A 72,089-nucleotide genomic window follows, 5' to 3' on the forward strand; every position below is an offset into this window, starting at 1 on the left:
AAGAATAATGGTTGCTAATAGCAGTTTCTAACGGACATAGGCACTGAAGTTAACATGTAAAAATGTCTGATAACTGAAAACTGTGGAAAATGCTATTTGCCTGATATGCATTTTATATTTTCAACTTTTGTTAGTATATTTTATTCAATACCTTTTATGCCATTTTATTATAATCTGCACCATTGACGCTTATTATCTTATTTATATTGACAACATTTTGGTGCAGGATTTTATTTCAGTAAAAAAAAGTACTGGTTGAGGATGTGAATACGTGTACATCTGGCAACAGGTTACATAACAACATAACTTATATAAGATTTATTATCTTAGTAGAAAAAAAACACCACACCTCTACTGCATTGCTAGATGCTTCTCATAAATAATATCATAAATAGTGTGTGAATTAATACTGGTTCCCAAACAACACTGATAAAGTCTCCTCTCCCCGTAGAATGAATCGTAGACCCTGGTGGTCTAGTGGGCGGCGGGGTCACCTGCCGCGGCTCAGTCGGGGACGCCCGCCGCGTGCGTCCTCTTCCCTTCCTCTTCCCTTCGGCACGCACTTCCAGGTTGTAGGCCCGGAGTGATAATGTCATCGCGCAATGGCGCGAAATTCAAACAATTTAGAAGGATATTAGTTTTAAACTCATGGCCCATTGTTAGGTTCTATTAGCAAAGTTCCTTGGTGTTTATCCCTCGTGAATCCTAATTGATCTTCTGTGTTTGACCCTTGCCTGCCTGACTACTCTGATATCTTCAATCCTGACCATAGCCCGCCCCCTTAGGCTCACAGTGTAACAAACCCCTCCCTCATCTTGTTTCATTGTGAAGTGGAGGATTCTGAGAATATGCTTTCCATAGTGGGTACTACACAGAGTCTCTGGAAGGGACTTCAAGTCTCAAAATCCATTGCTTCACAATGAAAGAAGGTAAGGGAGGAGTTGGATCACTACATTTATTTTTGGAGGCTCTGATTGTGTTTATGCATCTTTTCTACATAATCCCAACTGATGGAGCTCATACCAAAAATGACCTATATTTTCCCTTTAAAAACATGCAGTTGGTTTTACACCAACATTCCAGAATAGTAAGGCTGTTTTCTTTATCTATGTGCACTGATTGTAACACTTACCATATGGTTTGATAAAGGGCTTGGAGGGACCCCAAATGCTGTTTAGCTGCATTTTACCCTAGATATATATAACAAATGATTCACTAAACTGACATAAGCTAGAGCTGTGATCTCTCTATAAATGGACTAAATTATGTTGCTCTCACAGTGACTCACAAGAGCGCAGCTTTGGGTGTGATCAGAAGTTTATTTCTGGACAAATGTCAAATGTAGCTCCTTTCTGCAATGGGATCAGGCAAATAATTTCTCAGAATTCTAATGAGAGCAGCAAGGAAGTCATCCAAAAGCAGTGCTTGATAACCACATAGCCTGTTCTTAGATGCACTTGCAGGAAAGATAAAACTGGTTGTGGTGAACAGCTGAACAATTCTAACTGGCTAGGACTACCCTTGTAGTAGGTAACAGAGCTTGGGGCTGATCCCTTCAAAGATAAAGGCAATCTGAGTGCTCTCTGTGATTGTGAGTTTAAGGCAGTTCTCTATGTAGGTGGTGACAGTACTACAATTCTCTGTTGGCTAGTTGTTTTGGCCATTCACTCTGTTCACAAGTAGAATAAATCCTAAGACTGGTGGATATTGTTGCATATTGTACCTACACTTTTTCATTGCAAGAAAGGCCATGGACATCTAGTTGCTGTGATTGAACCTGTATGACAAAATATGCAACCAAACCCAAAAGTTCAGAGGTCTTCCAACTACCAATACTACCAATGCAGATTAATATTTTTGCTTATTGGTTATTCATTTGTAAGTATCACAGCACTGGAAGGCTCTGGTGTAACTTTCCTTGAGTGACCTGAATCCTTTTAAATTCCCACATAATGTGCTACAAAGGTTATGAGGTCCCACCAATGTGGTACAACTGGACCCTACAATTGCTAAGTGTCAGGTTCTTCTGGGATTTGAGCTAGGGATCTTTGGGTTTCTGGCTTTATGCTTTAACCACTGGACCAGGTGAGCAGCCTGTAGGGTTGCTCACTATATGTTACTTGGCCTTTGCAGTCAGCCAATCAGGGCTGACTCTGCCCTATTTAAGGCCAGCCCTCCTCACCCTCCTTGCCTGAGCATTGGCTTCCCATATTAGCATTGTGGCATCGCCCCTAGCTAGGGGTTCCTGCTCTAGCCTCCTTACCTTGACCTGTCTTGTCCTGCCTTAACTTGAACCTTTCCTACTTACCTTGCCTTGTTCTGATCTTGCCTGGCCTTCCCCTCCCGGTTCTGCTCCAGTCCTGTTTTGACCCTTGCCTTAACCTTATTCTGCCTTGACCTTGCCTTGTCTGTTCCTGCTTCCTGTCCTGTTACAACGTATATCTGTATCCTGTCTTATTTCTTCCCTCGTCTGGCTCTGTATCTTGCTTTGCCCTTGCCTTCCTCTCCTGCTATCCCCTCCTCTCCTGCTATCCAGTCCTTCTGTTCCAGTCCTTCTGCTCCAGTCCTTCTGCTCCCCTATCCCCAGTCTAATCTGATTCTACGCCCGCACCATCCTGTTCTGATTCTAAGCCTGCATGTCCTTCTCTGATTCCACGCTGGCACCGTCTTGTTTCACTCAGTCTGTTCCTGTACTACACCTGCTCCATCCCGTTCTAACCAGTCTGCTCCTGTCCTGACTCATCACCCTCTTCTTCCTGTCCAGTCCTGATTTTTGCCCTCTCCATCCTGTTGCGTTCTGCACCCGTTCCACTCTGACAGACTACGCCCTCGTCACCCTGTTCCTGCCTTTTCCTTTGTGTTCCGTGGGCACAGTCAGTCCCTAATCCTTGACACCAAGGCCAGCCTTGCTATGATTTTAATGTCATTGCCCCTGTTCTTAATGTGGATCTAAAACATGTGGGTTTCGTGACAACAGTGTGGAAGAATCAAAATGCTAAAAAACTGATGAATTAACTTGGCAGACTATTACACTTATGACCTTGAGTTACTTATGAGAGTCTTTCCTTGTGTTAAGTGCATAAGAGTTTCAATACGGGGAGGCACATTTATTAAAGGTAGAATTTCGAATTCATGTCAGTTTTTTTCAACTCTATTAAACTTGAATATACTCGAAATGTATTTAAAAAATCAAATATCTAAAACTCACACAAATTTACAGACTCGAAAAAGTGAATCGAATTCGAATCTAATTTCATTAAACTTGATTTGAGTTTTTCCCTGTAAAAAACTCGAATGTCAGGAAGGCTTGTAACATGCCCAAATTGGTCCCTGGACCTCTCCCATTGACTTATACATGAACTCAGCAGGTTTTAGATGGTGAATAATCTTAATAGAATTTTTAAAGGGCCAGAGTTTGATAAATCTTGAAATTCGAATTTAAACTTGAATCAAGTTTGGATAATTCACAATTCATATTTGAAAGTTTTGACCATGAAAAAATTGAAAATTAAAATTTTCAATTCGACCCTTAATAAATCTTGGAATTCAAATTAGAATTAAAACTCGAATCGAGTTTGGATAATTCACAATTCGAATTTGAGAGTTTTGAACATGAACATGAAAATAATCAAGAATTTGAATTTTCAATTCGACCATTAATAAATCTGCCCTTTGGAGTTCCAATATGACCTCCAAGCTCAGACATCTAGGTTGTCCACAACAGAACTTTTGTATTTTGTATGAATGTATTTTTTACATGTAGACACAGGTAAATGGGTGCCAAAAATTTGAGTCCATGACTCAAAGATCCGAGTCGGCAGCTTATTGGCCCGTGTAGGGGGCCCCCGACGGGCTTCCCCGATCGAGATCTGGCCGAAAGTCAGCCAGATCTCGATCAGATGGGACTAAAAATCCCGTTGGATCGCAGCCGCATCTGTTAAATTGATGCGGTCCCGCGATCCGACCGCCCATTACTATTCGTTAGGATCCGATCCCTAGGGCCCACGATCGGATCAGCCCGATATTGCCCACCTCAAGGTGGGCATATCGGGGAGAGATCCGCTCGTTTGGCGACATTGCCAAACAAGTGGATCTCTCCGTGTATGGCCACCTTAAGTCTAAGTGACTGTAAGTATATTCATTATATTTATATAAAACTTTGTGTTCCATATAAATCATCTTACAATATCATCTGCAATATAAAGTATGTCCCAGACTTTGCTGCATGTACACATTTTTGCCTTGTGGTATGCTCCAACATTATGAATGTGGGCCACTAACATAAAAAAAAGGCCGAAACCAATACACAGATACTTGCCCATGTATTCGATATAAATAAACGCATTCCTCCGGGGGGAAATTTGATGTGTGAAAGAAAATTCAAAGTAAATTATTCTTTTTTTTTTTTGAGATGGAAAAACACCTTAGGTGAATTATTCTCATTCAGATGTAAGATATTTCACATAAGAAATTCCCCCTAGGAGCTGCCGGACAGTTAAGAAGAATTTGATCTATCTGAAAATTGTAAAGGACTAAATCAGCAAATTTATACTAAATACTGAATCGGGTCTTAGAGCAGAATGACTGAAGCTCAAGCTGAAATTGATTGAGAAATAATTGAATGAATTACTTTCCATTCATTGGAAGGATAATGCAGAGGGGTGCAAAATATGTGATTATGCATTTTTAAGCAATAATAGCAGATACCAGGCAAAGTGTGACAATTTCTACTCATGTTAATGGTAAGCAATGCTTAAGGATGGTGGCACTTTGGTTACAACCACAAGAACATCTGCCTTTGCCATGCCCATAGCCATAGCTTTGCCATAGGGATAAATATAATAAAATGAGGTCCATTCTTGTATGAAGTACAAATAGTAACAACTTAGGCAGTGTTCATCACTTTACAACTTGATGGGTAAGAAAAAGTATGAGGGTAACCCACATTCTAAACCTGAATAGGATAAAAATATTGAATAATACACTAGAAAAAGTGCTCCGTAGATCGCCATCCTTGCCATCCATCTTATGCCAAAGTGTATTTTATAGTGATATTTATAGCCTGCCTAAAGTCGTATCATGAGTTTATTTATGTGGATTTATGTGGTTTATTCACATAGTTATACTAATATAAACTGTCACATGGTAACGTTTATATGTGTTTTGATAATCCAGTTGCTTAGTGACAGTTGCTTGGTATAGTGGCAACTGCCGTTTATTACTAGTAATCAATTCCAACCAATAAGATGGAAGCATTTACTGGACAGCTGTTTGAAAACAAAACAAATAGATAAAAAGAGTGAGAGGTTTCGTCACTTCCACAGTCAAATCGTAAAGCTTCCTGCAGGCACAGCTGACTTAAAGAGGACAGGACCTCCTTTAAAATAGGAACTTCCTTCCTCATCTAATAAATAGAGATAAGTTTTCTTGTGGCATTCATGAAAAGATTTAATACATTTAGTAAAATCTTATCTTTATGAAAACCTAGATTTATGGAGTCTATGTCACCATCTATTAAATCTAGTAGAAAGAAAATAGGGCACAACTTAATTTCTCTTCCTAAACTAAGAGAGAGAAACAATTCCAATTTCATATATAATACACTTTTCCTGGTTTTGGTGATTGTTGCTTCTTTCTTTATTCTGAAGAACTTCAACCCCACCGTAAACTACATTTTATCTTTAAGTGTTTCCTCTGGACTCATCGCTCTGCTTTCTACAGGATCAAAGTAAACGGACACTGTGATTTCATAACGAATGCATAAAAAGGGTTGTTCTTGTGTCTACATGTAAAAAATGAATTCATGCAAAATACAAAAGTTCTGTTGTGGACAACCTAGATGACTGAGCTTGGAGGTCATACTGGAACTGACCAAAAATGGTGAAACATGTCTACGTTTTCAGCGTTACATTTTGGGCAGAAAAAAATGTTCTTAGAATCCTCAATTATATAAACTGATGCTTAAGTATTCATTTTGGGGGTAGCGTTCTCTTTTAAACTACCCCACTTGAGCCAAGACTGAAACAGGGTATTATAATAAGAAGTCTTGGTTGCTAAAAGTAACTAGACAAGCACCAAACTTAAGACTTATGACATTATTCCCTGGGCCAAACTCTGGCCTGTTGATTTGCAACAGTCTCCATGGTTTTCTGGTCAGATAAAGGTAAGAAAAAGGTAAGTATGAAGTCGCTTGGGCTGACTGTCATCATAAAAATCTCCAGGGTCATTCTAGTAGGAACACATCTGGACAACTTTCTGCACAAGCAGTAACTGCAATTACTCAATAAAAAGAAGGAAAATAATTCATCATTTTAATACTGAACAGCCCCAATGCTTAACAAGAACTTATTGCAATTTTAATGACATTGATAGTATTTGAGTGTAGGGGACTGGTAAAGTAGCATCCCCAGGGGCGTAACTACAGAGGAAGCAGACCCTGTGGCTGCAGGGGGGCCCAGGAGGTACAGGGGGCCCCATGAGGCTCTCATTGATGAGCAATTTGAACATATATTGGTAAAACGGGACAAACACTGGATATGTTGGGGGCCCTAAAATTTATTTGCTGTGGGGCCCAGCAACATCTAGTTACGCCACTGAGCATCCCCTTAAAGAGGATAGTCCCCTAAGGTTTGGGCAGTAGTGATGGGCTAATTTATTTGCCAGGCGTAAATTTGCGGAGAATTTCTACGTTGTGGTGCCGGCAAATAAATTCGCAAATTTGCAGTGAAAATTCACCTGCGACAATTCTGACACCGGTGACAATTGAATTCACACGCATTGACTTTAATGCACCTCAAACTGTCGCCGGCATCGGAATTTGCATTACGCAAATTTTTCGCCGCTTCGCAAATTTCCTGCAGATTTTCCAGCGAAACGGGACAAATTCGCCCATCACTATTGGCCAGCTATGTGGGTCTCAGTATATGTGTTTAGACAGCTATGGGGTCCTTAGCCATAGAAGGGAAGTAGGCCCCTTTTCCTGGGTTAAAGTATGACCTTTACACTTCTCTAGTTTGGCCACAGGAAGACCAAGCCATATACTTTGGGTCCATTTTGTAGTAATCCTTTCTTGAGCAGGCAGGAATGGTCTCATGGTACCTAGGTAGGTTAGACCTAGTTAGCGGAAGGCTATACTCTCTAATAGGTTGCTTTAGGAGTGACAGATAAGAATTAGCGTTATCAAGTTTAGCAGCCCAAAGCTCCACCAAGGAGTGTTAGTGGGATTAGGTTCCCGGGTGCACTACTGCCCAGAAGTAGGGAGCTAAGTGTACATACTCAGGGACTAGGATGGTATTTGTGTGTTCCACTTAGGCTATGGCCTGAAAGCTCGGAGTGCCTCTTTCTATGCTGCTTTGTTTTCATTGCTACCCTGTGGTGACTGATGTTGGTGCTGTGAGTATATGCCTAACCAGCATGCTCTGCTATCCTTCCTCATTCTGTTAAACTCCTTTGTGGATCTTGTTCAATAATTCTGTTCCTGCTTAAATTAAGAACCACTGGCTCCCCATAACTGTGTACTACCTGAAAATTGTAGTTCAAATACACCCTGGCCTTCATATAATGAGGCCTGGGTAAAGAGCGTCTCATCTGGGGCAACATTTAGTAAACTATTGGTTTTAGAATCATATATAGAACAAACTAAATAAAAAGCAAAAGACATAGGAAAATATATAAGGAAGCTTACCGCTTTCCATGTGGGGTCCAGGTGCTCATGCTCCAAACCCTCAGCAAGGGGGGAAAATACATACACGAAAAAATAGAGCTGGCACTAATCCAGTAGCCCAAAAATATGATCAGATCAAATAGAATCCAGGAGTCACGAAGTATTAATAAAGTAGTACAAAAAGTTTTATTGCATCTTGTATAAAAAATAAAAGCCTGACGCGTTTCGTGTCCACACAGGACACTTAATCATAGCCTATGATTAAGTGTCCTGTGTGGACACGAAACGCGTCAGGCTTTTATTTTTTATACAAGATGCAATAAAACTTTTTGTACTACTTTATTAATACTTCGTGACTCCTGGATTCTATTTGATCTGATCATATTTTTGGGCTACCGGATTAGTGCCAGCTCTATTTTTTCGTGTATGTATTGGTTTTAGAAGCCCCGGGTAGTCCCATTTTACTATAGCCTTACATGAGTAAAAATGGTGACAGAAGGATTGTGGCAGACTAGAAGCATGCCGGGGACAGAAGGATGTATTATTACAAATTTACAGGTACATTTTAATATGGGCCTTGGATGCCATTTTACTAGCTAGGCAAGTGAAATACTGGCCAGGAGGCAACCATACTTCTGTTATGGCTGCAAGGGTTTACATCCTGAAGATCCTGAGCAAGAAGTAATAGCTGCTGTTTACACCTACAGGAATTGTCTCCTGGCCAGTACCTGAGACTATTCTGAGAACAAACCGTATAATAATTATTGGGTGGACTGGAAACATCTATTTTTATTTGCATCTTTTTAAAGGGAGGCTTTGTCGGTGACCGTGGTAGCCCAGAAGCCTCATATACACAGTATCCATATCCAGAAACACATCTGCAAGGACTACATCAAGATACACTATATGAAAGATTCTCTATGAAAAACTCAGGCCACAAGGGCTAAAGCACTATTGGGCACAAAAGCATACACCCTTAGTGCTCAGTTACAGAATAAATCAGTTTTCTCTTTGCGCTCTCAGTTAATGGGACCTGCTAGTAACCCTTGGTAAGGTCGAGGGTTGTTATATACCATGCTGGGCCTAGTCTTTCAGTTAGCTCATGAGATATGCATCAAATTTAAAGACTTAATTGACTATTCTGTGATTATAGAAATGTAGTATCATCTGGCTTTGGAACTAGAACAATTCACAACAGGACTCTTCTATTACAGGTATGTGACCTGTTATCCAGAATGCTCCGGACCTGGGGTTTTCCGGATAACGGATCTTTCCGTAATTTGGGTCTTCATGCCTTAAGTCTACTAGAAATTAATTTAAACATTAAATAACCCCAATAGGCTGTTTTGCTTCCAATAACAATTAATTATATCTTAGTTGGGATCAAGTACAAGCTACTGTTTTATTATTACAGAGAAAAAGGAAATCTTTTTTAAAAATTTGGATTATTTGGATAAAATGGAGTCTATGGGAGACAGCCATTCCGTAATTTGGAGCTTTCTGGATATCGGGTTTCCGGATAAGGGATCCTATACCTGTACTACAAGGTTCAGCATTGGAGATCACCTGTTTCTGAGTCTTCATCCAGAGTCCATCACAATATCTCTGTTTACACTGGGATCTCTTGTTTTTTTTTTTTTTTTGTGAAGTTTCTTCTGAAGTTTAATTACAAGATTGACATAGTGCTAGTAGGGTGATTTGCATTGGAGGACCCTCTTGTATCTGTAATTCATTTTGATATGCCTATTCTGGAGAGCTAAAGGTATAACATAGTTAAACCTGGGGATGATTGATGTCCTCTAAAATAGGAATGGCCAACCCCACTGCTATGTACTAATTGCAGTTTAGTATGGACTCTATTAGATGGTTCCTTTAAAGGGATCCTGTCATCGGAAAACATGTTTTTCTCAAAACGCATCAGTTAATAGTGCTACTCCAGCAGCATTCTGCACTGAAATCCATTTCTCAAAAGAGCAAACAGATTTTACCATTTTACATTCAATTTTGAAATCTGACACGGGGCTAGACATTTTGTCAATTTCCCAGCTGCCCCCAGTCATGTGACTTGTGCCTGCACTTTAGGAGAGAAATGCTTTCTGGCAGGCTGCTGTTTTTCCTTCTCAATGTAACTGAATGTGTCTCAGTGGGACATGGTTTTTTACTATTGAGTGTTGTTCTTATATCTACCAGGGAGCTGTTATCTGGTTACCTTCCCATTGTTTTTTTGTTTGGCTGCTGGGGGGGAAAGGAGGGGGGTGATTTCTCTCCAACTTGCAGTACAGCAGTAAAGAGTGATTGAAGTTTATCAGAGCCCAAGTCACATGACTGGGGGCAGCTGGGAAATTGGCAATATGTCTAACCCCATGTCAGATTTAAAATTAAATTTTAAAAAAAAATCTATTTGCTCTTTTGAGAAATGGATTTCAGTGCAGAATTCTGCTGTAGCAGCACTATTAACTGATTCATTTTGAAAAAAAAAATTTCCCATGACAGTATCCCTTTAAGAATCAGTAATTGAAAGCACAATGCAATGCTAAACAAACTCAGGGAAGCTCAATTCACTCTGCCACTGGATTTCATAACACGCACAATCGTTACCATGTGACAGTCCAACTATGTTAATAAACCATATAAATTAACTTGTGACATGGATGTAGGCAAATGATAAAAACCACTAAGTAAGTAAAACTATCACTAAGAAAGAAGAACTATTTTAATAGCCCTGAACTGTATATGCCTTTTTCCTCTGTAAGCCACTTCTCTTTAGGTGTTATTTTGATCTTTGTGTTACAACTGTTGTTATTATATATTGCTATTTTATGTTAAAGTCCAATTAGGACTTGGGGTGGTGTGTTTTAATTGATGAATCTCTTCTCATGGAATGTTGCTGACCTCTTCTTAATTAACAAATACAATTCTCCTTCAGATACCTTCCAGTTCATCTCCAATGCATTGTCCTAGTGCACAAGCAACAATATTGGTACAGGTATGGGACCTGTTATACATAACGGATATTTCCTTAATTTGGATCTTCATATCTTGTCTGCTAGAAAATCATGTAAACATAAAATAAACCCAAATAAACCCAAATAGGCTGGTTTTGCTTCCAATAAGGATTAATTATATCAAGTATGGATCACGAGATACTGTTTAGAAATCATTTTTAAAAATTTGGATTATTGGATTATTTGGATAAAATGGAGTCTGTGGTAGACGACCTTCCTGTAATTTCAAGCATTCTGGATAACGGGTTTCTAGATAACAGATCCCATACCTGTATAGAAAAATCATGTCATGGAGAGCAGGTAAAGAAATCTGGCATAAGACATGCAAATATTTTATGTTTCATTGCATTTATTACACAGTGGGTCCTTTCTAACCCTCCTCATCTTAACAGCTCTGGTTATTCTATTTTAGTTGTCCTCCAATGCCTACACCTTGTAAATTATGTTTCAAAATAAACATATTACAAATGCCAAAGGACTCTCCAACATAAATGTGTAAATGATCTAACGTACCAAGAGAACTGAGAATCTCAGAAAGAAGATCTGTGCTTAGATGTTAAGAGCTTGAACGCTAGATGTAAACAGCTATTGATGGCCTTCAGTAATGATCATATGAAACCCAGAACAGGCAAGTGTCAACAGGCAGAATTCTTACTGAATGAGATATTGTGGCATTTGCAGTCCAACAACAGTTCAATTAAGTGTGGTTCGTGCTCTTTAGGTTAAGTCATACAAACCTTGAGAGAACTACTAGTGCATGTAAAAGACCATATATATGTATGTAGTTGTCTTCTCATATTAATACAACTCTACTAACTCTCAAGAATGCCATCATTTAGAAGAGGAGGCCACCCTCAATGTTTATTCTCTTGGTTTGGGAGCAGCACCAGAAAGAGTGTCTATTTTTCATGCTTGTGTTGCTCCCCGCCTCTTGATACATTTGAATGGCTCACTGGTAAAAAAGTTTGGGGACCCTCAGCTTAGAGAATACCGTGAGAATATCGTCCAGCCACCATTCCTCACCACACATCGCTGAAAAATTTCAACCCAGATTATTGCTCCCACTCTTATACCTACTAAAGTACAAAAAAAAAAACCATGGTTATGTGAGAGCTGTGTGGTGTTTATACAAATGGCCTGTAGATGTCACTGTGCTCAGACTTATCTGTGCATACTCCCTGGACAGCTTAAAAGTAAAAGTTACTGTTGTGTAATGGCTGCATGAGAGCCTGCTAATAAAGCTCTGTTATACTCTACTCATCCTCGGCTACCCAAAACATAACAGTATGGCTCTTCTACCTCTGCAGCAGCCTGCAGCTTTTCTGCCAAACCCCGGGGAGGGTTGTTCTTCTTTAAGTATGGTGTAAAGAGTGATATTCTCAGCCAATTTGCAATTGGTTTTCATTTTTTGTATCATCTGTGTTTTATTAATTATTCAGGTTTTTATTCAGCAGTTCTCCAGTTTACAATTTCACCTATCTAGTTCTAGGGTCCAAATTAACCTAGCAACCATGCATTGATTTCAATACGAGACTGTATTATGAATAGGAGAGGCCTGAATAGAAAGAAGAGTAATAAAAAGTAGCAATAACAATACATTTGTAACCTTACAGAGCATTTGTTTTTTAGATGGGGTCAGTGACCCCCATTTAAAAGCTCGAAAGAGGCAAAAAATAAAAAAAAACTATACAAAATAAATATTCAAGACCAGTTGAAAAGTTGCTTATAATTAGCGATTCTACAACATACTAAAAGTTACCTTAAAGGTGAACATTCATTTAGATAAAGAAAAGTGCCAATTAGCCTGTTCTTTTTTAATCTTCAAATTTAATTTTCCAGGCGTTTGCCGTCCACTTCAATTACATAGTTCAAACAGTGACTGTATGTTAAGTTAAAATATTACATGGGTTAAACTGAAAAAAGCTGCGTATGGGCTGCCTTCCATAGAGAGAGAATGAGTATTGTCGATTTGCATAGAGTCCCTGCCCACACTTCATGTCAGTGCTGGGAAAGTGTGTGATGAGGAGGACTGAACAGGAAAAGAATATGAGCTGGTATAGTAGGCTGGGTTATAATTTTGCTGCTAGCTAAAGAGGAAGTATGTGCAGATTCCATCCAAAAACATGTGTTTGTGAGCCGTGCACAGACATGACTGCCTCACCTTGTGAGCTTCGCCCAGGTGATATTACCATGGAGGGGAGACCATAAGGTAAGTGGATTTTTCATTCCACGCTTTTTGGGGGAAAATACTTTCACTGGCAAATGGGTTGGGGTTTGTCATTTCGACATATACAGTATGTTTATGAAAGATGTCCTATTTTAAGTTTTAGTTATTACAATCACTTTGATATAAAGCTTCATAACGAGTAATGTTGTCTACTTGTCTATCCGAGGAATGTTGACTGTGTTTGTCTATCAGCGACTCTAGCAAATGACGGATTACTGTCTGTCTGTAATACTAAGCATGTAAACATTGGTCTGGTTTAATCCACAGCTGGAAAACATGCTTCTAGTTGTTGATGTTGTACTACAGCTTGAAATATAGTCCAAAAACAGGGGAAGAAACATCTGGAGTCACGGTTCCATAGTAAGGAGCAGTTGTTGGGGGAAGAAAGGGGTTAGGGCTCAGTCATAATTTCACAAGATGCTGGTGTAGTTCAGGCAAAACTGGAGGCACACTGGTTAGATGAACCGACATTTAGTCCTGAGATTATATATATAAAGAGTATATAAAGAGTATTATTCCTTTTGCATTGGATTTTTTTTCCTGGACTGCCAGGTTTTCTGGAAGTTGTAGTTCTGCGCAGATTGAAGGCAATGACATTCACGGCCCGCTGATGGCTTTCTTACAAGTGTTGGAGACATGGCTTCTGTTCTTATGATTTTCGAGGGAACGTGCCTTCTTTTTGCTCATCGACCTAATACTAAAATCAGGCCAGACAGAAAGAGGAAATAGTTTTTCTGAGCTAATGACGAAATTTAATTTACTTTTCAAGTTCGTGGGATTCCGATTGGAGGATTATGTTGCATGTGAATGCGCTTGTCAGCTCTGGAGAGCTGGGGATACGTTTTATATTTATTTAATGATACAGCCCTTATGTTGATGGACTGCAGCTCCCAACAAAATTGTAACCATTGACCATGTAACTGTAGTCTGGAAACAACTAGTAATGTGTGGTTGAGCCGCAGTGTTTAGATCCCATGTAAGTGCACACTGGGTAGAAATGTGGGGCCCACTGGCTGCTGTCTCCTGCCCCTACTGCAAAGCCCCCTCCGGACCCCCAATCCCAACCGTGACCCACCTTTAGCTCCCCTGTGCAGTATTTTGCTGAGAATGGGTTGGAGAAGGAGGTCAGGAGTAGAAGCACCAAACTTGGGCAGAGAGCTGGTCTGTGCCGGTGAGGCCCATGAGATCCGGGGCCCACCGGTTTTTTTGCCAGTGTCCCGCCAGCCCAGTCCAACCCTAAGTGCACATTGGATTTTGTTTGGATCCATGAATCAAACAGGTCCATCCCTACTAGTACTATGTCAGTCATCATATTATCTAAAACATAAACAGTAAAATACCTAGGGATGCACCCAATCCAGGATTCAGTTCGGGATTCGCCTTTTTTCAGCAGGATTCGGATTCGGCCGAATCCTTCTGCCCGGCCGAACCGAATCCGAATCCTAATTTGCATAAGCAAATTAGGGGTGGGGAGGACTTTTTGTCACAAAACAAGGAAGTAAAAAATTGTTTTCACCTTCCCACCCCTAATATGCATATGCAAATTAGGATTCGGATTTGGTTTGGTATTCGGCCGAATCTTTCACGAAGGATTCGGGGGTGCGGCCGAATCCAAAATAGTGGATTCGGTGCATCCCTAAAATACTGCACCTGCTTGCCAATATTTAAAGTGATAATCACACAAAATTTCTTTAAAATATTAAAGTTACCTATAGGTCATGTTGATTGTTTACTTGAAGTTCTTATCCCTAGTGCCAACCAGATTTTCCACTTTCAAACTGTCAGCTTTTCAAACTGTCAGCATCTAAAGGTGCCCATACACTGAGAGATCTGCTCGTTTGGCAATGTCGCCTAACGAGCGGATCTCCCTCCGATATGCCCACCTTGAGGTGGGCAATATCGGGCTGATCCGATCGTGGGCCCTAGGGCCCAACGATCGGATCCAAACGAGGCCTTAACGGGCGGTCAGATCGCGGGACCGCATCAACGAATAGATGCGGCCGCGATCCGACGGGATTTTCTGTCCCATCCGATCGAGATCTGGCCGACTTTCGGACAGATCTCGATCGGTGAAGCCCGTCGGGGGTCTATCGGCAGCTTTTATCGGCCCGTGTATGGCCACCTTAATGCTAACGGACTACTGCTGCACAAATATGGCAGCCCCCTCATAGAAATATATGGGGGGGTATCAGATGAGTAACGTTAAAGCATCAGGCAAATCGTTTTAGGCAAAATTATAAATAGCATGCAAGGACAATGGTATAGATGCAATAAAAAGGTTAAATATCTGGTGTCAGTATCTCTTTAAGAGCAATGTATCTGCAGAAAGAAAGAAAAGGCAGGTATAAATAGAGAAGGCAGAACCTCTTACACCAGTTTGGCCACTTTTCCTGGAGCACATGGAACAAGTTTAATATTCAGTCTTACTTTGAAAAACAATTAGAGAGTTAAGGAGTGGATTGGAATAGTTTTATGGAGGATTTATACCTTCTTCAATTACAGATATTGGCATTAGTCATTTCACTCTTATGTAACACAGAGAGATTAGTGTGACATTTTGGATTTCTAGTAGTAGACATGGTGTAACAATATAAAGTGACATAAACCTTCTTCCCATCTCTGTCTGTGCTTGTTGATAACATATTGAGATTAGTGCTCAGTTTTTGCCTGTCAATGGTACGCTGTAATGCCATTTCCACATTCATTGCTAGAAGAAATAGGTTTTATGCCTCCACTAATAATCTTGATGAATAAAGAATAGTGAACCAGCTGTACATAGAGCCAATAGGATTCTTATTGAAGGACCACCAATGGCTGTGAAGAACTGGGGAAAGGTTTATATCCCCCTATTTAACATTGGTTAATAGATTAGCGGGGGAATGTAATTAGAGTCGCAAAGCGCAAAACAATTTGCGGCGATAAGACTAAAAAGCCACATCTATTGTTCCTTAAACTGTTATTGCATTGCGAATTGTAACTGCGCACTCTTAAGAAGTGCTTGAAGGTGTCGTAATCTTTTGGAGCAAACATATCGACTTTTTCAGTAAGAAGTTTTATTACATTGACTGCGCATTGTCGCAAACTATAAAATTCGCAAACGGTCCTCCACTGTCGGAAGTGGTCGCTAAACAGTTTTCGCGTTCGCAAAAGCCATATTAAATTAAGTCGTTAGTGACTTATATTACATTCCCCCCTAGGGCTTGTGTTGAACATACGTTTTGCCTGTTCTTTTTTTTAAAAAAAAGTTTTTATTTATACATTTATAACATAAAAACAAAATTAAACAATACAACCTTGGTTCAACAACTTATTACATTCTTATTTAATATATCTCCGATACATCTGAATTAATTGGATATTAGCAGTCTATACATGATGGCCTGTTCTTTCAATTAGGAAATATCTATGGTTTTTGCTCTAAACAGGGCAAACTTGGAAATGAAACTAAAGCCACATTCTACTTCCTGATCCCAAAGAGCAAAGTCGAAAAAAAAACTGTGTAGTGAGATACCACTTCTTTACCCCAGCTACAGCCTGTTATATTTTTAGATAAAGGACAACTTATGATGACTTTACTGTTTGGGATCAGGAAGTAGAAATGTGGCTTGTGCCTGTTTAGACCAAGAAATTAGGAAAATCTATAGATATTTACTAATTAAAAGCATAGGCAAAGGTATGTTACGCATACGGTATGTTAAGCCCTATTCATTGCACCAATATTAAAAAGAGGGGTACACTAGCCCCTTTAAGCAGTGTTTTTTTTAAAGGGGATGTAAACACACTATAAAACTGTCCCATAATGCCCCCTAGTTCTCTAAAGTGGGTGACCAAAAACTCAATTGAAGGGGTGTTTCACCTTTGTCAATTTTTAGTATGTTATACAGTAGAATGGTCAATTCTAAGCAACTTTTCAATCATTATTTTATGTTTATAGTTTTTAAATTATTTGACTTCTTCTGACCTCACAGTTTTTAAATGGGAGTCCCTGACCCTATTGGAAAACAAATGCTCTTTAAGGATTCACATTGATTGTTATTACTACTTTTTATTACTCAGGTCTCCCCTATTCATATTCCAGTCTCTTATTCAAATTAATTCATGGTTGCTAGGGTAACCAGACTGCTGAAATTGCAAAGTGTCCCGCAGGGCCAGTCTGACACTGAATATAACTCAAAAGCAAACAACCCCTTGGTGCCCCACTCATCTGGGTGATATCTTACATATAGAGATTGTGTCAGTTTGTCTTGATAGGACTGAGAGGAAGGACAGACTTGTTCTGTGCTGGGAAAACTGTGCTTAAAGCCAGTGGCATACCTATGTAGTACTGGGCCCTGCAGCTAATTATTCTTCAGGCCCCGAAAATGTCTAAAGATTGACCTGTTTTACCAGTATTTATTGAAATGGTACAGTATATGAATTAGGGTCTCATGGAGGCCCTATATCTCCTGGGCCCCCCTGCAGCCACAGGGTCTGCTTCCTCTGTAGTTACGCCCCTGCTTAATGCTTCCAACTCCAGTCGCAGGTGCAAAGAACATGGAGCCAGAGTTACACAGATGCAGTGGGATTCTCACCAGAGGATTATATTGCATTTAAATTGGGTCATTGGCCATAGAAAAAATCTTTATTGAACAATATTGCTTAAAGGGTAGAACCCTGCTTGTAGCAAGCGAACTTTAACTATTAACATGCTGGAACATTTCTGGGAGTTGTAGTCCAGCTTCATTGGGATGAAGCCATGAAAAGAAGTAGCGTTATGAACAGCTCAACATATATTAATGATGTTTTATATTGATTATATTGCTTGTATAATACTGGGTTAATTCGAACTATGTGCCTGGAAGTGGTAGGCAAATCATCAGAGTAATGACGTTTAGGAAAGCTGGAAACCATTACGTGAAATTAAAGCTGCTTACAACCAATACACATGCCTTAAAGTAGAAGGAAAGTAGTTTAACACTTGGGGGTGCCAAATGTTAGGCACCCCTAAGTGACTGTATTGACTTACCTAAAACCCGGGCCGGTGCTCCTATCATCAGAAAACTGCACTGGCCCAGGGTTATTCCAGCGAGCACCACAAAGCGATCCTCTTCCGGCTTCTTCTTTCTTCAGATTTAGCGGGGCAGACGCATGGGCAGCAGAACGAAATAGTGACTTTTTAGTTAAAGTTTGGCTTTTCACGCTAATGCGCATACGCAGCTGCGACAAAAAGCCGGAAGAGGATTGTTCTGTGGTGCTTACTGGAATAACCCCGGGCCGGTGCAGTTTTCTGCTGATAGGAGCAGTGTCAGGTAAGTAAATACAATTACTTGGGGGTGCCTAACATTTGGCACCCCCAAGTGCACGAACATTTTCCTTCTCCTTTAAAGGGATGTGTAAGCTTTATCTTTTTGCAAATGTCCAGGGAATAGTCTATTCTGCAGAACCAGCCCTAGATAATTGAACATTTATGCTCATTTTAATGAAAGGGAGCTGCCATACTGTTGCAAATGTAACATAGCAACTAGACATGTCCAGGGGAACAGACATGTATGGCTCAATGTCACAAAGCTTGCTTTTGAGTCTTATTAAGCAATTCCATTTGAATGCAACACCTCTCAGACACCGAATAGAACGATATGTTAATTTACTCATCAGTGGTTGAGTCTGACACTAGTACAGAGCAGTGCAAGGAGCCCCTAGGAAAGCAAAAGCACCTGGGCTCCAGTGTGCAATGCACCCACCTTGTGTTCCTCCAGCTCGTGCAAAGAATAGCACAGAAGGAAAGGGCACATCAGTGATGAAGTAACAACTGAATGCACCCATCTGAATAAATAGATGGGTGCATTCAGGGAGTGCCGGGCACCGGGCCACTTCTGCCAAGAGCAAAGGTAAGAATTTTGCTGTGTGTTACAGGTTACCAGGAGCAACAAAAATGCACCAGTGGCATATTAAGATTAATTAATTTAATTTGGGGGAAACCTTGCCCCCTGAATTACATGAGCTCTTATATTTTCAGGAAACACTTTAGGGCTCTTTTAGGAAAAGTGCAGTGAGCAAAGTACACATTTTACCACAGTTAGTTGTGTGTAAACAGGTCCGGATATGCGGCAAAGCCTGACAGGCGCTAGCTCCATGACTCCCACAGTGCCCTGCATCAATTGTTGCAGTTCAGTCGTAGAAGTCATTTGCATGCTGAAAACTGAAAATGCTGGCAGTGAATATCGGAAACAATACCAGACAGCTATTGAAAATACTTGACATTGCGTCTGATTTGCAACAAGGCACACAGGCAAAGCCTGAAAAATACATGCCAGTTATGCTCAAAATTGCATGTTGCTCGGTGCACTTGCGGTCGTAATGTTTCCAGGTGTATTGTTTCTTGTTTGACTGATACTTTTCCTGTAATAATAAATGTTCATGGCAAAATAATTTAGAATTGTTTTTTGGTGATGAAACATAGATTCAACCTTTTAAAGTCTATATATAACCTGCCTAACTGCTAGTTGGTCCAGAGGAAGGCAAAAAAAAAAAAACATTTGAAGAATTTGCCTCATAGGGAAAAAAATCCTGACCAGTCCCTGGATCATCCAACCAGACATACAGTGCCTAGACATGGCTGAAGCAGCAAACTGAGCTAAGAGTGCATTCTTATTACACAAAGGAAAAATAAAATATGTTTCGTTCTTAAGGGCTCGAGACGAGCGTTTTTAGCTGCGCTCCCCTGCATTCCAGTTTCATGTGTTCAGCCGCAGGGGAGCGCAGGAGTAGACGCACTGAATTCTTTTCAATGGGGCTGTACAGACGCATGTAAGCACCGAATGCAGGTTGGGACACAGCATGTTGCATTTTTTCTGCGTTCGGCGCTTACATGCGTCTGTGTGAGTACAGCCCCATTGGAAAGAATTTAGTGTGTCTACTCCTGCGCTCCCCTGCGGCTGAACACATGAAACTGGAACGCAGGGGAGCGCTAAAAACACTCGTCTGTAAGAGCCCTAATAGTTTAATAAGGCAACCCCAAAGGGGAAAACAATTGTAAGGCATAGAGACCTTAGTGAGCAGACCTCCTAGAAATCAGGAAGAGTGCAGCAATGTCATTAGACTCATTCCTGCTGAGCAGATTCTGCTTTATGAAAAGACTAGAGACAATTTCCAGAAAGATGTTTCCTTTAAAAAATACAATCAGAATAGATTTCCAAGAAGGGAAGAGTCAGAAGAAAGGAATTGCACTAAAAGGTTGAAAGAGAGAGCGACTCTTGATTGCCGTTCGTGCAGAATGTGACTTATCTTATCGAATCACACTGATTGCTCCTGGTTTAGTAAATGCGGTTTCAGAAGTGACTAATACTTTCAAAATGTCACATAGCTGCTGAATGTTGTTTCAGTCTGAAGCAATTCAGAATTCCCAACTGACGTACTGTGTACTGAGAAAAGTCACAAAGCTTTCCAAATGTAGCTGGTGTGGAGCTGAGAATACACAAACACATGGCTCCGATTAAGATGTTAGAAGTATTTAATTTGAGCTGCACCGTAGCATTGAAAGAGTAGGGCTGGTCCTTTTGGGTGGGTACAAAGCAGTGGAAGGGACCCAACACAAGGTAAAAACCTGATATATAATGTATGTAATACACACACCCAGGGAACACCTTTAGGATGCTCTTCAATGTTCTCCAGCATCAAGGCAGTCAACAAAATAAATAAATAGTGTGCTGTTTGTTTACTGGCCATGATAAAAAAAGTACCAAACTCCAACATGTAATAAAAGGTGCAAAGCAACCAATCAGATGTTTGATTTAACACTACTTGCTGATTGGCTTCTATAGGTGTTTAGACCTCTAGCAATCTTTGCACCTTTTATTACATAACCCAAGTGTGTTTGGTTATAGATCCAGGACTATGTTCTAAATGTCTCTTGCCTGGTGAGGGACGGTTTGACCCAAATCCTATACCAGTCAAGGTTTACAGGTTGGGTAGGTTTGGATTTTAAGTAAAGGGTGAATTCAGTAAATAGGAGGGAATAATAGAGATTCTGGGCCGTTCAGTCATTTTCCCCAATTACTAACACTTGCTGACTGTTGATATACTGAGATATGTTTGACTATGATTGACTGTTGAACACCAAGGGGTGTTAGAGCTCTGTGGCAACACTGAGATCTAACATCCCCACCTAATCATTAAGCCCTAGAAAAGTAATGAGTATTTATAACCTTCATAGAAATTGATAAGTCGATCAGCCTTCTTCGTTATTTTTGTTATAAAACGTCATTATAAATGTGGCCGTTATCTGTGGGCTAGAATTATTAGATGGTCCCTGACTTAAAATAACATAAACAGCAGCCCAGCTTTAAGCAGCCTGTGAGACAAACTTTCAGTCTTAACCCTTTAACCTTTTTTTCAAATTCCTGGGCATATTTTGGGTAAGACCAATGTTAGAAAAAGGTTTTTTTTTTACATCAGTTTTTTTATTTTTGGTTAACAATCTTGAGATACATAGTAGTGTGCTTCCTCAGCTTTCCTTTTTTTCCTGCTGCAAACAACTCAGCCATGTTGTTTGTCAGTTGTAAACCTCTACTAGGATCAGCCAGTTAGATCAGGCGAATTCTGTCCACGCCTCTATATGGCGTTGCTTGAAGTTTAGTTAAAGGGATACTGTCATGGGGAAAAGTTTTTTTTCAAAATGAATCAGTTAATAGTGCTGCTCCAGCAGAATTCTGCACTGAAATCCATTTCTCAAAAGAGCAAACAGATTTTATTATATTCAATTTTGAAATCTGACATGGGGCTAGACATTTTGTCAATTTCCCAGCTGCCCCAGTCATGTGACTTGTGCCTGCACTTTAGGAGAGAAATGCTTTCTGGCAGGCTGCTGTTTTTCCTTCTCAATGTAACTGAATGTGTCTCAGTGAGACATGGGTTTTTACTATTGAGTGTTGTTCTTAGATCTACCAGGCAGCTGTTATCTTGTGTTAGGGAGCTGTTATCTGGTTACCTTCCCATTGTTCTTTTGTTTGGCTGCTGGTGGGAAAAAGGGAGGGGGTGATATCACTCCAACTTGCAGTACATCAGTAAAGAGTGATTGAAGTTTATCAGAGCAAAAGTCACATGACTTGGGGCAGCTGGGAAATTGACAATATGTCTAGCCCCATGTGAGATTTCAAAATTGAATATTTAAAAATCTGTTTGCTCTTTTGTGAAATGGATTTCAGTGCAGAATTCTGCTGGAGCAGCACTATTAACTGATTCATTTTGAAAAAAAATTTTTTTTCCCATGACAGTATCCCTTTAAAAACACACCCTAGATTATGAAAATGATACAAATACATGATATATGGTCAGCCTTGTCCAAGAATAGAAAGGACATATTGATCCTCGATAGAAAATGTTACGTTCTGATCACTGTTGCTGTAAATGAATTATGCCTTTGATCTGTCTTTCTCAGAATTATGCATTTACCTAATTCATACATATTTATGTAAGACACATGTTTACATCTCTCTTCCCTAATAATTAAGTTGTTTCAACATTTATTTATGCAACCAAGAAAGGGCGAGATCCTGATTAATGCAACCCATTAAGCAATTTATTTGCTGCTCTAACATTGTTGACAACTCGAAGAGTCTGTTTTGATGTTCACTCAAGCAGTTTTTTTTATTGTGATATGGAATCACTATTCTTGATTAATCTTACAAAGACAGGCCTTGCCTATGGGAAATTCCATAGCCAGAAATAGCTGAAATCAAGATTTTTTTTTGTTGAGGTTTAGTGTCAAAAAATGAAATCCAATCATTCCTGAACCCATCTGGTTGTTTTTGTCAATTAATCGGATGGATGTAGACCTGTCAATGGCTGCTTCTTGTTTTGTGAAAGTAGAATTAGACGACTCAAGACACATATGCCCAGGGCTGTTATAATCACATTTTTAATAAGATAGAAGTATAGGTTCTAAATTCCACAAAAATCCACAGATTTAAAGGGGGATTATGACGAAAATGAAATGAAAATTGAATATTCCTCATATTGAAATAAAAACTTTCTAAATACAATCAATTAAATATTCTGCATTGTTCAGATGACGTGTCAGCAGATGTATTAGAGCTCACTCAAATAACTGATTCCAGTACAAACAAAATCTAACAAAATAACTGCCTTTTGCAAAAATTCTGCATGTAGAGAGACATGATGTCTGGTGATTTTAATAGAGTGAGCTCTAATACATCTTCTAGGCAAAAGGAGCCCCCCTATAATATATATTGGATCATTCATTGACGCCCAACTGCTGCATGAAGACAGAATGAAGAGATACAGATGCTTATGAGTTATTTAGCTTTTGATTCAGCAGCTCTCCAGTTTGCAGTTTCACCTATCCGGTTGCTAGGATCCAATTTACCATAGTAACCGTGTATTGAATTGAATAAGAGACTGGAATATGAATAGGAGAGGGTCTGAAAAGAAAGATGAGAAATAAAAAGTAGCACTAAAAATAAACATGTAGCCTGAGATTTTGAAAACTGGAAAAAGAAGGTAAATAATTTGAAAACTATAAAAAAAAGAAAAAATGTAGGTCAAATGAAACGTTGCTTAGAATTAATCATTCTATAACATACTAAAAGCTAATTTAAAGGAGAACACCCCTGTAATAGACTCACTGGCCTGAGATTATAGGCTAGCAATGTTGGCAACTGGATGGAGCCTAAATAGCACCCACCTACTTTTTAATTGGCCATTCAAAAAATAAATCAGGTGCATCCAGTTAATCTCTCCTATATGCACACTGTGTATAATTATTCCCATGTTTCAATTCGATGTCAGGGCGGCGGGACAGATACATTAATCATACTGAGTAGTGATGGGTGAATTTATTCGCCAGGCTCAAATTCGCAGCAAAAATTTGCAAAACGGCAGCGAAAATTTGCCAGCATCAAAAAAAAAAAATTAATGGATGCACATTTTCGCCCAAAAAACTGACGCCGGTGTCTAAACACGGATGCTGGCGCCGTTTTGCGAATTTCGCGTCAAATTCGCGAATTTTTTGGCGAAACGGGCCCAATTCGCCCATCACTAATACTGAGCACAGATTCTAGACTTACTTAGACAGTAGAAATCTGCAGTTTTAATGTGCCGGTTCCCCTGGCTTGTAGTTTTTGTTGTAGTAGTCACACGCTGGAGCTGTGAGCTTATGTGTTGGTTTGTCACATATTATATATTAATAAATATATGAAGAATAAAACAGCTGAGCTACAGTTACCTACTTGCAAAGTATTTTTTGTTACCCAGTAGATTTGTGTTTCTTCCTGAGTTTGTAGCCAATTTAAAAAACAACCAAATGAAATCTGGATCACATCATTTAGAAGCAGAATGATGAGGTTTCACCAAAAAACACTCTCTCTCCAGAGCTAATTATTTTGTATTTTAGTAGTGCAGCTTCCTCCCTTATTTTTGAATTTTCAGATACGTGTTCATTGTTCTTTATGTTCACAATCAAACCATCCAAAGTCAATATTTTGGTGGTGAAATAACAAAGGTGACATCAAAACAGGAAGATTGTTGTGAACACTAAATGCGTGGTTTCCTTATTGACTAATTGTTCCTGGAAAACAACGTGTTGTACCTTGAACTCATTGTACAGCCCATTAATTCAACAAATAACCCTGGGTGGGAATTACATGTGGGCTGGAATGGTAAAGGGTACAACCCTGAAGTCTCCTGAAAGCAGAGCTCTTTAAAATGGTATTTAAATTCTCTGAATAATGTGGGTTGTTTCCACTTGTTTGGTGAATTTCAGTGAATCGTGTTTTATTATGTGTGTGTGTATGTATCGATGACATAAATCTCCAGGGTACAGGTTTAGTTCAATCTCAAAGTTTCTCAAACTTTATCTTTCTATATTCCACAGAGGTTTAAATCATATAGGGCCACGGTCTGTAAAATGTTATACAGGTATGGGACCTGTTATCCAGATTGCATGGGACTTGGGGTCTTCCAGATAACAGATCTTACTGTAATGTGGATTTTCATACCTTAAGTCTACTATAAAATCATGTGAACATTAAAGGAGTGTTTCCCCTTTAAGATAATTTTTAGTATGATATAAAATGGCCAATTCAAAGTAACTTTTCAATTGGTTGTCATTGGGTTTTTTTTTATCGTTTTTAAATAATTTGCCTTCTTCTTCTGACTCTTTCCATGTTGAAATGGGGGGTCACTGACCCGATCTAAAAAAAAAGGTTTAAGGTCACAAATGTATTGTTATTGCTACTTTTTGCTACTCATCTGTCTGTTGAGGCCCTCCCTTATTCATATTGCAGGCTCTTACTCAAATCAGTGCATGGTTGCTAGGTTAATTTGTATCCTAGCAACCAGATTGCTGAAATTGCAAACTGGATAGCAACTCAATAAAAAGCTAAATAACTCAAAATCCCCATGTAATAAAAAATGAAATCCATTTGCAAATTGAGTAAGAATATCGCTATCTGCATCATACTAAAAGTTAACGCAAAGGTGAACAACCCCTTTAAATAAACCGGATAGGCTGTTTTTTCTTCCAATAAGGATTAATTATATCTTATTTGGGCTCAACTATAAAGTACAGATTATTATTACAGAGAAAAAGAAAATCATTTTTAAAAATGTGGATTATTTGGATACAGTATATGGGAGATGGATCATAATTTGGAGCTTTCCGGATAATGGATCCCATATCTGTACTTCGAAAGTAATTGTAGTGGATGAGTTAATTACACTCTCCCAGTGTAAAATAATAATAAACTTCTAACCTGTACTGCTTGCACTCTCAAATTTTGTTGAGATGCTGTTACATAGTGGTAAATGAACTCGGAGAGAGTGAAAGTGAATGCATTTAAAAAGGTTCCAATTGTAATGAACATTCTCCATTTTACTAAGGAAGTATATTGGCATGTCTGGGGTTAATGTGCTCATTATCCATTTTCTGTAGTAATTATACCGGCACGTCTGGGATATGTTTTCATAAAATGGATGTGGTATTTAGAGGGCAATGTCAAAATAGGGGTGGATCAGGGGGCCCGACAATTTAATCTTTGCCCAGGCCCGACCAAGGCCTTAAAACGGCCCTGATCCATGGGTTTGTATTTCCTTTAACTGCAGACCTTATTTCTATTGTACAGTGGTGCTTAAAGAGCATCATATGATCATATGATTTAAAATCTAAGAACTTCTACAATATGGGGCAGATTTATCAAGGGTCGAAGTGAATTCGAGGGAATTTTCGAAGTAAAAAAATTCTATATTCGAAGTCATTTTTTGGATACTTCGACCATCGACTAGGATACTATGACTTCAACTTCGATTCAAAGTAAAATAGTAAGAATATTCGACCATTTGATAATTAACGTACTGCCTCTTAAAAAAAACTTAAATTTGACTCCAATTACCTGCCAAAGTGCTATATTAGCCTATGGGGACCTTCTACAGCATTTTTATACGTTTTTTGAAGTCGAAGTAAAATCGTTCGATTCGAAGGATTTAATCGTTCGATCGAACGATTTTACTTCGACCGCAGAATACCCAAATGCTATGAAAAAATTTCGAATTCGATATTCGAACTATTTCAATTCGATGGTCGAATTTCGAAATTCGACCCTTGATAAATCTGCCCCTATGCATTATATATCATCCTCGGAAGACTGCTTGTTTCAGTATATAAAGCCCTGGCTTTCCCAGTATATGAAGCAAATAACTTATTGTGTGTTTGAGATTTAAATTCTGAAAAGCAGATTTCCCTGTCATTATTATTATACTTTATTTACACAGCACTGCCCTATGCTGCACATGTCATAGTTCCTGTAACTAGTAGTTAAATTGTAACATATTCCATGAACTGCTCATGAATCATATTGTTACAGTGGAATCTCAGCCTCTTACATTCCAAAGTTCTTGTCTTTTTTCATCTGCACATTCTTAAAGGCACATGGATGCTTAAAATAACTTAAATATAATTATCTATCTATATATATATATATATATATATATATATTTTTTTTTTTTTTTTTTTTATATATATGTATTGTACCCCGGAGAGCTTATTTTGCACCAGTGCAGTAAGTAACAGCTGGAAGCTCTAGATGTCCTGTTGTGCAGAGTGTTGTTTAATGAATTAAAGGGGGGGTCAGCTTTGAGTTTAATATGTTATAGAATGGATAATTTTACGCAACCTTTCAATTGGTCTTTATCATTTATTTTTTCTAGTTTTCTAGTTATTTGCCTTTTTCATATGACGCCTTCCAGCTTTCAAATGGACATCACTGATCCCATCTAAAAAAACAAATGCTCTGTAAGGCCACAAATGTATTGTTATTACTACTGTTTATTGTTAATCTTTCCAGACAGGCCTTCTCCTATTCATATTACAGTCTCTTATTGCAATCGAGCATGGTTGCTAGGGTAATTTGGTCCCTAGCAACCAGATTTCTGAAATTCCAAACTGAAGAGCTGCTTAATAAAAAGCTAAATAACTCAAAAACCACAAATAATAAAAAATGAAAACCAATTGCAAATTGTCTCAGAATATTACTCCCTACATCTTACTAAAAGTTAACTCAAAGGTGAACAGTCCCTTTAATACATAGCCTATCTTTTCTATTGTGCCTGTATCAGTCACACATGTGCAGCACCTCTTTAAGTCTCGTCTCATTTTTGTTCCTGATTGGTGGAAAGCATGAAAAAAGCCACCGCACAGTAACACAAGAGTAAGGGTTTGTGAGTAAGGGACCTACAGTAAGGGGCCCATTTATTAAAGCTCCAAATTTATCTGGTCGAAGTTTCAAAAAAAAAATTATAATATTTTTATTATACCCCAAAGCTGAATCATCTCAAATCTTTCTTGGCCATGTATTACTCAATGACAGATGTCCCTGAAGTTATTTCTTGACATTGTGATCTGTGCTGGATAATCCGATAAAAGCAAGTTTCCGCAGCAACAATTCGCTAAAGTTGAGTTTTCAGAGCACCAATCGTACGATTCGAATTGACGCTCTATTCTGTTGTGTTGTTTTTTCACTCCAACTTTTTCAAGAAGAATAATAAATGATAAATGAGTTCAATTCATGGTTGGGAGTTAGTTTGACTTTGTTGCAAGCAAGACCCCTATGACTAAGTGCCGGAGGGTACGAAACGCGTAAGGTGGGCCATGTGGGGTCAGTATGTATCAAAAACTTTTTAAAATGTGAATACTAATAAATAATTTATTTTTACTGAAAATAAGCCTTGGGACATATATCTTTTGATATTAAAAATTTTTGTGTGCTGATTGCCTTTGGGACCGGGCATGTCCCACTGGACACTGCACATGGTAAATCTGCGGTAAATCTGGGGTTCAGGCACTAGACAGCTGGCCCTGTGATCTATGGAATTTAAGTGGTTAAACAAAAGTTTTAATTGCTGTAATTTTCCACAGTGATACATATTTCCACCTAAATAAGCTGCCCTTTTCTAATGTGGCTGAAGCATTGGTCAGCAGTGGCTAGGAACGGAGAGTTTCCTGAATTGCTACAAACCCATTCCCGTAACCCTAACTTCCCTTTCAGCAGACACAGGAGGGGGCGTCTGCAAGGAATGACTCAGATAATATTAAATTTTGCATCATCTCAGAAAGTCCTTGGGTAATTTTTTTCTCTCTGTCTGTAAAATTAGAATTTATTAATCTATTGTTTTGAGTTCCTGAATTATATTCCAAACAGAGGGTTGTACAGTATCTGCAAGGACTTCCCATGCTGTGTTATTGCATCACCACAATGTTTATGGGCATTTCAGCAGACACAGGAGGGGGCGTCTGCAAGGAATGACTTATATTAAATACTGCATCATCTCAGAAAGTCCTTGGCTAATTTTTTTCTCTCTGTGTCTGTAGTGTGTAAAATTAGAATTTAATAATCTAGGGTTTTGAGTTCCTGAATTATATTCCAAACAGAGGGTTGTACAGTATCTGCAAGGACTTTCCATGCTGTGTTATTGGATCACCACAATGTTTATGGGCACTTAAACATTGGATAAACCCAATAGGATTGTTTTGCCTCCAACAATGGCGTAACTATATATGAAGCAGACCCGCAGTCGCAAGGGGGCCCAGACTGTAGGGTCTGCTTCCTCAATAGCTAATAAAAAAGCCTCTTACCTGGGAAGCAAGTTGGGTTGGAGTGGGCGGAGGCAGGACGGGGAGTGGGCAGGTGGAGGCGGGACATGGGCAGAGGCAGGGTGGTAAGTGGGTGGGAGGATGGGGATTGGAGTGCGCCGGGCCCTTCTGAAGATTTTTTATTGCAGGGGGCCCGGTGCACTCTAGTTAGCCATTGGTCTCCAATATGAATTCATGGAACTTGGTTACCATCAAGTACAAGGTACTATTTTATTATTACAAAGAAAAGGAGAATCGTTTTTTAAAAATTAGAATTATTTGCTTAAAATGGAGTCTATGGGACTCTAAGGAAGACGGACTTCCTGTTATTTGGAGATTTCTGGGTTTCCGGATAAGGCAGAATATGTCAGCACTAAAAGGAAAAAATAAAATAACAGCTACAGAATGTCAAAGCCCAGAGACCCATTCCCTTTGGGGGCTACAGGAGAGTTAAGCCTAATGTGCAACACCTAACATTTATAATACAGGTATTGAATACATTATTCAGAAATCCGTTAACCAGCTCTGAATTATGGGAAGGCCATCTCCCACAAACTCCATTTTAAGCAAATAATTCTTCTCTTTGTTTAATAATTTCCTTTTTCTCTGTAATAGTAAAACAGTAACTTGTACTTGATCCCAACCAAGCTGCAAGAATCCATGTTGATTGAGGCATGGTGGTGCAAATTATGAAAATATCCCTTATTCAGAAAACCAATGTCCGAAGCTTTCTGGATACTAGATCCAATAACTGTATGACATACTTAAAGGGGATAGACACCTTCCATAGCAGGGATGTTCCATCCAGATGGTACTGAAGTCCCAGAATTTGCGCTGCATATTATCAAAGATCAAAGAAGAATTAAGGTTGTAGCCCAGCAACCATAAAGATGGGTCACCAAAAGCATTAAAGGGCAGAGCACCTATCGCATCACAATTTTTGTGTTAAAAAAGCCCACACTCCAGTTGGTGCAACAATATTATTTCTAGAGTGCTTCTGGGATTGGCGTGTTGGAAGCTTGTGTACAATGAGCAAGTGCCCTAGTTTGATTTTTATGTGCATGCATGTGACATAAATCAGAGATAGCGTATTAAAATATTATGGGTAATCAGTAATATTTTAATATTATTATTATTACATTATGTTATGATTATTGTTTGTGCAAAAGTATTTCGATCCCTTTAAGTTTGATATATTTACCACGGAGAGCTAGAGGCACAAAAGAGTCAGATTTAGGGACGGTGTACATCCTCTTTAAATACTTTGTTGCTCCTCCCAGGGGATGTTCATCTTTGAGATAATGAATTTGAGGGAATTTTCTAAATAAAAAAATTCGAAATTCAAAGTAATTTTTCGGATACTTCGACCATTGAATAGGATACTACGACTTCAAATTTACTTCGACTTCGATTCGAAGTAAAAATCGTTCGACTATTTGACCATTCCATAATCGAAGTACTGTCTCTTTAAAAAAAACTTTGACTTCAATACTTCGCCAACGTAAACCTGCCGAAGTGCTATGTTAGCCTATGGGGACCTTCCAGAGCATATTTCTACGTTTTTTGTATTCGAAGGAAAATCGTACGATAAAATTGTTAGAATCGTACGATTCAAAATATGATCGGAGTACGATCGTGCGATTGGAATACGATCGTATGATGCAAAAAATCCTACGAATTCGACTTCGAATTTCGTAGTATTCAATTAGATGGTCGAATTTCTAAGTATTTTCCACTTCGAAATTCGACCCTTGATAAATCTGACCCAAGTATAATGTAGAGAGTGATATTCTGAGACAATTTGCAATTTGTTTTCATTTTTTATTATTGAAGGTTTTTGAGTTATTTAGCTTTTTATTCAGCAGCTCTTCAATTTGCATCTTAATCTGGTAACTAGGGCCTAAATTACCCTAGCAACCATGCATTGATTTTAATAAGAGAATGGAATATGAATAGGAGAGGACCTGAATAGAAGGATCCGTAATAAAAATAACAATTATAATACATTTGTAGCCTTATAGAGCATTTGATTTTTAAAAGGAAGCCCATGACGTTGAAAGCTGCAAAGAGTCTGAAGAAAAAGGCAAATAACTATAAAACTATAAAAAAATAGTAATGAAAACCAATTGAAAAGATGCTTAGAATTGGCCGTTCTAAAACATAATAAAAGTTATCTTAGAGGTGAGCCACCCATTTAATAATGGAAGATTAGAGTATAGTATGTAGAAAAAAGAGACTAGGAGAATAAAGAGGTTGAGAGAGGATCGGAAGTATAATAGTTTGGAAAGTGGGTCCTCAGCCTAAGGTTTTCTGGTGGGCCCCTGGCATCCCAGTCCGACACTGATTGTAGCCTCAAAGAGCAACAGTTTTTTGGCTGCCAATTGTCGGTGAAAAAGGCAGAAAGATCACAGAAAATAATTAAATAAAGGAGTTGTTAAGCATAAGACATTCTGTACCATACTAAAAGTTCATTTAAAGTTGATCAGTATTTTAGCCTCAGCCCATAAAAAGTAAAGTGACAAAGTACTGAATCATACATAATGACAAAGGTAGAAAAGCAGAGTTGTTCTCCGCCCACATCTTCCACCCTTCCCGCCTTGATCATCTGTGTATTCCCACGCTAGCACAGGTGCTTTTGTCTCATTCACTGATTCATCTCCTCTTGGGAGTTTCCATTAAACTAGCGCTGCTGGTGAGGCCCCAGGACAGGTTGGGGAATCTTTTGTTCATTTACAAAAAGGGTAAATTCACTGTAACTGGCAGTCGCATTTATTTATCAGACATTTATTATACATTCACATCTGCTTCATCTGGATCGGGGTACTGTGCTGAATAAGATAATTCATCTGGTTCCTTCCCTTATGGACGCAGTTATTATATTTGCATGTATATATTAAGGGCCAACATTTTCAGCACAATGCAATAGGAGAAAGGCATTTTAATTGAAATCACATGCAGATACAGGAAGGGACCTGTTATGCAAAATGCTCAGCACCTGGGATAAGGGGTCTTTCCATAATTTGGATCTGTATACCTTAAGTCTACTTAAAATAATTTAACCATTGATTAAACCCAATAGGCTAGTTTTGCCTCCAATAAGGATTAATTGTATCTTATTTGGGATCAAGTACAAGGAACTGTTTTATTATTACAGAGAAATAGGAAATCATTTTTAAAAATCTGAATTATTTGATTAAAATGGGCTCTATGGGAGATGGCCTTCCCATAATTCTGAGTTTTCTGGATAACAGGTTTCGGAATAATGGACCCCATACTGTATTTAAATACAAGACTGATGCACGACCCTTGAATCTAAAAGATACATCAGCTGTGGGTTTGGGTAATATGAGCACTAAGGCAAGATATATGTGGCATTTTGTATTGTGGCTTAGTGGATTGTGAATAAAGAGCAAATATCTAGGGTATTTTATATACTACGGGTATTCTTCCCTAACCATTTTGTAAGAGAACGTTAGAAGGTAAACTGCATGTGGGTGAAAATATAATGAGAAATTTGCTGAGTGGGTCGCGAATGAAGAGTAAAGTTGATAAAAGTTTCTGACTCCAAGAAGAGTAAAGGCTGATAAAGGCTGATAAAAGCTTCTGACTCCAGAATGAGTGAGCAGGTTATCCACTGGCTGTCAATTGACCTTCCCGATCAAAATTGACTATCCAGTTGACCAAATGTTATGTCTAACGGCCATGACTTTCACAAATGTTATTGTATCAACACATTTTAAGACTTTGTAATACACACCATTGGTTATTTATTATAAGTAAGGCTAATTGTTTCTGCCTATTGCTATTAAGCTTTTCTGTTGGGTGATCCCTGTGGTATCAAATAATGGTGCTACTAATTGGAGAGTGTTACAACATAAGTTATGAAGAAATTAAAAAACACTTTGTTTGTACTCCACAGATCTTCCAGACTGGAAATAAAAAGCCCTCTGGAAAATCCTAATGGCGGCAGCGATACAATTTCTGGTGATCTTTGCATTGCTTTTACGAGAGATTTATGGTAAGTTCAGATGCTTTTAAAAGGTGCTTTATTTTCAATATTTTTACTGAAACATGAAATTGAATTTGAGGCATTTTAAGGAGTTAATTTTAGTAGGAATGAGGTTTATCATGCCATGCTAAGGGACCCAGAAGGAATAATCTATATTGAGTTTATGGAGCACTTAGAAATGTTGCTGTGAATTCACATAGTGTTGAACAATTCACACTGCAACATTTATTCAAGTTTCAAAACAATTATGCTTCATTCAGTAATAGCTCACAAGAAGGCCACCATTAGGGGGACATGCGTGCTTCACTGTTGAGGCTGTCGCCTCAGGCAGCAGCGCCCCACTAGGTATCAGGGGCAGCAAAAATGCTGCTCCTGGTACTTTAAGAGCGAATTTTCGGGGGAGGGGGGCAGCAGCAGCAACAGGCGCGGAGGGGCCAGGATCGCCCCTGCTGCCAGGGGCCCAGTACAAGCATTGGACCCACACTGCCATGAAACAGATAGGGCATATTGATAATGGGTTTGGGCAGATCAGCACAGATTCTGTGACTCGTTGGCAATGTCAGGTTGTTGTGTGGGTGCTTATGATTCCTAGCAGAAACCCTGGCATGCAGTAAACACATTACACACAAGGGCTTGTTTACTAACATAAGTAAAGTACAAGAAATCAGGGTATTTTGGCATTTATGTGCACTGGATACTGGCACAAAGATGTAAGACTGTTAGTGGTTGCAAGACCCATTGAAGCAACAATAAGGGAGAGACAGTGCCAAATGATATAAGAGTTATATACTTCTATGGTGAAAATAAGAAAGGACTGATGAGAACTGACCTAGGTTTGGGCCTATCAGGAAAGCCTTTGGCGCTTAGGCAGGTCAATCCTATCCTGTTTCCATCTGTTATTAAGTTTGGGACCTTATGTGAGAGCGCTACATTGGTGCAATGGTAGAATTTTTTACCTGGGCAAATGTCTTCATGTGAGTGAATTGCACAAGATACTACGTTTATGATGCTTTGAATATAGGTTTCAGTCCTATAGATGAAGTCCATTGGGTGCTGAACATCTAAAGGTGGCCATAGATGCACAATTAATATCGTTCAAAATGAATTTTCATACGTGCGTGTATGGTGGAAAAAGAGCCAAACGATACCGGCAGAAGACTTGGATATCGGTTGGCTCGTCAATCGGGCTGGATGGAAAATTTTGATCGGGTGACTTTGAAGGCATCCAAACATCGGCCATTGTTAGTGCTGAATCATCAGATACAGGTAGAATTCTATTGTTTCTACCTTTATATCTGACGATTCAGCTCTACATGTGTGTATTGAAATGAACGATCTTTCTTGGAAAGATCTTTTCCAAGAAACATCGTTATTGTTAATTCTGTGGCCACCTTTAAGCAACTCCTAATGTTTCAAACCCAAAGGAGAGGACAGCAACAAGCTCACTGATGACCTGACAGTCACAGGATAAACAATTGGATGGCTAGATGGGCTGGGGTTGGAAGGTAGGCAGCAGAGATCCCTTATCAAGGACACAGGCCACGACCAAGTGCTTTTGGTGTCGTGTGCCCCCACAAGCATTCAAATGGGCTAGGTGAAATCAGCAAAGCTCATGAGCTCTGGAGGGTTGACTTCTTTCCAAGATTATTCTTAACTGGGAAATAATCATCTTAATGAACAAAAGGAATCTGGACAGGATAAATTATATTTTAGAAACAAGTGAAAACAAATATCTGCCATGTGTACATTTCCATGTGCAGACGATTAAGTGCAAAATATCTTCTTGAACTTGAACTGACAGACTTTTATACAGGACACAGATGTGCAAGTTGCCCTTTCAAAACCTGACCACACACTTATAAAGAATAGCTATATCCACCACAAAGGAAATATCGATGTCTAACTGCAAGGATATCCTTGCATTCACCCCTAACATGATAAACAAGCTCAACTCAGAAAAAAAAAATAAAAACAACAAAATTGTTCTTAGCTAAAGTGCAGATCATGTAGAACACAGAGTACTCTATTATTATATCAAATAAAGTTTCCAGCGCAGTAAATAATCTACTTAATGATGTGTAATTAATGGGCATGCTGTTATAAACAGTATTCAAATATGAGACATATTTGCCAACTCTGGCTATGAATAGCTTTCTAATGAGTTTTTGCACTAGAAAACAAAAGAAAGGTCAACTCTCTGTTAAGTGTGGAAGACATGGACAAACTAGCATCCAAAGCCCGGACTTAAAACAAAGCAAAAGAAGGGAACACCTTGGAAAAGAACTTCAGCAGCAGATGGCAGTGATTATTTGTGGCAAAGAAGAATTCCAATAAAAGACTACTATGCCTTTGTATGTGTCTAATTGAAATATAAGGACTAAATGCACGATTATCTTCTTTTTCTTGTTGTATGTCTCTCAAATTCTGCCAAGGAGTTAATAGATCATTCTGACATTTAAGTCTTTAAATAGTTTATCTGTACTAATTTCCTTAAAAGAACAGTGGACAAAAAGGCTCTCACTTGTCTTTGTGCTCAGAAATTAAAATCCCTATAATTTCTCAACAGTTTTGTTAAATAGGCCAAATTATCAACCCACTCATTATAGACCCATTAAATTATAATACACCATGTCCAGTTCTAGCCTCCCTTAACTGAAATTGCTGTGCAATAACCAGGCTTCAGTCTTTATTAGTTTTCCTTCATACCGTAGGTTAATGCCCCCAAGTTTGTGTTCCTATGCTGGTTCTTTGTGTCATTTCACTCACTGAATTTTTAAAGCAAAAGTTAAGGCTATGTTGCTTGATGCTCTTTTTCAGAAAAAAAACACCAGCCCCTGGAAATAACGTCGCTGCCAATCGACTGTATTCCAAGGTTTCCCTGGCTTGGGCTTGAGCATGAACAGCAGATTATTTTAGATTAGATTCACTAACAAATTGACTCTGAATTTTTGAGTTTCTGGCTTGGAGGCAAGTTTTGCTTGCTTAAAAACTGGGTGTACTGCCAAACAGAGCCTCCTGTAGGCTGCCAGTCCAAATAGGGACTACAAAATAGCCAACCACCTCCTAGAAACATTTTTGGGGACCCCTGTTCTAGAGTAATCAAAAAATAGCAGCGACTTCTGTGCAAGTGCCTTCTCTCATTCCTGAAACAGGGACAACCTGGTTCTCCTCTCCAAGTTTCAGTCCCACAACAGCTGTAAAAGAATTGGATTGACTATAGTAGGGTTCCGTGTTTACTCTCCAGTCAATCTGGTTCCTGCACGGCTTTAGCCCAAAAACTTTGGGGGCAAAACCACCAGCTCCAATGGCGTTGCAGGGTTGACATAAGATGCTTCTGCAAAAGTCATGGCACAAGCCCTCACTGCTGCATCCCATATCTCACTGTTGGCACCTATGGCTGCACAAAGAGAGCCCCAAAAACAATTCAATCACCAGACTGGTGTCAGATGTCTGTAGCAAGGTACTCAGAGACAGGCTTTGCACTAACGTGTGCTAATGTGGCGTTATTTTTGCCCTATTTTGGGCTTGGTGGGGGCTGTGTGGGCCTCAGAGAGCCTGAAATTCAAAGTTCGTTTTAAGCAGTCACTCCACTATGTCTGACTATAAGTCAGCCCCTGAATGGCCATTTTAGTCTCCCTAAACCAAAAAATCACCCTCCACCTATGGGTCCCAAAAAATCACCCTCCACCTATGGATCAAGTTCAACCAATTATCAATCTAATAACAGTGAGATATCTGGGTCATAAATTTTTTTTTCTCTTTCTTCCAATTTTGAGAACACTAAAATACTTTCATCTCAAGGTCCATCTGAAAACCCTGACGTTATTTGAAACCATCTTTATATGAAACTTAATTGAACCACCCACTTGGTGATGGTTGCTCAAAATTACGCTTAACACATTGGGTCAATTCTGGTCTCTGGTAAAATAATATATATATATATATATATATATATATATATATATATATATATATCAGTGTGCCGAGGGGAGATATATACAATTACAATTGGATTGTAAGCACAGTATATAGATAATAGCTTCAGACATGAATCTCTAGTTTCTCATGAGATCTGAACAGGAGACTCATTATGTATACCTCATTCTAGAAAGCTCAAACAGGAACAATAACTTTCCACCAGATACAATGATAGCAATAAAAGATGAATAACTCAGTACAGGAAGCTACAGGAAACCCACACACACAACCACAGATACCTGAACACATACAAAAATCACTGCGAATGTAGCAAATACAATCAGCAAATGCACAAGGAACTCCATGGTCACAAAATATACTCTGATTAACAACTTAGGAAAAATAAATGTCTAATGTGCATCATTTGGGTATGTTGTTTGCGCCTTCTGAGAAAGTCAAGGCATTAAGGAAAGAACAATAAATACATGGGCAGCCACATGCACCGAACATCGAAACATGAACTCATGAAAAATGAGTCAAGTTCAGGTAACCACCACCCTTTTCCCCTTCAAGGAATTTGCCAAATAACCTCAATGTATAAAAAAGAACTCAATTTTATAATAGATTTCAGTCCATTTTTTTGTGTACCCTTCATTTCCTAGTATAAAAAGATATTCATGCAGAAGTTAGATGAGAGGAAAGCATTGCCTGCAACCATAATTGCATGTAACCATAAGGGGCACATTTACTAAGCTCGAGTGAAGGATTCGAAGTAAAAAAAACTTTGAAGTATTTTTTTGGGTACTTCGACCATCGAATAGGCTACTACGACCTTCGACTACGACTTCGATTCAAACTAAAATTGTTCGACTATTCGACCATTCGATAGTCAAAGTACTGTCTCTTTAAAAAAAACTTTGACTACATACTTCGGCAGTTTAAACCTATCGAGGTACAATGTTAGCCTATGGGGACCTTCCCCATCAGTTTTCTAAGGTTTTTTTGATCAAAGAAAAATCCTTCGATCGATCGATTAAAAATCTTCGAATCGATTTTTCCTTTGATTGATCGATCGTAGGATTTGCGGGAAATCCTTCGAATTCGATATTCCAATTCGTAGGATTTTACTTTGAGGGTCGAATTCAAGGGTTTATTAACCCTCGATATTCTACCCTTAGTAAGTGTGCCCTAATTGTCCGTTACATCACTAAGGGATATATTTATAAAGCCCAAAAAAATATATTTTCCATCACACCTTGCGCCACTGTGTAGAATATAAACCTGATGTGCCTGAGAACCGTCTGCAAATTTGTATAAAAGTTAATACAGGTATGGGACTGAGGATACTTAAGTTCTTTTGCAGTTTTATTATTTGAGCTGCAAGTGGATTCAGAAAATACAGGACTAGGAAAAGACAAAATTTAGTAATTGTTCAGCATTTGCTCTTGTTACAAGGTGGAGACTAAAGTCATTCAGTTTGCTTGGGGCCTTTTAGTAGATAACATCAGTGAGTCATGAGCAGAAGATCAAAGCATCATAGCAGGATGGGAGGTTCATAGGAAGCAGGCAGACAGGATTGTAATTCATTATCTTGTATGTATATGTAGTTAATGAAGAGCAAGACAGAAGAGGTATGAGCAATGGTGAACTTAGCCACAAAGAGCCCAAAACTGGTATCCCTACATTTGAAACATTTATTGTATAAATGTAACAGACCAATATTGGCTAGGAGGCACTAGGGGTCATTTAATGTTCCCTGGGATGCAAGTGCTTTAGCACTAACAGACACAAGACTGTAGTGTTCATCTAATAAGCATGTGCACCCAGGGGAATGCACCAATATGCTTCTTGCACCAGATTAAAAATCTGACTCATGGAGCAGACAGCAGCACCAGGAGTCATGGGCGAGGGCAGGCAGTAAGAACAGGGCCCTGTTGCCTAAATCACATGCAAGTTAGGGGATGGGTAGGGGATGGGGGGAATGTCTAGGGCAGCGATCCCCCAACCAGTGGCTCGTGAGCAACATGTTGCTCACCAACCTTATGGATGTTGCTCCCAGTCAGGGGTGATCCTGGTTCCTCTGCAGTTGCTGGCCCCCCCATGCAGTTACCTTTTTGCGCCTGAGGGGGTCCGGGGGGGGGGGTCCACCAGGGCAGCAGAGAGGGCCAGTGCACTAGCGCAGAGAGCCTATCTGCGCTCTCTGCGCTAGAAGAGCAGAATTTGAAAACCGGAAATTCGGTTCTTAAAGTACAAGGAGCGGCATTTTTGCTGCCCCTGGTACCTAGTGGGGCGCTGCCACGTGAGGCGACAGTCTCAAGTCACCTCATTGACGAAGCGCCCCTGCTCCCAGTTGCCTCAAAGCAGGTGCTTATGTTTTGAATTCCTGCTTTGGAGGCAAGTTTTGGTTGTATAAAAACCATGTGTACTACCAAACCAAGCCTTCTGTAGGCTGTCATCCCCATAGGGGCTATCAAATAAACTGCCCTTATTAGGCACCCCCAGGAACTTTTTTCATGCCTGTGTTGCCCCCCAACTCTTTTTAAAGTTAAATGTGCCTCAGGGTTAACAAAGGTAACAAAAAAACCATTTGTTTTGTGGAAAATCAGCGCTTGCTTTTATTTACACTGTGCAAATTCTTCCTGAGAAACTCCCCTTGCCAACCTTGCATTTATGTGGCTCCTGCCAGTTAAGCCCAAAGGAAAAAATGCCCCTACCCCGACAGGCCAGTCTGAAACTGGGTATAAGGAACTTTTAATCATCATAACATAAAAACTAGAACAAATAAATAAAAAAAGTGCTAGTTTTACAGTGACCCTTAGTCATATGATGATTTTTCTTTAAAGGGTTAAACTCACAGAGGTGAGTATTGAATGGCCAACAAAAAAGGCAATCCGTAACACAATAATAATAATAATAATAATATAGCCGCAGAATTAATCTGCTTTCTGGTCATTGCTCTCTGGAAGGAAGTGCCTGGGTTTATGGGGCAGTCCAGTACAACTCTACTAAACCAATTAAACACAGTTAAAAAAAAGTCTATGTCAATATAGGTTAAATTACTTGTTACTTTTATAACCTATTCTTGATTAATCTCTTAACTCTGTGAATATCATAAGTGAACAACAGCCTTCATTCTTACACTTCCCCACGCTTCCATTTGAAGTCAATGGGAAATGGAAGAAGCAGTCGGGGCATTTGTCTGCCAGAAGATCTAATATATGTGTGACATTAACCTGATATCTTTGTACTGTATATTTTAGGCAAAGAGTTTCACATAAGAAACCTGGAATGCTTTAATGATTACGCCAGTGAATTCACGTGTTCCTGGGAGGTGGCAAATTCCAACAGTATCTGCAGTGCTGATTTTGAGCTGAAGTATGGAACAGATAAGTTATCGTGAGTACTAAATATGATTTAATACTGCAATTGGGACCATTGCAAGAGAGGTACACTAAGGCTGGCCATATACGCAACGATCCGATCGTACGAATCGTGGATTTGTACGATTTTCGGACCGTGTGTGGAGAGTCCCATCATTTTTTGTCCGGCGGAGATCGGTCGTTTGGTCGATCGGACAGGTTAAAAGATTTCTGTCGGCTGCCGATTACATCTCTGCGTGTATTGCCGATCGTACGATTTTCAGTGGGAGACTGTCATTAGCTTTGGTTGGACATAGATATTGTACGATTGCTGTCAGGGGCAGAACATTGGCTGATCTGTTCTTTTTTACTTTATTTGATCGGAATGGTAAGACTTTGATCTAAACGGTTAGTGGCGGGTCGGGAGATGGGAAAGTCCCATCGTACGTTGATTTGTACAATCGGATCTTTGCATCTATGGCCAGCTTTAGGCTTCCTCACTGGCCCATGGCACCCCCCGCCTAACACTGAGGATATGTTATAGTGTGGCCCACAGCAGTCAATGAATGGCAGTTATTACTCTGCATGGCAGCAATAAGGCCAAAGAAAACTACACATCTATCTTCCCTTTGGTAGCTGGGGTTTGTTTTACATTATTTTGTCCAGTCCTATTAAAGGGAAGCGAAAATGAAAATTTAATATAAGCTTCAACATATTGAAATAAGAATTTTTCTAAATACAATCAATTAAATATTCTGCATTGTTTCTGAAATAATAACGTTTATATTCACTGTGCCTCTCTCAGCATCTGTTTCTCTTGTCTTCATGCATGAGTTGGGTGTCAGATATTCATTGACAGTTAGATGCAATATATCTTATAGGGGGCGCTTACTTTCCTAACAGAAGTATTAGAGCTCACTCAAATAACTGATTCCAGTACAAACAAAATCAAAATTGTGCCTTTTGCACAAATCCTGCATGTAGAGAGACATGATGTCTGGTGATTTTATTAGCGTGAGCTCTAATACATCTTCTAGGCAGAAGGAGCCCCCTATAATATATATTGGATCTAACTGTCAATGAATATCTGACACCCAGAGAGAATGAAGAGCAACAGATAGTGAACATAAACTTGATCATTTCAGAAACGGTAGAGCGTTTTTAATTAATTATATTTAGAAAACGTCTTATTTCAGTGTGCTGAAGCTTATATTACATTTTCATTTTCACACCATTTCATGATGGTGTCTGTGTGCTGCTTTAGAGATCACCTTTCAAGAAATACTGTAACAGGAAGAAGCGTGGGAGTAAAAAACAGAACTTTGTCCATTCATTGGCTGATGTGAACTAAGATGTATGTGTGCCCTTGGTTTGTTTGTGTGCACTGTGAATCCTATGATCCCTTAGTTTTTAAATTATAATTTTCTATTAAGGGCACATACTATTAAAAAAGTACATTATTATGAAAATGATTTAATTACATAAAGCAGGGTTTTACGTATGAGCTGTTGCATGCAATATATTTTTATAGAGACCTACATTGTTTGGGGTTATAGTTTTCCTTTAATTTCCACACATTTTATAAAGAGCCTTAATGAATAAAGAGTTAAGCAAACACTTCAGTTGCTCATTAGCTCAAAGGGTCAGAGACCATTCCCTGCATCATTTACAGACGTGTTCTGTTGTTATGTCATAAAAGAGCAGTATTGATTAATATGTTCATCTTTTTGTAATTTTCTCATTTCAGCCCCAGGGTCTGCACCCCACAAAACCGGGAGAATGGTGGTGCCGTTGTGCCCAATCAGTGCGTCTGCAAGGTTTCCAATTTTAGCTTTGCAGCACTTTTGAACATTACAGTAAACCTGGAATCAAATGGTACCTCAGTGAAACGTGATGTTTTCCCTGCACTATATACAGGTGATTTATTCATCATGTTTCTCCTATGTACAGCAGAAGCATGGAGTATTCAGGGCACCTGTAAAAATGTCCTATGATGGGCCAATCTGACCCGTTTCACTTAGGCGAAAATTCGCCAAAATGCATTGAAGCCTATGGCCGACAAAATATTTTTGACGCACAACAAATTTTTTTCACCCATTGGAGTCTATGGGCGTCATTTTTTAATAAAATCATCTGTCCCAGTGGATATATTTTCTATTGTCTTCTACAGTGTGCTGGGGTATTTTACAAGTTAGTAAAGTAATATACCCCATGGTTAACAAAATCTGTGTAACTTTGTATATCCTGCAGTAGTCGCATCAACTTTTATCAGTGGTAAAAATGACATGAAACAGACTAAAAAGTATCCAAAAGGTCCTCAGAAGTTGTTAACTTATACAATTAAAAGGCAAGCTGAAAAATTATGAAAAATAATATATATACTGGCTCTTTTGTGCCCCCTAGCTCACTAAAGTATGCATTTTAAATCAGATGTAAGAACATTGAGAATCATTACTTCAGTGCTGCATGAATCATTTGGGCTGCCGGAAATTGCATAGGGTGCATGGATTTTTAAGAGGAACAAGTATCAAGGTCATGAGCCTTTAGTTACTCAAAGTTTTCTATAATATTGGCTAAATATGACTCTCACACCCTAACATACTACTTTTCAATCTCTGTTCGATGTCAAGTCTGTAACTAAGAGCATTATCTTCTTTTATACTTGCAGTTATTCCAAAAGTTCCAAGAAACGTAACAGTTACTTCCATTAATGAAGATGAAATAGAAGTTACATGGGATCATGGCTACTCTGAGAGCAAATACTCATTTTTATCTGAGTACCTAATTTATAACCTCTTAGTCACCTGCAAGCAAGACCCAACCCAGGTAACAATATACTTTTTTTAATGTAAATGTATACAAATGGGGTGTTTTAATAACTGTGGTCCTACAGGAGGAAGACCAGTAATCAAAAAGCCCTTCACTACATCTTCATTTAAATGGACAAAGTAATGTCTATGGCACATGGTCTCATGGTCTGTAGTACAAATGCTAGACAGGTATTACTCACAGATCCACTGGTGCAATCGTGGTTCAGGCAATTGTTAGGGAGGAGGAACCAACTACTAATAGATGAGTTTCCAATGGTATGTAGTAGATTATCTCTTTTTCAGCCCCCCGAAATCTTCATTATTCTCTGCCTTTGCCCCCATGCAATCCAATCTTTAGCCAAAGGGTCAAATAGAACAAATAGAGATTAGGGAGCACCTCCCATCAATGAAAGGCATATAGAGATGGTGTGCAGGGTCAAGTAAGTGAATTATATAATCAAAGAAGAGAAGGAAAGAACTGACCCCTATGTCTGCACCCTCCCACCATCACTTCCGATAGCAATCAGGTGTTGACTTATAAAACATGACTTTTAATAATTGATATTAAAACCCAATGTCCAGTGTGTATCGATTAAGTTAAAACATGGGTAAAGGCAGGGGGCCGGACCAACAGAAGGCCGTGTGTTGGTCTTATATATATGCCTGCAATAGAGGACCGTTCCCCAAGTTATGCTTTATAGCCAATTCTAACTTAATACAGTACTGCGTTCACTTAATACAGTACTGCGTTATAGGTCCGGTATAATCACTTACTCAGCCAAATTGTATGTACCGACCCCTTCACCCACATGGAGTACCCTCTCTTCCGGCGATATGGTTGCAGTTACTTGTGGCGTATGGTGCAAGCCTGGTAATCGTGTCTGGCTCGAGAGTCTATCTGAGCCGTTCCTCAGGCACCGGTGCAGTCTGGCTGTTTATCGATTATAATATCTAAGCTGTGCCTCAGGCACCAATGCTGTCTAACTGTCTATCCTCTATCATGTGCCTCAGGCACCAACCGATAGCTGATGCTTAAGGTGGCCATACATGGGCAGATAAAGCTGCCGATATTGGTCGTTTAGACCAATTTGACAGCTAATCTGCCTGTGTTTGGAGGCTTCCGGCGGGTCTTTCCGATCGATATCTGGACACGATATCAATCAGGAAGGTTTGATTTTTCTCCCGACCGACCCCTCGGAGCCCATTGCGATTGCCAAATGAGTGGATCTTATAGTATATGGCCACTGAGATAGATGCTGACAGACTCTGGACTGTGGATCTGCTCAAGTCACCAACCCCTTCACCCACAGAGAATCCCCTCCCGATACACACTGGACATTGGGTTTTAATATCAATTATTAAAAGTTATGTTTTAGAAGTCAACACCTGAGAGCTATCAGATGTGATGGATAGGAGGGTGCAGACATAGGGGTCAGTTCTTTCCTTCTTTTCTTTGATTATACAAATTGCCAAATGCCCAGATCAGGGATATTTGCCGACTACATGAATCAAGCATTAACTTTAAAAAAAAAAAAAAAAAGGTTTAGCATCCGGATAAATGAGCTGATCTTGGTCTTTGATACAGTCTTTGTGATGACCTAGGCTTATTGCTAGGTCCATAAATTGAGATAGGAGTAAGTTGGTTCACAGAACCCTCTTTGGCACTAGGGCACCAGGGCTTGATAAAAGATCAATGACATGCACATTTTCATAATATGCAAACTAAAAAAAAAGTTACTTTTTTCCTTTAAGCTTCAAAGCATCAACGTGAAAAACAAATCTTATCGCATCGGTAAGATGTTTCTTAAATCAGGATGCAACTACGACGTAAAAGTGCGAGCAATTAAGAAAGAAAAGGATGGAGTTCAAACTTTGCGCTGGAGTGATTGGAGTTCAGCTGTAGAATGGCATAACGGTAAATTAAAAGAAGATATTTTCAAAAACAAACATTTCTCAAAATCTTTTATCCCTGTCTTCAGTTAAATTATCTAAAAGTTATGTCTAAATACAGTGCACAATGATGGAGATCTGAACCCACTCAGTGCCATACCCTTATATAGGGGTTGGGTGCTTATCCAGAAGACTTCCATCAAGCAGAGTGGTCACTAATTAGCAATGGAAAGAAATGCAGTAGTCCACCAAAAATGTGCATAGTACAAAAGTGATTTACTTTGCCTATATACATGTAAACAAAGGGCAATATTACGGACCCTCCTGGGCCATTTCTTCAGCCTGAGCCCATATATATAATATACAGTATGTATATATATATATATCTATATATATATATAGATATATATATATATATATATATATATTTATATATACTGTATATATATATATATATATCCCCATCGGTGACGACACTCCATAATCAATCAGGCTAAACAGAACATCAAATCTTTCAAAGGTTATTAGTGGACCAACGTTTCAATTCCGTACAGGAATCTTCGTCAGGCTGGGGCAATTCCTGTACAGAATTGAAACGTTGGTCCACTAATAAACCTTTGAAAGATTTGATGTTCTGTTTATTTATAAATCTTAACACCCAGCATTTGGACTATACTTTTGGTTGTGCGTTCCTAATTCGTTTGGATTATATGCTTCCATTCTGGACAAAAAACATCATTACATTTAAAGGAATTACGGCAAGTTGCTTATTCCTCAAGAGAAATTCTACTTCTTATAAATGCTGGTATTTAGAGAATTTTCCCCTCTTTTCATTAGTTCTATTTGAAAATTATTTGACTCTTGAATGTGTTTGCTGGTGATATATAAATGAATGATGATGGAATGTAAAAGTGTATAACTTATGGTTTAGTCATCAGTTGAATAACGTCCTCTGTGTTTGCAGAGATGTTACTACTATATTGTAATTGTAATTGGGCTATATCAGTTTACAAGACCAATGTCTTTTGTCTCCTAAAGATTACAGTCCTAGTGTCAATATCCTGAGTATCGTCATTCCAGTCTGTAGCATCGTTCTTCTCTTGCTAATATCACTATGCTATTGCATAATTACCATGTAAGTACTAGGAGTACATGTAAGAATGGATTGCCTTTTTTGTTGGCCATTCAATACTCACCTCTTTGAGTTTAACCCTATAAAATAAATAACCATATGACTGCATACTGCATCCATGGTATTTGTCAAGATATAGGACCTGACAGGGGTCTCGTTAGAAGATAACAACTACCCCAGCAAAAAAAAAAAAAAAACATTTTCTAAAACACCAGTATACAAAATAAACAACAATTCTGTACACGTAAACGTTTTTGATCCACACAGAATTGTTCAGGCCCTGCCATGCGACTGGCATTGAATATTAAAGAAATCTGATACAAAAAGCATGTGTTTTAAAACCAAAATCAGCCTGCAGAAGCAATATTGGATTTCCAGTATAATATATGACAGGCAGAGTGTGCAGGACTTTCCATCTTAAGGATGACTTGTTTCACCTGCATGGAGAGCTCATTTGACCGCATGTTGTCTGTTCACAGCAAAATCTTCCACATACAAGCACCCCCCCCCCCTCATATCAACTGCAGGGCTTTTATCTGCTTCATTGATAATTGACATAACAAAGGAATTGTCCACACCTGCCTATGAAATAACCTTTGAGTCAATGGCCCAATTACTTTTGAGCCCCTGAAATGAAGTGATTGTTTTAAAAAAGGCTTTAGTTCCTCACATTTTTATGCAATCTTGTTGTTCAACCCACTGAATTAAAGCTGAAAGTCTGCAGTTCAACTGCATCTGAGTTGTTTTCTTTAAAATTCATTGTGGTCATGTACAAAACCAAAATTAGAAAAAAGTTGTCTCTGTCCAAAGATTTATGGGCCTAACTAAATATAGTGAATAAAGTACCCCCTCTTGTAAAACATAAGGATATTACAAGTTACCGAGGCGTTCCATGACCATATAAAAACACAAGGCGGACAGGCATCTCGCATGGACATCTGAGGTGACTTTTAATATCCTCATATTTTGAAACCAGCGGTACTATATTTATTATAATACACAGGTTTCAGTGAGTTATGTGAAATGACATCACCAAGGTCCTATCAAAACAGATGACATCACTAAGCACTGTTTATAAGGATATAATTTACAGGATATTCATGGCTCTTGTGTATATTGTTTTGCTGTACAGTGCTTTGCCCTCAAGGAGCTTTATACAAATTCAAATATACACAGGGCCGGATTTACATAGTGGGCGCCCCTAGGCCCACTGCCAATCGTCGCCCCTGTTCCCTCCCCTTTATTCGTGCAAATTTTCATCATCTGGACTGGAGCAATAGGGATTTGCACACGGGAAATTTAAAAAATGATTGTATCTCCAGCGCATCCCCAGTGTTTTTAAACCAAACCCCTGCCGCCCTAGGCCCGAGCCTAGGTGGCCTTTCCACAAATCCGGGCCTGAATATACATATTTAACAGAATTATATCACAGTGTAATAACAGTCCAATTGTGGCTACAAAGCAGCAAACCAAAATATGGTACAGGCAGTGGGAAACTATAGCTGTCACTTTAATATGACTTATCCCAGAATTTTTTATTGTAACTACAGGTATGGGATCCTTTATCTGGAAACTTGTTATCCAGAAAGCTCTGAATTACGGAAAGGCAGTTTCCCATAGCCTACATTTTAGCCAAATCATCCAAATTTTTAAAAATGATTTCCCCTTTCTCTGTAATAATAAAACAGTACCTTGTACTTGACCCCAACTAAGATATGATTAATTCTTACTGGAAGCAAAACCAGCCTATTGGGTTTATTTAATATTTACATAAAGAATTCAGGTATGAAGATCCAAATTAAGATCCGTTATCAGAAAAAATACCTTGGTCCTGTGCATTCTGGATAACAGGTCTCATACCTGTACTCATTAGTAATGGTCAAAGCATTTGTGAACCATAGTAGAAGATGTAATCACTTTTTGAAGTTAACATTTTTGCGCTTTTATTTGTAGTGGAAAGAAAAAATGGTGGCAGAATATTCCAGATCCAGCAAAAAGCAGCTTGCGCTTGATCAGAAAGCGCATGTCACAGGTTTGTTCATTGGTATAAGACTATTCATTTGACACCCGGTCTCTCTTCTGCTTGTCTGTCTTTCTATCATCTATCATTGGCTAAACACAGTGAGCTAAACTAAAAAGTACAATCAGGGGGGCTGGATTTTCAAATGCTGTTACAATTTATTGAGTGCTCATGAGCACTGGATAACAGTTTGCAGAATTGTTTTTGCAAAGTAACACAAGTTATTTACGGAAGTGAGGCAGTTTGATAAGAGAAGGGCGGCTGACAGACTGATGCAATCTTCTGCCCTCTGTACCTTGATGATAGTTATCTCTGTGGTTTACACAACTATATCTGAAGCCATACCATTGTTGTGCATAGCCAGTAACATGTGACACCAAACCATGAGATTGTCGGTGATGCAAAAGCTTTATTTTGTACATAATAACCCCAATGAATGTTTCAGTAGCCTAGACTTAAAGAGGTTACTCACCTTTGAATCAACATTTAGTATGATGCAGAGAGTGATATTCTGAGACGATTTGCAATTGGTTTTCATTTTTTATTATTTGTGGGTTATTTAGCTTTTTATTCAGTAGGTCTCCAGTTTGCTATTTCAGTAATTTGGTTGCAAGGGTCCAAATTAACCTAGCAACCATGCTTTGATTTGAATAAGAGACTGGAATACAGTATGAAAAGGAGAGCGTGAATAGAAAGATGAGTAATAAAAAGTAACAATAACAATACATGTTTAGCCTTACAGAGCAGATGGGTTCAGCAACATCCATTTAAAAGGTAGAAAGAGTCAGAAGAAGAAGAAGACATATAACTAAAAAAAACTATAAAAAAGAAAAAATGAAGGTCAATTGAAAAATTGCTTAGAATTAATCATTCTATAAGATACTAAAATGTAACTTAAAAGGCATGTAAAGGCAAAAAAATAAAATCCCATTTTTACTTTCTTTAATGAAAAATAAATCTATCTCCAATATACTTTAATTAAAAAATGTGTACCGTTTTTATAAGAAACCTGACTGTATGCAGTGAAATTCTCCCTTCATTTACTGCTGTGGATAGGAATTGTCAGATGGTCCCTAACTGCTGAGCAGGGAAACAATCATACTTATGAACAGCAGGGGGAGCCCCCACCTTACTTCCCAGCCATGCAGAACTCAAGCAGCTTTGTTTATGACGATCCCTAAGCAGCCCAGACCACACTGAGCATGTGCACAGTCTTAGTCTTGCAAAGATGTTTAACAAAGTTACAAGATGGTGACCCCCTGTAGCCAACTTTGAAAGCATAAATTATTTGTTTGATTAGGCTTGTGGTGCAGTGAGTTCATGTTTATATTTAGTATACAAAATACAGCATTTCTAGCCTTATTCTATTTTAGTCTTTACATGCCCTTTAAAGATGAACCACCCCTTTAAGCAGCTAAACCACGAGGCTGAGAATGCTGGAGAGGCAGCAATGGTCCAAGCAGCCACCTTGTATAAAATGCCTATATGGCGCATTACTCAGATATTGGAAGGAAGGCTCAGACAATGGAATCTACATTGCAGTTTTTGGAGTTCCAAAGTAGAGATGTTATGCACCATTGTATATCTTTGTATTATCCCTGCAGCTGTGAGGTCCAATCCCACTATTATTATTACGCCAATTAATATAGTATCTTTTTTTTAAGATAAGCATTTTTATGTGTATTTTGACATAGAGCAGTTGAAGCAATTTAGCATTTTATGCATTATCTCAAGTCTTATTTAACAGGCATTCAGGGCAAAAATTATTTATTTAGAATGTCGTTTTTTTCCTTTTATAGGAAACCGTGGCTAAACCAGATGAGAATGCTAATATTTATCCATCATCCAATAAACAGGAAAATGCTAAGAGGACTTGGTAAGTACCAACCTTCTGTGCTTACAGTACTACATCCTCTGTCCCAATATTCTGAATTTCCAGACCATGTTGGTACAACTGTCAGTCAGTGTCCTCTTAAAGGAACAGTAACATCAAAAACTGAAAGTATTTTAAAATAATGACAATATAATGTAGTGTTGCCCTGCACTAGTGTATTTGCTTCAGAAACTCTACAATAGTTTATATAAACAGGCTGCTATGTAGTCATGGGGGCAGCCATTTAAAGCTGAAAAAGAAGAAAAGGCAGAGGACACACATCAGATAACAGAAACACTCTGTAGTAGTACAGGGACATTCTGCAGAACATATCTGTTATTAACTGTGTATCCTGAGCTTAAATGGCTGCCCCCATGACTACACAGCAGCCTGTTCATATAAACTATAGTAGTGGTTTTGAAGCAAACACACCAGTTTTACCAGTGCAGCACAACATTACATTATATTGTCATGCCTTTTAAACACATACATTTTTTGGTGTTACTGCTCCTTTAAAGTGGACCTGTCAGTCACCCAGACACAAAAAGCTGTATAATAAAAGCCCTTTTCAAATTAAACATGAAATCCAATTTTTATTTTTTATTAAATCATCCGTCGCTGTTGTAAGCTCATTTAAAAATTTCAGCTGTCAATCAAATATTGCCTGCCCCTCCTCTATGCCTTAGGCACTTCCTAGATGTCACTGCTCTTCTCACATTCCCCCGTTCTCTTTTTCATTTAATTGTGTAGCCAGGGCATGGGGATGGACATCAGGTCCCCCTTTCTAATGTAAAAACAAGACTCTGAGATGATACAAGGCTTGCCTTAATAACAGTGTCCTCAAAATGGCTCCTGCCTGCTTGTTATAATTATGAATTCCCAGACTGAAGGAAAAAAGATTCAAATGGTTTATATTGTGTAATTAAAGTTCATTTTTCTTGACTAATGCGATAAAATAGGATTCTGAATAATTTCTTTGGGTGATGGTTCCCCTTTAAGTACAAAAATCACATAAAGTATGAAAAAGGGCATTGACCAAAATGCCAAAAGTATAGTTTTGCCTCTTTAAACTTCCCTAGTAAGACCTGCCCTTAATTATGGAATGCAGTTTTGAGGTATTTGTCCATAGGAGGAGAGGCCGCCCCTTTAGACTTGAGGAACAAAATGGTTCTTCATGGTGAGGACAGTGAAGTTGCTGTGGAGTGACCTGCCAGGAAATGTTGTGATGGCAGATCCCCTTAATGCCCTTAAAGGAACAGTTAAGCGTAAAAATAAAAACTGGGTAAATAGTCTGTGGAAAATAAAAAATGTTTCTAATATAGTTAGTTAGTCAAAAATGAGTGTGGATTACTAAAATAACAGAACCCAACTTCGCAGCTCTCTAACTCAGCGACTTTAAGGGGGGCCACATGGGACATAACTATTCAGTGAGTTTGCAATTGATCCTCAGCATTTAGCTCAGATTCAAAAGCAACAGTTATGGCCCATGTGCCCCCCTCCACAAGTCACTGATTGGTTGCAAGAGAGAGAGCTGCAAAGCAGGAAGTAGTGTTCTGGCTATTATGTTAGACATCCAGTCACTCCAGCCTTTATACATTAAATTTTTGAATGCCTTTCAATAGCTTGATCAGTTAAACCACAGATGAGACATGTAGGTCCCTGTAGTTTCAGGATCAAAGATCTGATATACATGCCATTTATAGTCACTGGTCATTCTAGTTTTTGGTATTAAGCAAGAGTTTAATCTGTCACTGTATTGGGGACCCAAGAGCTATAGGGACCCCATAAGACCTTAATTCAATTTCAATAAATATTGGTTAAACAGGTCCAACTCTAGACATTTTGGGAGCCTAAAAAATTATTTGCTGTGGGGCCCAGTAATATCTAGTTACACCACTGGGTGTAACCATTGTTTCCTATAGTGTACTCACTAAGAAATGATTTCATAGTGCTTTGAAGAATAATTAAAACACATTTCCTACTTTGGTCCAAAAGATGTATTTTTCTTTCTCAACAACTTTGATCTATCTCTGAGATAGAAGTACAGAATTATGTAAAGAAATTTTTGAAAAAAACCATTGATGATTTTTTTTTTCTTCTTACTTTCTTTTCACAGTACCAACTGGTTTAATAAGTTCTTCAAAGCACATCATAAGAAAAAACATTTCAGCCAGGACTCCACCTCTAAAGTCTACGAGCACAGTATTCCCCAGTATTTAGCCCTTGTCCCTGAGGTTTCAGTTGTTGAGATTGCAACTGTGGAAAACCATCTGCAAGAGAGTCAAAAGAACTCCGTAAATGAAACAAAAGATGTTGTAGAAGACAAAGATGAACTATTTTTTGACCTATCGATTGACCAAATGTTTCAAGACATCATTGATGATAGTCCGTTGAAAGCTCAAGGATTGAGCACAACAAGGGATACCTTTAAAAACTCAAACAATAACATGTTACAGCTTTTTGCTCTCCTTGAGGACCAACCTGCACCCTTGGAAGGTTTACAAGAGTCTGCATATAGAAGCTACCCTTGTGACAATTCTGACCAATACTCAGCTGATCAGCAGCATTCATTACACTGCACGTCTCAAGAGTCTCTATACCAGACATCAGAGACAAAACTTGACAATGGTTATGCAAACAATGGATGCCAAGCTAATACATATTGTGATTCAGGGTACAGCAGCTTTGCCAATGCAGTATCTAGCTCAGACAGTTATACTACATCCTCAGATAATTCCACATATAAAAACAATGCATCATCTAATACCAGTGACTGCTTATCAAGATCAGCCTTTGGTAATAGTAATAGCAGTCTTGATAGTAACACTACAGACAGTGTATATTACAACAGACAATCCACATTCTTCTCATCTGACACAGGTTTTTATAAAAGTGGTAGTAAAATGAATGTAGAACTGACCTTAACACCACTTCCAGAAGGCCTTACAATGTGTAACACATCACCTAAAGAAGGAAGAGAAGTATCCTACCCCATGACCACCTGTAAAGCATCAGGCTACCAGAGTTTTGCCGAAGCCATTCTGCAAGACGGAACATCAATAAATCACCATTCGGTAACAGTGGACAGTCTTGTGTTAGAACCGGGTTATAAATCATTTGAGAGCCTTTTAAACCAAAATACACTAGAGACAGAATCAGATACCGAGAGCTCTGTGTGTGATCTAGACATATCAGTACAGAAAGAAGAACCCACCCAAAGCAGTGCTCAGAATACAGGAACACATGATTTGAAGAACATGAAAAACACAGGTGGGCAGACAAAAATAGATTTTGCAGAAGCTCCAGCCCAAGAAATTACTTTTGGTTTTCTTAATTTACATTTAACTGAGAATTGCCTAGATAGCGGCTGCAAAAACTCATCTCAAGATGAGCAACCATCTTCCACAAAGGATCATTCTGATCAAATCCTGGATAAGGCAATGAAAGCAGAGGAACTTCAAAACGATCTCAGCTTAATTTGCCAAGAAGGTAACAACTGTCATGTACCATTTGCTTGGACACCTGATTTAAGTGAGCAATGGAAACATTTCGCCAACATGTATGAACCTAATTTCCCCCAAAGCTCACCAGTTGGTAAGATAGACCGAATTATTAGAGGATCACTTTCCTACCACACTGATAAGGGCAAATCAGTTGTACCAGAGACTGATATTGGAACTTTTCCACACCAACCTACATTTAGTGACTTTAATAACACAAGTGACTGTCAGACAATGAAGTTTGGGAATATGTCCTATTTTGTCCATCCTTTAAAGACAAAACTTCATGATACACAAGATGACTTGGGAACTTTCTCATTTTACACACCTGAACATCACAAAAATCATGAAAATGAAGATTGTTCGTACATGCAAATATCATTGCAATGAATTGCACCAATTGTGGGGCTTGATTTATATTGCATAGAGCGTTCTAGCGTTATGCCATGGAATTGTTATATTGAAAATATTTTCATATACAAAACTGATTTACTTTTTTATACCATAAAACACTTTATAAGAAAGACACGAGAATTAGTTGAATATCTACCTACAGAGTGTCGGATTTACTAATATAGGTGCCAACAGTGTTGGACAGGCCCGTTGGGATACCGGGAAAATCCCTGGTTAGCCCTGGTGTGGGTGGCCCCCTTTCTGAAGCCCAGATCATTATTTCCTACAGGTTTAATTTATTTCCAGTAGTATTCCTAGTTTTTGTTTCCAAAAGTATGAAATTCTCAGTGAGTACTATAACTGCCATGGATTTCACTTTCTGTCTGGTCAAAAAAGGAATGTTTGATTTAAGGTACCTAGTGGGTGTCCAATCATATGAATAATGGGAATACCAGTATTTACTCAGCAAGAAGAAATTTTTAGGGCTCTCTAGTAGTTAGTGAGCCCTTACTGCCAGGTTCTGGTGGGTCCTAGCCTGACACTGGACGGTAAAGGTAGTTGCCTATAGCAACCAATCAAATCTTTCCATTCTAACTGACAGAAGACTGAGCAAAACTAATTGCTCACTAGTTGCTAAGTGCAAATGCACTTGTGTTATAACCAATGGTTATAAATGAACCCTACAATTTCCTAATATCATTTAGTACATATAGTGGGACTGAGAGGTGCTTGTGAACTTGCAAAGTTGATTCAGATTTGGCACAATCATTGTAATTTGCCCAAACTTATTTTCTGTCTGTCAAAGGTACATGTGATCATATAAATCATTTAAAGGAGCTGAAATGCCAACATATATTTGGTATGTAGGAATTTTTAATGTTCAAATGCATGTTAGAATTTGGCCAAATATTGTTAAGATGATTCAGCATTCATCCAAATGTAAAAACTTTGGATACTTAAAGGGCATGTAAAGGCAAAAAAAATAAAATCCCATTTTTACTTTCTTTAATGAAAAAGAAACCTATCTCCAATATACTGTAATTAAAAAATGTGTACAGTTTTTATAAGAAACCTGACTGTGTGCAGAGAAATTCTCCCTTCATTTACTGCTGTGGATAGGAATTGTCAGATGGTCCCTAACTGCTGAGCAGGGAAACAATCATACTTATGAACAGCAGGGGGAGCCCCCGCCTTACTTCCCAGCCATGCAGAACTCAAGCAGCTTTGTTTATGACGATCCCTAAGCAACCCAGACCACACTGAGCATGTGCACAGTCTTAGTCTTGCAAAGATGTTTAACAAAGTTACAAGATGGTGACCCCCTGTAGCCAACTTTGAAAGCATAAATTATTTGTTTGATTAGGCTTGTGGTGCAGTAAGTTCATGTTTATATTTAGTATACAAAATACAGCATTTCTAGCCTTATTCTATTTTAGACTTTACATGCCCTTTAAAATATTGTATCATTAGTGTGTAGGCCACAAGGATAGGAAATATTTGGTGCTTTAGACACCAGCATCCCTCCACCAGCTCTGATTTACTGGGAGCTGTGCCAAAAGGTACCTACTCTTGCTGCATGACTTGTGAATGTTGTAGAAGGATTTTTTCCACAATCTGTTTTTGGAATAGGTGTAATAAGTCCAATGTAGAATCTTTAACTAAGAGGCTTTGAGGCCTATTTATTAAGGGTCGAATTTGAATGATTTTAGAGGTTTTTGAAACCAAACTCACTTTCTCTAAAACCATGAATGCCATGAAATATGTTAAAAAATCCAAACTGAAAAAAGCACGAATGAGAAAAGACACGAACACTGTATTTGTATTGTTAAACAAAAGCCAGTGTCAAATATACCATAAAACCTCTGAAACCTCTAAAACCGCAAATCAAAGAAATCTTCCAGATGTAAAAGGGATGTCTGCCATTGACTTTTACATGATTTCGACAGCTTTTAACTGGCATATTTTGGTATTTGAAATTTTTGCAGTTTTGTAGCATAATAAATCCTGAAAAAGTTGAGATTTTTTTCCTGCAACTTTTTCAGTTTTTGGCTTTAAAAAGCCCAACCCGAAAAAGTCGCAGCTTAATAAATGAACCCTTTTATGTCCCCGAAAACCATATAAAACCTCTAAAACTACAATCTTCCAGTTGTAAAAGGGACATCTGCCATTAAATTTTACATGATTTAAACAGGTTTTAACTGAAGTATTTTCATATTTGGAATTTTCACCGTTTTGTCGCATAACAAATCCCGAAAAAGTTTAGCTTTTTTTTCCCTGCTTTGGGGGCGTCAAAAAGCCCGACCCAAAAAAGTTGTGGCTTAATAGATCAGCCCCTTTGTATGCCAACTTTTTTGTAAAAAGAATTCTAATAAACTGTAATGGGAACTTTAAAATATATATATATATATAAGGTTGCGTTTCATAAACTGATTAGAAAGTTAAGCTTATAGTAAAACTTGGAAATGTTCCTTTTCAAGTGAAGCCATCCCTTATTATATCCCTTAAGTTTGTATTTAATCATAGTTTTCCTAGGTGCCAAAGAATATTAAATCGCTCGTACAGATTATAAATAAAGTTTTATACAAAGTAAAGGGAAATTCCAGACGAAACACACTACAGAGTTTTTGTTTTAGAACACATTCCTCAGATTTCGGATGCAAATTGAAAACAGAGTACTGTACAGTATCAAGCAGCAGAGATCCTAATGTAATAGTGTTCCTGTACTCCCATTCTGTTTTTATACAGTAGACCACAATCTGATTGAAATAACAGATTTCTGCCTTGTTAACAGTGCATAATATAAGAAATAAAACAGTGCCAGTACTATTACTTTCCCAAGCTACAGGCTGAGCAACACAATGGCACTTTATCAGTAGACTGGCTGTTTTATTATGGAAAATGATTATTGATACAGAAGTGACAGATTAATAGAGATGCGTTCAAATGTTAAGGGTACATTCACAAATGAGAAAATGTGTGCTGACAACCATGTGGTTAAACCTCAGAGAATGCTACCAGGGCTGGAAGGACTGTAGTTGTGTTATAAAAAGCAGTAGCGTTAAATTTTCCGGATTTCGCAATAGCAGCTTCCTTCCCCAGCATATCAACACCAAATTCTTTGTAACTGAGGAGCTTTATATACACACACGCATATATATATGTGGCTCTGGCTCACTCAACATACTTAAAGTGGCAGTTTACCTTTATAAAACATTTTCAAATAGTAAATGACACCGAATGTTTATTATCAGTTGCTTTCCATTTTTTTAAATTTTTTTTCGAAGTTTAAAAAATAGATAATAGCTTTATTTAAAACAGTTTAGGCCACCAACATGGCTTGCGGAGTTCATATCAAAATGACAACATTTATATTCACAACAAATGAATTAATTAAAAAAACCTTAATTTCAAGAGAACAGCAAAATCTTGAAAATAGAAAGCAGGTGGAAAAAAAATCTATTATATCTGGTATAATATTATTATTAATATTATAATAAGCAAGTATTTATAAATACCAACATATTCCACAATGCTGTACAGCAGTGGTCCCCAACCAGTAGCTCGCGAGCAACATGTTGCTCTCCAACCCCTTGGATGTTGCTCTCAGGGTCCTCAAAACAGGTGCTTATTTTTGAATTTCAAGCTTGAAAGCAAGTTCTAATTGCATAAAAACTAAGTATAGTGCCAAGTAGAGCCCCTTGTTGGCTGCCTGTCAACATAGGGGCTACCGAATAGACAATCACAGCCCTTATTTGACACCCTAAGGGACTTTTTCATGTTTGTGTTGCTCCCCAACTCCTTTTACATTTGAATGTGGCTCACATGTAAAAAAAGGTTGGGGACCACTGCTGTACAGTAAAGTTATTAAAAAAAAAAAAAGTCTTGCAAAGGTGAACTAGCCCTTTAAGTAGTTTGAGGCTAATATCTATGCAAATGCTGTATGTGAATGCAAAAAAAATGTACATACACTACATATATATATTTTTTTCATCCCTGTAAATATGTATTTCATTACGCTAAAAAATGTATATCTGTAGGTTGATGCTGTATATTGAATTGAAATAAAACTTTGGTCTTTGAAAAGAAAATATTGTTTATTAAAGTGTAAACAGTGAAAATTCAGGCGGTTTTCAGAAATGATATTAATATTATATAGGGATGCACCAATCCGGGATTTGGCCGGGATTCGGCCGAATCCTTCTGCCCGGCCGAACCGAATCCGAATGCTAATTTGCATATTCAAATTACGAGTGGAGAAGGAAATCGTGTGACTTTTTGTCACAAAACAAGGAAGTAAAAAATGTTTTCCCCTTCCCACCCCTAATTTGCTTATGCAAATTCGGATTAGGTTCGGTATTCGGCCGAATCTTTCACAAAGGATTCGGGGGTTCGGCCCAATTAAAATAGTGGATTTCGGTGCATCCCTAATATTATATATTTATACCTCACTGTGGCAATTACAAGATATAGCACTGTAGATGCACAGTTGCATTTGTATGTTGTTAGAAGACAATAGGGGAGGGCCATGCAGGGGAAAGCTTATTGACAATAGGAGGAGGGCCCTGCATATGAGAGTTTATTGACAATAGGTGAAGGGCCCTGCACACGAGAGCTTATTGACAATAGGGGGAGGGCCCTGCACATGAGAGCTTATTGACAATAGGGGGAGGGCCCTGCACACGAAAGCTTATTGACAATAGGGGGAGGGCCCTGCACACGAGAGCTTATTGACAATAGGGGGAGGGCCCTGCACATGAGAGCTTATTGACAATAGGGGGAGGGCCCTGCACATGAGATCTTATTGACAATAGGGGGGGGCCCTGCACACGAGAGCTTATTGACAATAGGGGGAGAGCCTTGCACGAGAGAGCTTATTTACAATAGGGGAGGGCCCTGCACATGAGAGCTTATTGACAATAGGAGGAGGGCCCTGCACACGAGAGCTTATTGACAATAGGGGGAGGGCCCTGCACACGAGAGCTTATTGACAATAGGGGGAGGGCCCTGCACACGAGAGCTTATTGACAATAGGGGAGGGTCCTGAACACGAGAGCTTATTGACAATAGGAGGAGGGCCCTGCATATGAGAGTTTATTGACAATAGGAGGAGGGCCCTGCATATGAGAGTTTATTGACAATAGGAGGAGGGCCCTGCATATGAGAGCTTATTGACAATAGGGGGAGGGCCCTGCACACAAGAGCTTATTGACAATAGGGGGAGGGCCCTGCACACGAGAGCTTTTTGACAACAGGGGGAGGGCCTTGGACGAGAGAGCTTATTGACAATAGGGGAGGGCCCTGCACACGAGAGCTTATTGACAATAGGGGGAGGGCCCTGCACACGAGAGCTTATTGACAATAGGGGGAGGGCCCTGCACATGAGAGCTTATTGACAATAGCGGGAGGGCCCTGCACACGAGACCTTATTGACAATAGGGGAGGGCCCTGCACACGAGAGCTTATTGGCAATAGGGGAGGGCCCTGCACACGAGAGCTTATCGACAATATGGGGAGGGCCCTGCAAATGAAAGCTTATTGACAATAGGAAGAGGGCCCTGCATATGAGAGTTTATTGACAAATAGGTGAAGGGCCCTGCACACAAGAGCTTATTGATAATAGGGGAGGGCCATGCACGTGAAAGCTTATTGAAAATAAGGGGAGGAACCTGCACGGGAGAGCTTATTGACAATAGGGGGAGGGCCTTGCACAAAAAAGCTTATTATTATTATTATTAGAGTTTTTTTTATAAAGCTTTAGCATATTCCAGATTGCTTTAGCAGAGATTTTACATCTTGAAAACAGTCCCTGCCCTAAGGCACATTTCCACATACTAGGGCCAATTTTCTCAAGAGCCTGCCTGAATGTTTGGGGTGTAGAAGAAAAAGATAAGCATGAGGAGAACATATAACTACTTACAAACAGTGTCCTGGCTGGAATTGAACCCAAAACCCCAGCATTTGCAGGGCAGCAGTGCCACCATGCTGCCCCTGTCTGAAAGAGCTTACAATCTAAAATGCTATAAAGGTCTATAGAATGGTATAATGCATGATTGCTAGGAACAAATTGAACCATAGCAACCAGATTGCAGAAATTGCAAACTAGAGAGCTGCTGGATAAAATGCTAAATAACTCAAAAACCACAAATAATAAAAAAAGAAAACTGATTGCAAATTGTCTCAAAATATCACTCTCTACATCATACTAAAAGTTACTTGAAAGGCGAACAAACCCTTTAATCAAATAATTCAAATATTTAAAATGCTTTCCCTTTTCTCTGTAATAATATCAAAACAGTATCTTGTTCTTGATCCAAACTAAGATATATTTAATTCCTGTTGGGGACATAACAATGCTATTAAGGTATGGAGATCCAATTTACGGAAAGACCCCCTTTTGGAAAACCTCATCCTATACTAAACCTTATCTAATGCAGATAGTAGTATTTGAAAGGACTTGTATATTAAATCAATTAAGCAAAACCCACCATGACCCCCATAGAGATGGATGCACAGCATTGTTACCTGAGGTCATTTTAGCTTGTGCCAAAACTTGGTGATAATTTATTGAAATTCAGGCAAATTGCTATTGGGAGCTTATCCTGGTGCTGTAACACTGCATTCTTATAACACTGCATTCCTAATGGCAATGAACAAATGCAAAAACATTACATGTAAATAATACAAGATAAGCGTGTAGCTACTTTAGGAAAACCACATTTGAAAGAAAGAGAAAACTGCCTTATAAAACAATAATCTACAGCGGTGCTTGCAGGAGCCACATTATTAAGATCAGTAGAAGGTGATAAACTGTTGGTAATTGTTCCAAGAGAAAATGAGTAATTTCTTGAATAACTTACACAAAGCAGTAACACATTAGCAGACACGCACTGAATACGAGATTTTCCTCCCACTTGACTTAACGCCATGCGGATAAAAGCTTATCTTGGGTCTCTTGTTTTTGTTAAAAGGCCATGGGAGAAATGAAAAATAATCACAATTGCTTTTATTTGCTCTGAAAGATATGGAAATCACACAAATAATTGTGTTTAAAAAAGAGAAAAACACTGACCACAATACATGTTGGGTCCAGAGCAGCTTATACAGGTATGAAACCTGTTATCCAAAATAATTGGGACCTGGGGTTTTCTGGATCTTTCTGTAATTTGGATCTCCATACCTAAAGTTAAAATATTTAAACTTTAATTAAACCCAACAGGATTATTTCGCCTCCAATAAGAATTAATTATATCTTAGTTGTGATCAAGTACAAAGTAAAAAAGCAAACATTTTAAAAAATTTAAATTATGTCATTAAAATGGAGTCTATGGGAGACGGTCTTCACATGGTTTCCGGCTAAAGGATCCTATACCTGTATTGACTTCTGTACAGCCAATGCCTTATAATATTCAAGATCATCTACTTTATGGTAGTTCTATCAAAGATATCATGGTTGTTGGGCCCATTAATAAAATCTGTGGGAGTTTATTTTTGAGATTGTATTTTCCTGAATTACATTTTTTATCCTACATTCTTCTGTTAAACGGGTTGTTCACCTTTGAGATAACTTTCAGTATGATGTAGAGAGTGATATTTTGAGACAATTTGCAACCGGTATTAATTATTTTATTATTTGTGGTTGTTGAGTTATTTAGCTTTTTATTCAGCAGTTCTCAGTTTGCAATTTCAGCAGTCTGGTTGCTAGGGTGCAAATTAAAGCTGGCCATAGATGCAAAGATCCGATCGTACGAATCATCGTACGATCGGACTTTCCCATCTCCTGACCAGCCACTAACCATTCAGATCAAAGTCTTACCAGTCAGATTAGTTAAAGAACAGATCAGCAATGTTCTGCCCCTGACAGCAATCGTACGATATCTATATCCAACCAAAGCTAGTGACAGTCTCCCACTGAAAATCGTACGATCGGCAATACATGCAGAGATATTATCGGCAGCCGACAGAAATTTTCTAACCTGTCCGATCGACCAAACGACCGATCTCCGCCGGACAAAAAATGTCGGGACTCTCCACACACGGTCCGAATATCCTCGATTTGTACGATCAGATCTTTGCGTCTATGGCCAGCTTAACTCCCTCTCTACATTCAACTAAAAGTTAGCTCAAAGGTAAACAAACCCTTTTAGATTAAAGCCCTGGTGTTGCTGGACTACAGCTCCCAGCATTCTTTAGCATTCTGCTAATAAAATGTATGCTGAGATTTGTTCTCCAATAACAGCAACCAGTGCTTTCACACCACTTTTAGTTTTTAGCTGAATTAGTAAAGCAAACAACCAAAGAGTGCACTCAATAAACTAGCATCGAGAATTCATGGTAACCCTGAAGTGCCTAAGTTACAATGAGCAGTGAAAGAGGTAATGAGAAACAGGGGAGCTGGGCAGCTGTTATCTTTAATCACAAGAGGAAACACGTGGACAATATAGATGAACACGTCTTTAGAGAAAATATACAGTCAAGAGCAGAGCGAAAAAGCATCAGTTGTGCTGCAGCAGCATGAATAAGGCTTCCATGTAAGGATTTCAGGGTAAGTAAAGTTCTTTAGCTGAGAGACACTTTAAGAAAGCTTTTTGAGCTTGGGATTGTTTTGTTATTTCAATAGAGAAGTTTAAAGTCCATTTGTTTCTTTTTCTGATTTACTGTAATACAACTTATTATTTTCTGTTATCTGGTACATTCATAAGATCTGCTCCAGATAGATAGATAGATAGATAGATAGATAGATAGATAGATAGATAGATAGATAGATAGATAGATGATAGATAGATAGATAGATAGATAGATAGATAGATAGATAGATGATAGATAGATAGATAGATAGATAGATAGATAGATAGATAGATAGATAGATAGAGGATAGATAGATAGATAGATAGATAGATAGATAGATAGATAGATAGATAGATAGATAGATAGATAGATATGGTACCTGTTATGCAGAATGCTCGGGACCTGGTCTTTTCTGGACAATGGATCTTTCTGTAATTTGGATCTTCATACCTTAAGTCTACTAGAAAATCATGTAAACATTAAATAAACCTAATTGCTTGTAGGGATGTAGCGAACGTCGGAAAAAAAGTTCGCGAACATATTCGCGAACTTGCGCAAAAATGCGAGCGGTTCGCGAACGGTTCGCGAACCCCATAGACTTCAATGGGAAGGCGAACTTTAACATCTAGAAAAGACATTTCTGGCCAGAAAAATGATTTTAAAGTTGTTTAAAGGGTGCAACGACCTGGACAGTGGCATGCCAGAGGGGGATCAAGGGCAAAAATGTATCTGAAAAATCTGCCTGTGTGTGCTTGGAAGAGATAGTGTAGGGGAGAGCTGTTAGTGATTTCAGGGACAGATGATAGTAAGCTTGCTGGCTAGTAATCTGCTTGATACTGCTCTGTATTGGAGGGACAGAAGTCTGCAGGGATTTGAGGGACATTTTAGCTTAGGTAGCTTTGCTGGCTAGTAATCTACTGTTCTCTTTAAACAACTGCCATACGTTGACCTTGTAGGCATTGTTTGCCCAGTTTTTTTGGACGCAGCCACTGAAGCACAGTTGCCAGAAAAAATATGCCATATAAATGCTGAAAATAGTAATTTTTCGCCATACGTTGACCTTGTAGACATTGTTTGCCCAGTTTTTTTGGACGCAGCCACTGAAGCACAGTTGCCAGAAAAATTATGCCATATAAATGCTGAAAATATAAATTTTTTTGGTTGCAGCCACTGAAGCACAGAGGCCAGAAAAATTATGCCATATAAATGCAGAAAATATGCATTTTTTTGGTCGCAGCCACTGAAGCACAGTTGCCAGAAAAATTATGCCATATAAATGCTGAAAATATAAATTTTTTTGGTTGCAGCCACTGAAGCACAGAGGCCAGAAAAATTATGCCATATAAATGCAGAAAATATGCATTTTTTTGGTCGCAGCCACTGAAGCACAGTTGCCAGAAAAAATATGCCATATAAATGCTGAAAATAGTCATTTTTTGCCATATACGTTGAGTCACGTATGGCAAAAAATACTTTTTCAGCATTATATGGCATATTTTTTCTGGCTCTGTGCTTCAGTGCTGCGCCAAAAAAACTGGGCAAACAATGCCTACAAGGTCAACGTCGTTGACCTTGTAGGCATTGTTTGCCCAGTTTTTTTGGCCGCAGCCACTGAAGCACAGAGGCCAGAAAAAATATGCCATATAAATGCTGAAAATAGTAATTTTTTTGGTCGCAGCCACTGAAGCACAGTTGCCAGAAAAATTATGCCATATAAATGCTGAAAATATAATTTTTTTGGTTGCAGCCACTGAAGCACAGAGGCCAGAAAAATTATGCCATATAAATGCTGAAAATATAAATTTTTTTGGTTGCAGCCACTGAAGCACAGAGGCCAGAAAAATTATGCCATATAAATGCAGAAAATATGCATTTTTTTGGTCGCAGCCACTGAAGCACAGTTGCCAGAAAAATTATGCCATATAAATGCAGAAAATATGCATTTTTTTGGACGCAGCCACTGAAGCACAGTTGCCAGAAAAAATATGCCATATAAATGCTGAAAATAGTCATTTTTGCCATACGTTGACCTTGTAGACATTGTTTGCCCAGTTTTTTGGTTGCAGCCACTGAAGCACAGAGGCCAGAAAAAATTAAACCAGTAGGGTTTGCACCCTAGTTTGTAACGGTGGCGGAGGGAGGAGGAGGACGCTAAAGGACAGCTGTGTGTGGAGTCATGAGGCTTGAAGAGAAGGACAGCTGCATAGAAGTCAGAACAAGTCTTCCGGCGTGCAGTAACCCTCCGAGATCCACCCCTCATTCATTTTAATAAAGGTCAGGTAATCGACACTTTTGTGACCTAGGCGAGTTCTCTTCTCAGTTACAATCCCTCCTGCTGCACTGAAGGTCCTTTCTGAGAGCACACTTGAGGCTGGGCAAGACAAGAGGTTCATGGCAAATTGTGACAGCTCTGGCCACAGATCAAGCCTGCGCACCCAGTAGTCCAGGGTTCATCGCTCCTCAGAGTGTCGATATCTGCAGTTAATGCCAGGTAGTCCGCTACCTGCCGGTCGAGGCGTTCTTTGAGGGTGGATCCAGAAGGGTTGTGGCGCTGCCTTGGACAGAAAAACATTTGCATGTCTGACGTTACAGACTGGCCAAAGGGCTTTGTCCTTGCAGGTGTGCTCGTGGCAGGATTACTGGCACCTCTGCCCCTGGAATGTTGATGAGTTCCTGAAGTGACATCACCCTTAAAAGCATTGTACAACATGTTTTGCAGGCTGGTTTGTAAATGCCGCATCTTTTCGGACTTGTGGTATGTTGGTAACATTTCTGACACTTTATGCTTGTACCGAGGGTCTAGTAGCGTTGCGACCCAGTACAGGTCCTTCTCCTTAAGCCTCTTGATACGGGGGTCCTTCAACAGGCATGACAGCATGAAAGACCCCATTCTCACAAGGTTGGATGCAGAGCTATCCATCTCCGCTTCCTCATTATCAAGGACTGCATCATCCACGGTCTCCTCCCCCAGCCACGTACAAGACCAGGGGTCCCCAAAAGGTCACCACTAGCCCCCTGGGAAGCCTGCTCCTGTTGGTCCTCCTCCTCCTCCTCCACAAAGCCACCTTCCTCCTCTGACTCCACTTCTGGCACCTCTCCCTGCGTTGCAGCAGGTGCCTGGGTTCGTTCTGGTGATTCCGACCAGAAATCGTGCGCTTCCAGCTCCTCGTCACGCTGGTCTACAGCCTCATCTGTCACTCGTCGCACGGCACGCTCCAGGAAGAAAGCGAAGGGTATTAGGTCGCTGATGGTGCCTTCGGTGCGACTGACCATATTTGTCACCTCTTCAAAAGGTCGCATGAGCCTGCAGGCATCGCGCATAAGCACCCAGTAACGGGGGAAAAAAATCCCCAGCTGTGCAGATCCAGTCCTACCACCCAGTTCAAAAAGGTACTCGTTGACGGCCCTTTGTTGTTGCAGCAGACGTTCCAACATAAGGAGCGTTGAATTCCAGCGAGTCTGGCTGTCAGAAATCAAACGCCTGACTGGCATGTTGTAGCGCTGCTGAATGTCAGCAAGGCGTGCCATGGCTGTGTAGGAACGTCTGAAATGGGCCGACACCTTTCTGGACTGGGTGAGAACGTCCTGGAATCCTGGGTACTTGGAGACAAAACGTTGGACTATTAAATTTAACACATGTGCCATGCAGGGCACATGTGTTAAATTGCCTAGTCTCAACGCTGCCAACAGATTGCTTCCATTGTCACACACCACTTTTCCGATCTGCAGTTGGTGTGGGGTCAGCCACCGATCGGCCTGTGACTGCAGAGATGACAGGAGTACAGATCCGGTATGGTTTTTGCTTTCCAGGCACGTCATCCCCAAGACAGCGTGACAACGGCGTACCTGGCACGTCGAATAGCCTAGGGGGAGCTGGGGGTGCACAGGTGTGGAGGAGGAGAAGGAGGACCCAGCAGCAGAGTAAGAAGAAGAAGAAGACGAGGTAGAGAGCGATGGAGGAGTAGAGGTGGTGGCAGAACCGCGTGCAATCCGTGGCGGTGACACCAACTCCACTGTTGTTGTTGAGCTACCCATTCCCTGCTTCCCAGCCATTACCAAGTTCACCCAGTGGGCAGTGTAGGTGACATACCTGCCCTGACCATGCTTGGAGGACCATGCGTCAGTAGTCATATGGACCTTTGGCCCAACACTAAGTGACAGAGATGCGGTAACTTGGCTCTGCACATGTGGTACAGGTGTGGTATTCCCTTTTTAGAAAAAAAATTGCGGCTGGGTACCTTCCACTGCGGTGTCCCAATTGCTACAAATTTGCGGAAGGCCTCAGAGTCCACCAGCTGGTATGGTAAAAGCTGGCGGGCTAAGAGTGCAGACAAGCCAGCTGTCAGACGCCGGGCAAGGGGGTGACAGTCAGACATTGGCTTCTTACGCTCAAACATGGCCTTCACAGAAACTTGGCTGGTGGCAGATGACTGGGAATGGGAACAGGTGGTCAAGGTGGAAGGCGGAGTGGAGGGTGGTTCAGACGGGTCAAGGAGAGCAGAGGTAGAGCAGTAAGATGCTGGACCAGAAGGAGTGTGGCTTTTAGTTTGCCTGTTGCCTTTGAGGTGTTGCTCCCAAAGTGCTTTGTGCTTGCCGCTCATGTGCCTTCGCATAGAAGTTGTACCTATGTGGCTGTTGGGCTTACCAAGGCTCAGTTTCTGACTGCACTCATTGCAAATTACAATGCTTTTGTCAGAGGCACACACATTAAAAAAATCCCACACTGCTGACTTTTTGGAAGTGTGCGATCTGGCGGTAACAGTAGAAGTTGGCGGAGTTGGCGGTATTGGCGGCAATGGCGGGTGCGTTGGCCGGCTGAACACAGGTGCCGATACATGTTGTTGCCCTGCTGATCCCTGCGGGCTGTCCTCCCTGCTTCTTCTAAGTCTTATTCTCCTACTGCCTCTCTGACTCTCCGTCTCTCCATCTGAACTACCCTCCTCTTGCTCTCTTCTACTAGGCACCCACAAAACATCAATCTCCTCATCATCATTCTCCTCAGATGCATCAATTTCTTCTGACACATCACAGAAGGAAGCAGCAGCGGGGACCTCCTCCTCATCACTCATTATGTCCATCTCTATCGTGTTCTCTGCCAGAATTAAATCTGGTGTAAGGTCCTCATCTCCTTCATCTTCTTCTGGCAATAATGGTTGCGCATTACTCAGTTCAAGAAACTCATTGGAAAATAACTCCTCTGACCCCAGTGAAGAAGGGGCACCGGTGGTGGAGGAAGTGTTACGTGGGGTGGCCATAGCAGTGGAGGATGAGGAGGATGTTGTGGTAAAGTTAGAAACGGTAGAGGATGGGGTGTGCTGTGTAAGCCAGTCAACTACCTCTTCAGCATTTTGGGAGTTCAGGGTCATTGGCTTTTTAAAACTGGGCAATTTGCTAGGGCCACAGGATTGCATAGCAGCACGGCCCCTAGCACGGCCTCTGCGTGGCGGCCTGCCTTTGCCTGGCATTATTTTTAAAAAAACAACAACAACAACAAAAACTCAGTTGGTTTTTCTGGAAACGATAATACACACAGCTAGATGGCGGGTTGAAGAAAACACTGTGCAAATAATGCCTACAAAGTCAACGTATACACTACTACAGCGGTGGATACGGATTACGTAAAATATATGAATGCTGCTTGAAAAAAAGTAACTCAAGTGGTTTTTCTAGAGACGATAATATTATCAATATTTAGACAAAATGTGAACAAGGTCACACAGCTCGATGGCGGGTTGAAGAAAACAGTGTGCAAATAATGCCTACAAGGTCAACGTATACACTACTACAGCGGTGGATACGGATTACGTAAAATATATGAATGCTGCTTGAAAAAAAGTAACTCAAGTGGTTTTTCTAGAGACGATAATATTATCAATATTTAGACAAAATGTGAACAAGCTCACACAGCTCGATGGCGGGTTGAAGAAAACAGTGTGCAAATAATGCCTACAAGGTCAACGTATACACTACTACAGCGGTGGATACGGATTACGTAAAATATATGAATGCTGCTTGAAAAAAAGTAACTCAAGTGGTTTTTCTAGAGACGATAATATTATCAATATTTAGACAAAATGTGAACAAGCTCACACAGCTCGATGGCGGGTTGAAGAAAACAGTGTGCAAATAATGCCTACAAGGTCAACGTATACACTACTACAGCGGTGGATACGGATTACGTAAAATATATGAATGCTGCTTGAAAAAAAGTAACTCAAGTGGTTTTTCTAGAGACGATAATATTATCAATATTTAGACAAAATGTGAACAAGGTCACACAGCTCGATGGCGGGTTGAAGAAAAACAGTGTGCAAATAATGCCTACAAGGTCAACGTATACACTACTACAGCGGTGGATACGGATTACGTAAAATATATGAATGCTGCTTGAAAAAAGTAACTCAAGTGGTTTTTCTAGAGACGATAATATTATCAATATTTAGACAAAATGTGAACAAGGTCACACAGCTCGATGGCGGGTTGAAGAAAACAGTGTGCAAATAATGCCTACAAGGTCAACGTATACACTACTACAGCGGTGGATACGGATTACGTAAAATATATGAATGCTGCTTGAAAAAAAGTAACTCAAGTGGTTTTTCTAGAGACGATAATATTATCAATATTTAGACAAAATGTGAACAAGCTCACACAGCTCGATGGCGGGTTGAAGAAAACAGTGTGCAAATAATGCCTACAAGGTCAACGTATACACTACTACAGCGGTGGATACGGATTACGTAAAATATATGAATGCTGCTTGAAAAAAAGTAACTCAAGTGGTTTTTCTAGAGACGATAATATTATCAATATTTAGACAAAATGTGAACAAGCTCACACAGCTCGATGGCGGGTTGAAGAAAACAGTGTGCAAATAATGCCTACAAGGTCAACGTATACACTACTACAGCGGTGGATACGGATTACGTAAAATATATGAATGCTGCTTGAAAAAAAGTAACTCAAGTGGTTTTCTAGAGACGATAATATTATCAATATTTAGACAAAATGTGAACAAGCTCACACAGCTCGATGGCGGGTTGAAGAAAACAGTGTGCAAATAATGCCTACAAGGTCAACGTATACACTACTACAGCGGTGGATACGGATTACGTAAAATATATGAATGCTGCTTGAAAAAAAGTAACTCAAGTGGTTTTTCTAGAGACGATAATATTATCAATATTTAGACAAAATGTGAACAAGCTCACACAGCTCGATGGCGGGTTGAAGAAAACACTGTGCAAATAATGCCTACAAGGCCAACGTATACACTACTACAGCGGTGGATACGGATTACGTAAAATATATGAATGCTGCTTGAAAAAAAGTGACTCCGGTGTTTTTTCTGGAGACGGTAATATTATGGATATTTAGACAGAATGGGAACAAGGTCACACAGCTCGATGGCGGGTTGAAGAAAACAGTGTGCAAATAATGCCTACAAGGCCAACGTATACACTACTACAGCGGTGGATACGGATTACGTAAAATATATGAATGCTGCTTGAAAAAAGTGACTCCGGTGTTTTTTCTGGAGACGGTAATATTATGGATATTTAGACAGAATGGGAACAAGGTCACACAGCTCGATGGCGGGTTGAAGAAAACAGTGTGCAAATAATGCCTACAAGGCCAACGTATACACTACTACAGCGGTGGATACGGATTACGTAAAATATATGAATGCTGCTTGAAAAAAGTGACTCCGGTGTTTTTTCTGGAGACGGTAATATTATGGATATTTAGACAGAATGGGAACAAGGTCACACAGCTCGATGGCGGGTTGAAGAAAACAGTGTGCAAATAATGCCTACAAGGCCAACGTATACACTACTACAGCGGTGGATACGGATTACGTAAAATATATGAATGCTGCTTGAAAAAAGTGACTCCGGTGTTTTTTCTGGAGACGGTAATATTATGGATATTTAGACAGAATGGGAACAAGGTCACACAGCTCGATGGCGGGTTGAAGAAAACAGTGTGCAAATAATGCCTACAAGGCCAACGTATACACTACTACAGCGGTGGATACGGATTACGTAAAATATATTATGGCTGCTTGAAAAAAGTCACTCCGGTGTTTTTTCTGGAGACGGTAATATTATGGATATTTAGACAGAATGTGAACAAGGTCACACAGCTCGATGGCGGGTTGAAGAAAACAGTGTGCAAATAATGCCTACAGGGCAAATAATGCCTAAAAGGTCAACTTATACACTACTACAGCGGTAGTAAAATAAAAAAAAGTAAAATAAAAAAAAATGAATATTAAAAAAAAAAATTAAAGTTGGTGCTGCTGAACTACTAGGAGCAGCAGATTAGCACACCAGTCCCACTCCCCAACACTGCTAGACTAATAGCACTGGGCTCTTATAGTAGTAGTAGTAGTAGTAGTAGTAAAACAACAAAAAAATAAATAAAAGCAGTCCTTACAAGGACTACTGTTATTGCAGCAGTCAGCAGATGAGATCAGAAGCAGGACAGCTGCCCACTGCAGCTACATACAGAGCACTGCAGTAGAAGGTAGATTACTAGCCAGCAAAGCTACCTAAGCTTAAATGTCCCTCAAACCCCTGCAGACTTCTGTCCCTCCAATAACAGAGCAGTATCAAAACGATTACTAGCCAGCAAACTTTCAACTGTCCCTGAAATCACTAACAGGCAGCAGCTCTCTCCCTACACTATCTCTTCAGCACACACAGGCAGAGTGAAAAAACGCTGCAGGGCTTCGGTTTTTATAGGGAAGGGGAGTGGTCCAGGGGAGAGCTTCCTGATTGGCTGCCATGTACCTGCTGGTCTGGGGTGAGAGGGCAAAAAAAGCGCCAACAATGGCGAACCCAAAATGGCGAACGTCGCGCGACGTTCGCGAACTTCCGGCGAGCGCGAACACCCGATGTTCGCGCGAACAAGTTCGCCGGCGAACAGTTCGCGACATCTCTAATTGCTTGGTTTTGGTTCCAGTAAGGATTGTTGAATGGTTTTATCAAGTACATGGTACTGTTTTATTATTACAGAGAAAAAAGCAAACATTTTTTAAAAAAAATTTAAAACATTTTGGAATTTGGATTATTTGGATAAAATGGAGTCTATGGGAGATGGCATTTCTGTAATTTGGAGCTTTCTGAATAACGGGTTTCCAGATAACGGATCGCATACCTGTATGTGATAGATATAAAGATGATAAATAGATAGATTGATAGATAGCTATATGATAGATAGATAGATAGATAGATAGATAGATAGATAGATAGATAGATAGATAGATAGATAGATGATAGACAGACAGAAAGATTAAAATGTTTTATTTTGACCAATCGATGAGACAACCGATATCCAAATCTTTTGCCGAAATTGGTCGCCTCATCTTCGCCATAAATGCACCGTACGATTATATATGTGCATGAATGGCCACCTTAATGCAAGGTCTAATGTTCAGCACTGCTACTTGCTTTCTAGTCACTTTAAAGGAGAATTATACCCTAAAAATGAACATGGCTAAAAATGTCATATTTTATATACTGCACTTATTGCACCTGCCTAAAGTTACAGCTTTTCAATAGCAGAAATGACCCAGGACTTCACAGAGGGTCACCATCTTG

General features: G+C 39.4%; 1 protein-coding gene across 1 annotated transcript; it reads left to right on the forward strand.

The window, feature by feature from the left end:
- The first annotated feature begins 12,705 nt into the window (after positions 1 to 12,705).
- LOC108701563 lies at positions 12,706 to 54,891 on the forward strand. Its single transcript, XM_018236368.2, has 10 exons — positions 12,706 to 12,877; positions 32,935 to 33,033; positions 40,203 to 40,338; positions 42,049 to 42,218; positions 42,970 to 43,127; positions 44,864 to 45,026; positions 46,040 to 46,136; positions 48,087 to 48,165; positions 49,953 to 50,029; positions 52,143 to 54,891. Exons 2-10 carry the CDS (start codon positions 32,976 to 32,978, stop codon positions 53,914 to 53,916), a joined length of 2,712 nt encoding a protein of 903 aa, XP_018091857.1. The 5' UTR covers positions 12,706 to 12,877; positions 32,935 to 32,975; the 3' UTR covers positions 53,917 to 54,891.
- The last annotated feature ends 17,198 nt before the right edge of the window (positions 54,892 to 72,089 follow it).

The sequence above is a fragment of the Xenopus laevis genome, chromosome 9_10L (genome assembly GCF_017654675.1).
Source record: "Xenopus laevis strain J_2021 chromosome 9_10L, Xenopus_laevis_v10.1, whole genome shotgun sequence".
In the NCBI taxonomy this organism is placed as follows: Eukaryota; Metazoa; Chordata; class Amphibia; order Anura; family Pipidae; genus Xenopus; species Xenopus laevis.

What these genes read in the sequence shown, in the direction of transcription:
- LOC108701563 (XM_018236368.2), top strand. Translation starts at nt 32,976, where the DNA reads ATGGCGGCAGCGATACAATTTCTGGTGATCTTTGCATTGCTTTTACGA. An exon ending in GCTTTTACGAGAGATTTATG is followed by an intron (nt 33,034 to 40,202) that starts GTAAGTTCAGAT and finishes TGTATATTTTAG; the next exon opens with GCAAAGAGTTTCACATAAGA. An exon ending in GCAAGCAAGACCCAACCCAG is followed by an intron (nt 43,128 to 44,863) that starts GTAACAATATAC and finishes TTTTCCTTTAAG; the next exon opens with CTTCAAAGCATCAACGTGAA.